The following is a 72,089-nucleotide window of genomic DNA, read 5'->3' as shown; positions in this document are numbered from 1 at the left end:
GTGCGGAAGGACCCTAAGAATATATGGTACAAGCTGCCATACTTGGTCTCAGAGACAGATGTGCAGGAGATCGTGGGAAGTTGGCCAACGTAGTGGCGCGAACCCATATACCTTGGTGAAGGTACCAGTAAGGGTGCCGAGAGCTCTCCTGCGCAGACATTAGTTGCGTAGAAGCATAAAGAAGTAGCGCAAAACGCAGCGTGAGCATTAGCTGAACAGAAAGTGAAAGATGTTGCTGCTAAGGTAGTTGTAGAGAAAGAGCGTGCTGAGAAAGAGTGCGCTGTGAAATAGCATGCTGAGGCATAACGCACTGGAACAGAGGAAGTTAAAAAATAGGCTTCCCATCATACAGATGAGCAGGAACACCCAGAGAAGGAAGGAAGTGGTGGAGAGGAGTAGAACACTCCCTTCATAGTGAAGAAGCACGGAAAGGAGACCACTGCTGGGCCAAGAAAGAAGCATAAATCAGACAAGCAGATGCGCATCGATCCGATGGTCGTCATAGAAGGGGATCTCGATGAGATCAGTGACAAGGTCAGAGACACCACAACGGAGTTATGGAAGTAGTTTCAACAACAATATATGCATATGCTGGGTAGCATCCAGAAGGATCTGCATGAGCTGCAGATCAGGACTGGCAGGATTCAAGTGAGTGGGGTGCAAGCGAGCCTGGCGCAAGGGAGCAGGACAGTAGCAGAGCTGGAATAGACTCTGGGCCTCAGAGTCATACCTTTACTAGAAGGGTTTGTTCGCGCAGAATCAACAGAAGACCACGCTGTATTAAGCATTGTTGTTTGGTCAATTTAGTGTCCTAAATTGCTCTACATAGATTATCAATCTGGGTATCATATACTGATGAAGTGTAGTGCACTGTTTGTGCTAGATAACCCTTCTTACTTCGTTGTTTTTGTGTTTTATGTTGTTTTGGGGGGTTTTTGGTCTTTTAATACCTAATTATTTACAATGTAATTATCCAAAGACTTAAATCTAACTTTTGTAAGGGCTACTCAAAATCTAAAAAATGAAAATAGAGCTTTTAAGAAAGAAATGGAAACAGGGCTGAGAAATACTTGGAAGCAAAGCTTAAGCAAGAAATGAAAACAGAGTTTCTATTCCTGTTTTACCATTATTTCCAAATCATGAATTAAGAATTGAAAGAGAAATTTGCAACTGATGCCTGACTAATTACAGAAATAAAACTAAATGAAATACTTAGTTACTTTGCCTCCCAACTTTGGGAGAAAGTCTCCTTGGGATGACATTTGAGGAATTTTGTAATTCATTAATCTAAAAGAAAGCAAATGCAGATATGCAGCAAAGACTCATTGCATAAATGAAATGCTCAACCACTTAGTTTAGGATGAATTATCAACTTGAAGGGTTTTTCAGAAACATTCATTAACACCATGAGTTAGCAAATTTAAAAATGGAAAAGACAGTAAATGGCATTGATCAGTCTAATTGAGAATTTAAACTAGCAAAAAAGTGAATGAAGTAAACTAAATTATATTACTGAATTTCATCTTCTAATTACTGATAAAAACTAGAAAGAGATCAAGCAAATGGAAGCTATTCTAAATTATGAACACTGTTAATAAGAGAATGATAGAAATGGCATTATACACATTGTCAGTAAGAAAATGACTATAAACACTGTGAATGAAAATGATAAATTTATAATTAACAGGAAGAAGAAAATAAAATGAAATGAAACCTTCTTTAGTGTAGGGGCCCTCTGCAACTGATCAAGCTATGCTTGCTCAATCAACTCCAAGAAAAATCCTTCAGATTCTCATAAAACATGCGGTCTTCATATTAAAAACAGGGACACAAAATGCCCAGAAATTACAAAGTTCAGAACTTGATTTCACAAAAAACTATCACTATCACTACTAACTTCTACGGTCCTTTACATAGGTATTTATAAGAAAAACCATGTAACTGTTTGTGGAGAAAAACATGCTACAGTCAAACATGTAGAAGACAGGTATTAGGATTTTCTTCCTCGGCTACTGGAGACATAAATCTAAGACATGGTGGTTGTTCGATTCGGTTGTACAGGTGGTTGTTGGAGTCTGTAGGTACAGGTAGTTGTTTTGGATAACGCTTCCCATCACTGTGAAACATGTTAATTACCACGAAACAAAGTCATGTTACCTTCGGTCTCTGCGTTTGACTTATTCATTGACCGTAGTCTTATGCCATCTTCTTTGTCGACCTGGGCTAAGTGAATAGGATAGGGTCCATGTCACTATGATTTCCAAGCTGCCCATGTAGTTAGTTTCTCCTTCTAACACCTGGAACCTGTTAAAGCATGAAGGTAGCTACAGAATAGCCGATTAGCTGCAAAATAGGCTGCGTTCCGTAGCTAATATACAAAAACTTATTCAAACAGCAAAACATAAAAGCATAATATGTAAATCACTAAATGTCCTCCTTAAGATAGTATATACTGGTCATTGGTGATGAGAATGCATCTTTCTCATGGAAAAACAAGGAAAAAGAATGAAAAGGGTTGCTATGGAAAGAGTAATTTTGAGGCTCAACAACTGTTAAAGATATGGGGGTGAACTTGGCTGCGCTGCCACTTAAATCCCTCCATGCGCTGCATCAAGGCGTTTCAGATGATATGAGGATCACAAAGCAACACCCTTGAAATGATCAGTGAATATAAGGTAAATAATGAGCAGATGTTTGTGGAGAAAGCTCAGGCACTAAAAGAAAAGGAGGAGATGCAAGCGCGAAGTCAGAGCCTGGAGATAGCAATAAAGCATGCATGCAAGTCAATTCCAGAGTTGAACATCCCAGAGGATGCCATAGCTACAACAAAAATTAGAGAATTGGCTGCTGCATTCCATGTGTCAAAGGATGAGATCGGTAAAGTTACATTCAATTTTCAGATGAAGATCTCAGAGCTGGAGCTGAAGTTGCAACCCACCACTCCGCCAGAGGTCCAGGAGAAACACAGAGCAACGATCATGACAAAACATGGGCACACTGGATACTGCAGTCACAGACTGCGCTATGCTATTTGATCAGGCCATGGAGTTATGGATGAACTTGCAGAAGGACCCAAACTTGCAGAAGCTCAGCATAGACATTTGGGAGACACAATGCAAGTATGATGAAGTAAGAGCGACTGCGTGCAGTTTGGTGCCAGTCCAATGCCTTGTGCGATTGCAGGAAGACAAGTAGTTGCAGTCAAAGATGGAAGAACTACAAAGGAAAGAGGGCCTTCTCAAGGCTAGACTACAACCATGGATAGAGGAATCCTGTCAGCTTACTCTATCACTTCAGGAAAAGTTAAGGGCACTGTAGCAGACACAACAAATTATGCACCTAGAAGTAGAAGGTCCCATGACAGAAAAATTGTTAGAGGAAGTGCAGCAAGACACGGTGCAGATCTCTGTTGATATCACAACATTATAGGTCGAGTTAGGCAGCCTTCGCAGCAACATCGAGGTGCCACCCGAGTGACTCGAGGGTGAGTCACCATGTTTTTTCGAGGGGCCTATTGGGATAGTGTCCCTAGGGTCAGTTTTGGGGTTAGTTTAACCAAATTTTGTAAGAGTTTTGTAAAGGATGTAAAGTCTCCGCGAAATGTGGATGCGGAGCGCGCAGCTAGATAGGAGTCAAAGGGGATTTATCCCCTTGTTTGGGTAAGTGATAGGTCAGTTTTGGAGACTCACGCATGGTCCGCAGACCGTGGTATTGTATTGAAAAAAAATATATATATTTGAGTCATATCGAGTCTAAGAGGTAGTAGAAAAGTAAGTAAGTCAGGATAGAGATTGTTCCGAACAAGTGCTAAGGGAGGAAGGATCTGCTTCTTGTACTTAGGCGAAAGGGGAAGGCTCCTACAGTTGAGTGGATAGGAGGCCTTGGTAAGTCCGCAGCTGAGTGTGCAGGGTAGAAGAAGTCTGTGAACTGAACGTTGAGCTTAATAAAGACTGTTTTTGGGACAATTATCTGGCTTATGAGTATTATTCTTATTTTGGTTCATGTTATGTTCTGTCGCTCAATGATATGTTTTCTGTGGAATAATGTGTAAATGTTGCGCGAACCTATTGAATCTATAATATTTATGCATGAACTAAGTAATTATCTATTTTCGTGAAGATAAGGGTTAATTCTGTTAGGATTTCGGATGAATTGGATAGATCTGTGTGAAGGCATATCTAGGGTTATTATTTAGTGTGCGAAAATGGATAGAAAACCTCTTTAGGGTCTATAAAGTTTGAACGTAGACCTTCGCGAAGGTCTAGAAGCCATTTCCTTAGAGTTGTAGGAGAGGGCCCTAGAAGGATACAGATCTGCGCAAAGGTAGATCTGAGCGACAAAGGCTTAAGATCACTTATCACACGGTCTCTGGATGTAGAAACCTGGTTCTAGCATCTCCCAATACTGCTTCGGGTGAGACTGCAACCTGCGCTATGTAGGTTGTTTCTAAAAGGGCCAGTAGTTAGGGTTTTTTTGGTTGGTGCGAACAACTCTGAACCAGGGTCAGGCCCCCTTAAGCCAACACTAACCCTGGGAGATGAAGCGCCAAAACTGTGGGCCCCGTTTGGGTAAATTGGTACATCAATTTCCTAGGGTCGTAACTTTGGCATACGATCTCTGTTTGGCTATAATAATACCTCTTTAAAATATCTCAAAGAGGAGGCCAAAAACAAACCAAATATCCTGTTTGGGACTTTTTTGGTCTCTTCATTTTTCCCTAAAAATGTTGTTTAGGGCTTCAAAATGGCTATAGAAGTTTAGGACCCGAAAAACTGCCAAAAATAGTAAACTGTGCTACAATTAAGGAAAATGAAAACTGAAAGAGACAGTGTTGGGGGTCCAAGTGGAATAGGAGGGTGGCCACCAATATCCACCTGGATCAATTCATGTCTTATGTTTTAGGATATCACATAAGTTGTTGAATCTACAAGTAAAAATCTACATGGTAACAGAGGTGAACACATTATAGAAGAGGATAATTCAAGTTTGTTGTGCAGGTGAAATTGAATTTGCAGGTTCATACTTCAGAGTCAGCAATATGGAATTCTACCATTTGATACTTGAGTATGCCCTGGAGGGCAGCTTGAATTACATAGATTGGAAGGACATGATGGATGCAGTACCGAAAGACAACAAGCTAAAGGAATTCATACATGATGATATTATGAAACCTCCAACATCTGATGCTAAAGATCTGGTTGAATGGAAAAAGTGTGTGGAAAAAGTGAGAAGGATTATCATAGAAGGAGTTTGAGATGATATTATCTTGAATCTCCATGGTAAGGAAACTCCATTTGCAATGTGGAAGGCATTGACAGACCTATTTCAAAATAGTAGTGACCACAAGAAGCTGACACTGAAGGAAAAACTTAGAAAGATCAAGATGGAGAAGGGCGACTCTATTCCGAAGTACTTTACCAAGTTCACTGAATGTCGATATGAGCTTGGAAGTGTTAGGATTACTATTGCCAAAGACGATCTGGTGAGTCTAGCACTTCTAGGACTTCCCAAGAGTTGGCACAGTTACCAGGACTTAGTTAATGGGAGGGAGAAACTACTAGAGTGGGAACGATTGTGGTCCGACTTGGTACAGGAAGAGATTCGGTGGAACGCCAGAGATGGATCATCATCAAAGCATGATGATGAGGATAATTGTGCCTTAGCAGGTAAGGAAAAGAAAGGGAAGGGGAAGTCATCCCATTCCAAATCAAATTCTTGTCAGGGTGGCCAGAAGAAGGACATGACGAAAATCAAGTGTCTTCACTATCACGAGGTGGGACATTTTGCCACAAAGTGTCTGCATAAGAAGGCCGGTAATAAGACCTCGAGAGGAGCGGTAGGTGAGGCTCTTGCTTTAGAGTTCGAACTAGATTTTACCCTCATTGTTTGTATGGTGTCATCGATGATGGGTATTGTGTGGTACCTGGACAGTGGAGCTTCATTCCACATGACCGGTAACAAATATCTCTTCAGTAACTTGGAGGAGAAGGATCTCCATATGCATATCGAGATGGGTGATGATGGGAGGTATAACACAACTGGCATTGGTACAATTACCTTTTAGAGGGAGTCTGGTTCTCCCCTCACTTTGTGAGATGTTATGTATGTTCCTGGTTTGAAGAAGAACTTGGTTTATGTTGCCATGTTGGAGGATAGAGGCTATGATGTGATATTTAGTAAGGGAAAGGCGTTCCTTTGTCACATAGCCACAGGAAAGTTGAAGAGGATAGGGGTTCAAATGAAGAACCTCTACAAGTTGGAGGTATAAGATTGTGTTACCTTGAGCACTAAAGCAGAGAAGGTGCAAAGCTGAGATATTGGTGAGTTGTGGCACAGGAGGTTGGTTCACTTGCACCATGGCACTTTGAATATCATACAACAAATTTCTACCGGTCTTCCCAAAGCTACACTAGAGAAGGTAGACACATGCAAAGGGTGTACATTCGGGAAGCACACCAAAGATTCCTTTCATGACAAAGACAATCGAGCACAGGTGATCCTCAATCGAGTTCACTCAGATGTGTGTGGACCATTCTCAAAAATTAAGCATCCACGACCAAGAACAAGTATTATGTGATATTTCATGATGATTTTTCTTGTAAGAGTTGGATCTTATTCATGCAGAAGAAAGATCAAACTTTTTCTAAGTTTTGTGAATTTAAAGAACTTGTCGAGAAAGATACTGGCAGGAAAGTTAAAGCTCTCAGGAGTGATAATGATGGAGAGTATGTGTCAAATGAGTTCAAAAACTTATGTGCATCAGCAGGGATTCGATGAGAGTTGATAGCATCTCATAACCCACAACATAATGGGGTGGTTGAAAGGAAGAAAAATATTATTGTGGGAGTGGCATGGGCGATGTTACATGATCAGGGCCTACCATTACACTTATGGGTTGAATCATGCAACACAACTGTTTATTTGCAGAACATAAGCCCTCATCGAATTCTCAGGACTCAGTAAGTTGGAAGAGGATTTTTCAAGGAAGAAACTAGATGTGGCACACTTCAGAATCTTTGGTTCATCAGTTTACTTCCATGTTACAAAAGATGCATGGAAAAAGCTAGAGCCAACAACAGAGTTGGGCATATTTGTGGGGTACACTGATACACCTCACAACTATCAGGTGTACCTTCCAACCAACAGGGTGAGAGTGATTTGCAGAGATGTAAAATTTGATGAAGATAAGGCCACGAGATGTTCCCTTGAGAGGGAGCTTCATCTACATGCGGTTGAGGAGATTTTAGCTCCTAAGGAGGAACCTCAGGATGATGTGGAGCAACCACATGTAGAGGAGCAGGGAGTGGAGACACTCACTCCTGTAGAGTCTTCCATAGATGGGAGAAAGCAAACAAGTGAGGTTGATAGGTTATCGCATGATCTTAGAGAGAATGTGGGAGCACCCACATCACAGCATAGTCAGAAGAGTTCATCGGAGAGGTACACTAGCTACATGGCTCTGATGAGCGGATGTGTAGAGATTGAGCCATCCTCTTTTGATGAAGCAGTGCAACAACCAGTTTGGATTGATGCCATGGTTGAGGAGTATGAATCCATTGTCAGGAACATTGTTTGGGATGTGGTCCCAAGATCGTCAGACAAGTCAGTGGTGAGTTCCAGATGGATTTACAAGGTAAAGCAAGCAGCATATGGTAGTGTGTAGAAACACAAGGCCATGTTTGTGGCTAGAGGGTTTTCTCAGGTGGAGGGGATTGATTACAATGAGACTTTTGCTCATGTTGCAAGGTACTCATAAATTAGGTCCATTCTAGCACTGTCAGCGCAAATGGGATGGAAGATACATCAGATGGATGTAAAGACAAAATTCCTCAATGGCATGATTGAGGAAGAGGTGTATATTGAGCACCCTGAAGGATTTGAGACCTTCAATAGAGAGTCACATGTGTGTCAACTCAAGTGAGCATTGTATGGACTGAAAAAAGCACCTCATGCTTGGTAAACCAAGATCAATAGCTATTTCACCGAGTTGGGCTTCACCAAAAGTGAAGTAGATGCGAACATTTACCATATTGTGGTTGAAGGTAAATTGTTGATTATTTTTTTATATGTCGACGATTTGATTCTGACAGGTGATGACAAGCTGATCAAGTCTTGCAAAGAAGATCTTGCAAGAGAGTTCAAAATGAAGGACTTGGGGCTCATGCACTACTTTTTGGGGATGGAAGTATGGAAACGTGATGAGGAACTATTTGTCTCTTAGGGAAAGTATGACAACACGATACTCAAGAAAGTTCCACATGGAGAGCAGTAAACCCATGGAGACTCCTCTAACTGGTAACTGGAGGAAAGAGGATACTACTTCTGGTGAATTAATAGAGGCTACTATTTACAGGTAGCTTGTGGGTTCACTCATATATTTGGAGAGCACATGACTGGACATGTGTTATGCAGTTAACCAACTTAGTCAAACAATGGTTAAGTCGACCAAGCTGTATTGGAAGGAAACCAAACATGTGTTGAGATACCTCAGAGGCACTACTTAATATGGTCTTTAGTACAAACAGACAAAGGGGGTGAAGCTTCAAGGCTTCACTGATGCAGATTTGATAGGGAGTCTATTTGATAGGAAGAGCACATTAGGTGGGATCTCCAGTATTGGGTCAACAGTTGTTTCTTGGTACAGTAGGAAACAAATATCAGTTGCACTCAGTTCAGCAGAAGCAGAGTACATGGTTATTAGTCAAGTAGCTTGTGAGGCTATCTGAATGAGGAAGATTATAGTTGGTTTGTTTGGTCAGCAGATGGATCCAACAGTGATTTACTGTGACAATCAGAGTTGTATCAAACTCTCTAAGAATCTAGTTTTTCATGATCGGTCCAAGCATATTGATATTCGATATCATCATCTTCGAGATTGTGTGCAAAGGAGAATTATCTTGTTGGGGTACATTCCCACAGAGGAACAAGATGCATATATTTTGACAAAGGCCTTGTCAAGATGAAAATTCAAGTTTCATAGAGGCAACATTGGGGTAGCAGATAATCCCTTTCTTGTTGAGAGGGAGTGTTAAAAATAGCAACAAGAAATCCTAATTTAATTTGTCCTTGAATTAAATTAGGAATTAAATTGTAATTCTATTCTCATAGCAACTTGTAATAGTTAACTATGTTAATTTGACTTAGTTAGCTCAGTAAATTCGAGTTGGAAGTCTATCTAGAGTCATGTAGAGTGATTCCTAAATTTTAGGGGTCCAAATTGAGTTCTTTTGAGTTGTAATTAATTAACTCAGTCTAACCGAGTTGAAGCCAGTTAAACTAGTTCAAACAGTTGGGGGAACTACTAGGAGGTCTAGTAGTGGGGACAAGCACCAGTGCAGCTTCACTGCTCCACCAGTTAACTGAAGATTCACTCATAGATAACTCATGCATGTCAGTTCTTAGGAAGACCTAGTTGAGATTAGAGTTTAGGGACAATGTACTATCAGTTGTATAATTTCTGAGTGGTACATATGGTGCATGCAATTAGTTGAGGTCCTATGGATGGATTGTGCAGTTATGGAGAGAGAATTTCGCAATTAAATATGGGCTAATTCTCTGAGGAATTACGCAAGAAAGTAGGGGCTTGACATGAAACATAATTGGCTAAGTGTTGGCTTGATATGGTTTGTGAAGAAGAGATATAGATTGTACTTTTGCAGAAATTGTTCAGGTTGAAAAAGCATTGTATTTTCTTCTCTGATCTTCTGGATAATGCAATATAGATAGTCTGGGTTTTGAGCAATTGCTTTCCCTAGAAAAATATTGTGTTATGTGCTATTGAAATTCTTCCTTTTCTTCTTAGTGTTTTCATCGTTCAATTTTGTTTCCGTTGATGAGTAGAGTAGATTCATGTCTTATGTTTCAGCATATCACATAAGTTGTTGAATCTACAAGTAAAAATATACAATAATTATTAGCCCAGATATCAAAATTTAGTAAGTAAGCAGTGAATGGAAAGATATTGATGGAAAGAATTTGATGGAAAGCTAGGAATGTGAATATGGGTAGAAACATTGAAGAAAATACTTCCTTAAGGTTACAATATTACCACAAGAATAGGATGAGTTTTGACAAGACCATGATCAGTGAAGCATGGGTTTGAGTTGGGCACAATGGATAGTGTAGATTGGAAACAACTAAAATAAAGTGCCATGATGAAATTTCTTTATTAAGATTGTGATAATAACTAAAAGAGTTATATATGCCTAGGTCACAGTGACAAGAGTTGTATAGTAAAGTTATACATGAATAGGTATCCAAGATACCTTGACAACTAATGCATGCACAACAATGATGAAAATGACAATATAAGATACAAGTGGTTGGTAAAGGAATATTCATCATGAGAAAACTATAGAATGGGACAATGGTTTTGACTGAATTCTGTGACCTACAAGAAAAAGAAGGAAATTTTTTCTAAACCTTCCCTCTCTGATAAACTATAAATTTTTTTATCATATACATGTGTGAAGCATGAATTTCCCTTGGTGATTTCCTGCTACTTGAGAACAATATGTTGTATTATTTACACAATATATGATATGAAGACTAATCCAATAAGTGTTGATTCCTTGTACATATCTTATTCCTATTTTTGTGCTATGATTACATGAGTTAAGAATTGTAACTCTTAGGAATAAAATGTTGTGAGTGGAATATTGGCTTTATTGGCATGCTTGATTTGTAATCAAATATCATAAACGCTGGATTTGATTTGATAACTGTAGCATTGAGGATGTTGTTGGGTGCTCTAAAGTGAAAGATAAGGATAAAGTAAATAAATAAAGTGGTGCACTGACATAGGTTACATGATGAAAAAAATAACATGTTGGTTGCTAAATTGGTACATGATTAGGATACTAAATAATAATACTATGCAAGGTTAGCAAATACTGAGGGTACAAGGGGTTGAATACCAGAACTTTATGCAAGATTATATACACGTTTGATTGCAAAAATATCGATGGTACAACTAGTAATAAATGATAAGATGTTAATCAATTAACAACTATGAAAAGGATAGACATATAACATATTATAACTGGATGTGATCGCAGATACCATATGGATGTCATAGGTACCATAAGATGTCATAGAATCTCATAGAATTGATAGGTTTATAATCACAAGATTACAAAATATTCATAATAGCTATATGGAAGGTTACCATAGTTGGGTTTGTCATCTGTGGGTGACCAGGTTGGAATGGGTTGTGATAGGTTATATCGAGTATATTACATTTTTAATAACAGGTTGTCACAGGTAGTCGATGGGTATATTACAAATTGTAACAAATTGTTACAAGTGGATTGGGTGGTTGTAAGATTTCTTATAGGTTTACGACAAGATTGTCATAGGTAGATAACAAGTATATTTACAAGTTGTGACAGAGAATTATAGGTAGGATGATCATAGGTTGATATCAGAATTCCCTACATATTAAGTATAGGTAATCACATATTTTGTCACTAGTAGTCGACACAATCATTACAGGTTACAACAGAGGAATTGGTCAGAGGGAGTAAAATGGTATATAGAAGGTTCTATGACATGTTTATGATTTTTTTATCACAGATGATTACATACCGATTACCACAAGTGTGTCATAGGTTGATGACATGTTAATGTTAGGTTTTCACAAATTTTGTGCGGGTGGATGACAATGACATAACAGGTTATAATATGTTAACAAGTCATTTGACAAGATTGTATACATGTTGTAGCATATCTACAATAGATCTTCTAATTGGCTTTGTATGTAGGATATGATAAATCATTATAGGTGTGATGACAAGAGAAACAAGCTACTCTTTATGAAAAAATATGTATGGAAATGATCAAACTAGCAGGTATGTGACAAGTTAACGACTGATGACATATTTGGTACAACTTTGTCAATAGAATTAAATAAAGTTCAACCAAAAGTTTGATCTTTGGTTAATCACCACACTGAAGAAAATAGGCAATTTAGTAGGGATTTGGAGAGACAAATTCTGGAACATGAGCATAAACACTAAGAAGTAGAGCAAAGAGAAGCTCAAAATAATTTTGAAAATATAGAAGATGAACAGATGAAGGTTTATAGAAAGGAAGAGGGATTTCTAGGAGCTAATGGAATACAAAAGCATAATGACTAGAAAAAGTTCAAACTTACTAAATTGCACGAGGAAGAAAACATGGATTTGTCCATTCAAGTGCACCAACAAAAAGAAAATACTGGAAGATACATAGAGAAAGGAAAATTGGATATATAATGTTTTAAAACATATATTGAGACACTAAGAGAAGTGAGAGATGAAAATAGTCTAGAAAACAGGATAGAAGTTTTAAAGAGTGAGCTACAAGATAAGAATGGTGAAATGGAAATCCTATAGGACATGAACCAACAAGAGTGAGGGAATTTGGAAATGAAACAACTAGCATCAAAGAATAGATAGTTGTTTTCATAAAGTTATCTGTAGGACCCATGCTTGTGATTAGGGAATCTGAAAGATATCTTTGACTTTGGCTTTTCACGTTATATGAAATTTCATTCTTCATAATTCATATTTAGTTATGATTGTATATATTTGATTGCTGCTACCCTGGATGAAAAGAGAAAAATATTTCCATATATATGTTTGTATATGTGTTTATATATGTGAGAACTGACTGCAGATGTCATTATTGTTATGGGTTTGATGTCTTATATGTGTAACGAGGTTGAGAATGTGGAGATGGTATGCTCATCAACATGGGGCAAGGATCTTCAGATCCTGCCAATGTGAAAATGGAACTAGGAAGTAGAAGATGCTCTAGGATGAAGAAATACATGAAGACATAGAATTTCCATAATAGATCCATCTTGTGGGAATAAGAGGTATTGAGGACATTGCATAAAATAAGGGAGGAGGAATGTAATACCCCCACCCATTTATAATGTAGATATATGTACTTGTTATCAGGATGGTGATTTGGATGTATATTGTGTGCCTATATGTTTATAATATGTGGCCTGAATACCCATATATATATGTTATATATTATGGGGCCAACATGACCGAGCATATGTGTGAGTGTTGGTTAAGTGGCCAGAGGTCCCAAATTGTAAATATGATATAATTTGTAAATATTTTAATAATAATAAAAATACTAGCTATGAAGCCACTCCATGGTAAGAGTATGAGGGGTGGTGCAACTCCATGGTGATGGGAAACAAAGTGTTGATGACAGATTCCATTAACAAAGGCACCTGGGGCCCATGTGGCTTCAAGATCACCACATGGAAAAAAGAGCCATTCATTGAGAATATATATATATATATATATATATATATATTTGTGTGTGTGTGTGTGTGTACTTGCCATGAACATTATTATTCAATATCATTTTGATAATGATCATCACTCTAAGGAGGATCATGGTTTTGGACTTTAGTCCAAAGAAACTAGTTGGTAAGCCTTGAGGTTGGGTTCTGGACCAGCTGAAAGTTCTACCGGTTTGATGGCCTGGAGGGTGCCTGGAGCCCTAGAGTGGCATGGTTGTGGATTGGCACCTTAGTAGTTAGCCTAGAGGGTGTCCGGATCCATGGAAAAGATGGTTGTTGGGTTGGCACGTTGGTCATGGATATATGGTTATTTTTTATTATTCTTGTGTGTGGAGTTGCATCCTTGGCTCAGGGGTGACCCGTGGTTAAAATTGATGGACCATGCAGTCTATGGGAGGGTGGAATGTGGAGATCCTATATCCAATCAGTAATTTATGCATAAAAGTATCCATGTGCTTTACTTTTCTAAATTATGAATGTTATGAAGAAACCCTAATTTTGGGGGTTCTGTGTTTAAAATTTTGTAATTAATTGGTAATTTGTTTACATGCCAAGTTTGATATTTACGTGTAGTTTCATTGTACACCCTAGTTTGGGATTTTGAGCACTTGTGTGCATATATTGGTTTTCATATGTATTTATATATGCTTATGTGCTTCTGTTGATAAAATTATAAGTTTAGTTAATGCCATAGGTTTATTAATACTTTCATAGGTGTGCATAATTACCATGCACAAGATTGTGTGGGAATTATTTTGTTATGCATAATTTTATTATAATGAATTTAAACCCTAAGTTTGTGTAATAAGAGTGGGTGCAATGGTGTGTGAATTGTTTACTAATTATGCATTCTTCTAATAAATACAAATTTTGGGTTTCAAGTTGAAAAACTAGGTGATAATTATAGTGGGAATTAACTGAATTACTAGTGGAGTCTAGTATTAAGCTGGGGTTTAATATATAATAATTATGTATTACGGTTTCTAACTTAGGGTGAGATTCATACAAAATTTCTAGTGGATAACTGTGGTGATCCAAGGTTCAATTATAGAAAATTATAAATCATAAACTACAAGATTCTACAAAAATGTTGGTGAATTGATGAAATTTGTATTATGGATTGTGTAATATCATCTAGCTAGAGGCCAAGGACATTACAAAAATATAGTAGCTAAGTAATTTTTTTGGTTGTGTTGGTTTCTTAGCAAGTCAACGATGAAGGTTAGTGATATTCATCTCATGTTCCTAGTTTTGGATGTGAATTGGGTCTAGCTTACATCAATGTGAATTGGGTATTGGTTAATTAATTATTAAACCATATGAAACAAAGTTTTGGATTCCATCCTTATCTACAATATATATATATATATATATATAATCACATTTGTGGCAACAAAATCTAAGCAGGAAAATTCTCTTGCCAATGTGGATCCTTTAGTCGCTAGTAAGGATTCCTTCTCTTGTATAGGAAGGAGGTACATAGGTGCAGGGATGGGTTTATTGTTAGTAGCTCCAGAGGTCATAATTACAGGGAGATCATGGGGATCTCTTAGGAGGTTCAGAGTGTTCCTAAGATATTGTATTAGGTCCTAGAAATAAGTCTCCACTTGGGAGATGAGTTGGTCTCATGTCAAACATTGTAGGTCATGTCACATGAACACTTGGAAAGACTAGTAGTAATGTACACGCCCACTTGGATAAAGGGAAGGAAAAAAATTTCAAGATAATGTTGGGTCATACCATATGTTTGTGTCAAGTTAGAGATAGAAACTAAAAATACTCCTAGATACATTTGGCTCATAGAGAAAGAATTAACTCCTATGTTTACTAATATATGATGCGCTATTGAAGGAAATCTTGGGCAGAATGTGCAACTCCATTCCCTAAACAATCTCCTATTTTTTGTTTTAAAAATATAAGTCTCCAACACAATGAAATATATATACAATAACACACTAAACCTACCGATAATAACATCAATTGGAAGATAAACTTAGCCCTTGGTTGGGAGGCGCTCTCCCTAAAATATGGCATTAATAATCCGTCATGAAAGTGGGGTTGAGAGGATCTAGTAAAAATGCACTGTAGGTTTTAACCCCGTACAATAATTACTTGCATACGAATTCTAAAAATAGAAAATAAACAATGGCGAGAGCATAACACATGAAACAAATACAGACAAAGATTTTCCCCTAGATCCCAAAACCAGGACTACCAGATTGATTTTTCATTATGTTCCTTTCAATGTTACAATACATATATATACATGCCGAAGCATCCATAAACCCCAATCCATTAACCCTGGATTATAACATAATCGTAGTTCCCTTGACCGGATCTACAAAATACCATGGACCGAAAACCATCGCGCCCAAAACCATGTGTGAAATCCATGCACAAAACCATAAGTAGGTTCGCCCACATATATATAACACAACCCAACATGCACAAGGGAAAAGAAGAAGATCCAAACTCAGCTAGGATGAAGAATGAGAAGAATTTTACTAAAGAATGGGAGGAATTCAACCAACAAGAAGGGGACAATTATGAGGGTAATTAATCACTATGAGGTTGAGGTTGATAATGAAGACTATAAATGTAGGTGGTTTAGTTGCTTAATTATTGAAGTTGAGATCCAATCTTTGCACAAATATGATAAAGTTTTGGGAAGATTTGAGACACTGAAATAATTGTTTTTGAACCTAAAAAAAATTTAAAAGAGGTTGATTATAAGAAAAATAAAGTACAAGGTGTAAAAGGCATGACAAATATTCCTTTAGAAAATGTTGGAGTTACCAACTCCTTATTTATGGATCAAAGTTAGGAATTCATTATCCTTAGTAGATTCAGGAGTTTCCCATTTGAAAATGGCCCTTTGACCCACCTAGCCATAAGATATCGGAATTTATCTACTTATATGACCTACATATCATGTCTTAGAGAGAAACATGGAGAGGATAAGATAAATTTTAATATTGTCAACATTCATATGTACCAAGAATCTCAAGAAGTCATCTCTAACTAACATAAGTAGAATAAATAAAGAACAAACACAGGGGTTGATCTATGGGAAGGAGAGAATTCCTATACAATAAATCTACCATGGAGTAAACAAGACCAAAGAATGACCTAAGTAGGTAACAAAGGAAACCTTGTTCAAGTACTAGACATCAATTGAGGTAAACACATTCATATGTCTAGAACTAGCATTTGCACCTGATGTTGCAAAGGAAACACTGTAAGGCATAGAGTGTGGAAGAATAGGGACATGTGAATGGCCATTGTTGAAAGTAAGGGTGGATGATAAAGAGTTGCAATTGAAATTGTTAGTTATGTGTATGTTGAATATAGATATTTTATAAATAATAGTGTGTAGAAGAATAGTGATATGTGAATGGACATTGTTGAACGCAAGGGTGGATGATATTGAGTTACACTTGAAACTATTAGTGATGTTTTGTTTTTCCATATGTTACATATTTAAGAATGAATTGTCACTTTTAAAGAGGGCACACAAGGTCGCTAGCTGTCACAAACCATCGTGAGAGTAAAAATTAAATGTCCTTTTCCTACTACATGGTTCTGTCAACTAGGTGTTTCGAAAAATACAAGTGAAAGCCATCAAACTCCTTGCTGAAATCAAACTCTCTGGTGAAATTTTCGTAAATATAGGGATGCACAAATTCCTTAACTTGCCAGAACTCTATTAAAATGACATTTTTCACTACTAACTTCATATGAGATGTCATGAACTTTCTTTTGGATAAAACCTCGAATGTGTTTTTAATATCCCAATTCAACTCTCGTGAAATTTTCGTAAATATAGGGATGCGCAAATTCCTTAACTTGCCAGAACTCTATTAAAATGACATTTTTCACTACTAACTTCATATGAGATGTCAATTAAACTGTTTTATTATTATTATTTTAATTTAATGTTTCATTATGCATACTAAATCTTTTTTTCATATAAAACTAAATTTAAATGTTTACTCATTTACAAATACTACAACACATACCCCTTTTTCGGATTGATGTTTATGAGTAGTAGGCCAAAACTTGCCAAATGCTTCAATTTCTTTTCCAAAATTTTAGAGATGCCCAATTGAAAACCCTGAATATATTAGTGTCTAATACGAACAAGTTTCGAACACACTGGTTGTTGGGATACAGGGTTTTCTGTAAATTGCTACCAAGCAAGGAAGAAGTCAAAAGTGGATTGGTATTGAAACCATGGCTGCAACTGAAGGCCCTATGTTCTTGTCCCCAAATAAGACACTGCAACTGACATATGAGGGTGAGTTTTATGAGGTACTCATAGCAAGAGCCTAGCTCTCCGCCATAGTAGACAAAGGGGGCATACCCTCATCTACAGATACTATAAAGCAACTGTAGCCACATTTTGAATATTGCTACAGGGGCTTAGAGCATACTATATTGCAAGCTGTAAAGACTCCACATTCAAAACAAAATGGAAAGATAAGATGAGAAACATATTGGATCATAAAGCAATAGAGAGTATAGTGGAAGCATGGGATCCTTATAATTATCGTTGGTCCTCCTTAAGCCTTGCTAGGATTGGTGGCTTAGGCAAGAAGAGTGATTTTCTAGGTATCATTTTCATTTTGTTGCTCCTATGGGGCTTCTTAGATTCAGAATTTGAAGGGACCCAACATGGGAAAAGTGTTGTTTGGTGGCTTGGGCCTGTAACACATAGACTGTACTCATATTGGGCTATGCATTTATATACACCCTTTGGCTCTAGTTTTCCAACCATAAATCTCTCTGACAAAAGCATTGTCTTGACTGGAACCCTTCTTATGGTGACAATGACAAGAACTTCATGCAGAGACCCCACATTCTTTACATAATTCTCAATAATCAGTGGTAAGCCGGAAATAAGGTCACTGCAGAAGAAACAAATTCCTGGTACACGTGAATTCACCTTGGCAAGCAATCCATTCAAACCTTCTATGCTGAGTTTTTTCCGTGCTAAATATTTATACTTTTCTGCCTTCCATAGTTCCAAGATAACATTATGGTCAGAAAAATTGTTGCAATTAGGAAGGGACACCAACCTCCTTGTGGTACCTTATTCAATACAGATGATAGATAAACGCCTTCAGAGATAGAAAAAAACAGAGTGAAGGGTAGTATAAGCAAAATATTTTGTGTAAACGATGTCCTGTGCACTATTTGTCATAGATTATCCTTCTAATATTCTCACCAGTGAAGGAAACAAGTTTTTCCAAGCCCTAAAAGTCAATAAAAACAACATATTATCAATACAACAATGCAAAGGTTTCTATCTTCCTATATTTTACATCACAACTGAGCATCAAGGGCTGGCACTTCCAAAGGAGCGTGATCAATTCTGCTTAAAATTCACCGCAACGAAAACAACACCATCAAGACCAGTAACAATATAAGTAAGAAAAATAAAATATCTAACCATATATATGCTATTATTCTCCGCTGGTAATCCATAAGTGGTGATGTTTCAAGAGCTGATGCGGATTCAAGCAGCAAGCTAGCCAATGTTGTCAATTTGCTGTAAAACATTTGGTAGACAAACTTTGAATCTCAAATTCACGAAACAATGAGTAGGATTAAATAGCTCTAATTATCTCCATATAGCCCAACTCACATATCCACTATCAAAACTGAAGTAAATTGAAAACGCTATCAAAACTTTTATCTCTTCCAAAACATAATTTAAAAACACATTGTGACATCTTGTCCATCTTTTACCTATCTAATGATAACCTAAAAATCACAAAACTTTGGTATTCTTCTTCTACAATGCCAAGATTTCAAAATATGATTCATACGTAGATAATCTACCATAAATTTAAAAATGAATGCATATTTCAAACATGGTAAATGCTTAGAATTTTCATTATATACTGAATATCAGTACATTATGATATGAAATAAGGCAACAGTTTTCATCCCTGTGGTGGAAAATAAGATCGAGGGAAGCAGCTAAGAGCCATGCATTGTTTTATGATTGAGAATGTTGTTGTAATCAATGCTTCACTGGCTACAATGGTTGCTAAAGTGGCAACAATGAACATTGACCAATACACAGGCTGTAGTATTGCTTTGTAAAATGTAGAGCCTATGTCCCCTGGGTTTTTTTATCAAATAAGTCACTTGTCTCGTATATGTGATAAGCAGAGATGGGTAAACCAACACACAGAAAGCAAGCTGCAACGAAAAACCCAAATTTCTCATTATGGTACTAAAACTCGAGGATGAAGCACGTAGGTATGATGAAATACTAATAATTTTGTCCTTGACATATAGCTTGGACCTAGATTGATTTCCTGTTGAAATGGCCCAAGTCTACAAACATGGCCTCGGCACCTGGATCCAGTCAGAACAAAACACTGATGTTGGTGTTTCTATTTGTATAGCTTTAACATAAATAATTGGGATGAAGTTATGAATTTTGTTTGAGAAAATCATTGGTATGGATTTATCAATTGAGTTAGAAAACAGTTCCAAGTATACTATATGATAAAATAAGACACATATCATCATGCGAATAATCAATACCTGTTATACATAAGACTACACCTCCAAGCATCACCCATCCTTATTAGTGATATTCATGAAAGTAATAGTATATTAAATATGGGTTGAATGCCTTGAATGCTCCAGGATAATATTTCACAATATTATACTGTCCTATCATGATGTTGGTCACGAACCAGGCAATCATTATGGGTGAGAACATGAAACTAACTTTACTTGTATCGAGTACTTACACTCTAGATGAAACACCAATATATTCAAAATGCTTCTCTGAGTACTCTAGGTGAAATTCATAGCACTCAATGCCATTCATTTTGATACAAAGACAAAACATGATTTCCAACTATGAATATTTGAATAATGAGGAACTGGTTATCAGAAATTATGTAGCTTGCCTAACATCCCATGGCATAAATATCCAACTGTGGATCCTCTTTCCAACAACTTAATTAGTCTTCTCACTTTTGGATTTGGGTTCAGCCTTGTATGATATCTTGATTGCAGATTCCCCGAATATTTAGGGGAGCAATTAAATATTTGACAGTATTTTTTATTTCGATTGCAGATTCCCCGAATATTTGGAGGCGCAGTTAAATTTTTAACTAAATGTTTTATCTGGATTGCAGATTCCCCAAATATTTAATAATCTGGCGGACATAAAAACCGTGAAATTTTTAACTGCGCCCATATCCTTGTCCATCCAATTGCCAAATATTTAGAAAATCGGCAATCAGATAAGCTCCAGGATATGGTCGTGGATGCTATTTTCCAGGCATTACATGGATACAACAAGAAGTCTTTACACCGGCTGGCGAGCTGAAATGAATGGCAGATAGAGAAGATAACATTTGATCATCTTGAAGGGGCAATGCAGAAAATATTCTGTTGACTTAGCCTGAGCATATTCACACTGATAGAGATACGTACGATTTGACATAATCTTTAAATGTTCAAATGAGTCATGAAAATAACTGAATCATTTTAAATAAGAATTATCGCTGTCTTTAATGAACTGTCCATATATATCAAAGCATTTCAAGGCCTATTAGAAGTGCACTCGAGAAATATATATGTATAGACACACTGTTTTCTTTTTAATTGAAGCGAGGTTGGGTGTATTTCCATAACAATGTCTTCCCTGACGAAGTCCATGCAATTTCTGGTTAATTTATTCAGTACCCATGTAATTATATCTCTGATTATCACCTCACTTCAGCTGAATTGCAAGGCAGTGCCTGCAAATGCCAGAGTGGAGTCCTTTCCAGGATATCATGGCAATGTTAGTTATGAGATATATGCTGGGTAAGTGCCATATCTATCCAAGGTAAAGTATATTTATTCATGAATAAAGTCCATGTTCAAATGTAACAATAATTGAAAGTAACAAATTCAAAGTGCCAGATTTTTCACTGGAAAGAATATTTATTCATTAACACAGTCATGTTCAAAAATAGCATGCATGAATTTGCTCCTGTTTGTAAATAAACAATTAGCTGTGTATTTATGCAAAGATTAAGAACATAACCAAAGAGTTCATAGCTTGTAGAATGTTCATAGCTTGTAGAATGCATGCTTATATGACAAAGAAAGACAGAAAAACATAAAAGATATACAAATCTCTAATTGTTATGCACAGACTGTGAATATGTTTGAACAGAGTTTAATTTCTATGGATACTTAATAAATTTGGTGACAATTGAAGCTAAAAAATATTAAAGTCAAAATTGTTGCATGGAGAGTTCAAAATATGTAAAAGAGTAGGAGCGAAAATTGTTATATGGAGTGCTTAAAGATGTGATTCTACCACTCTTATATTCTATTGGATGACCAATTAACTGAATGAAAGTCTTTGTGTTTTCTTCATATTCATGCAGGTATGTGACAGTTAGTGAGGCCAATGGAAGAGAACTTTTCTACTATTTTGTGAAGTCAGAAAGTAATCCAGCAAATGATCCACTTCTTTGGCTTGAGGGAGGCCCTGGTTGCACCGGTTTCACTGGATTTGTCTATGAGATTGGTCAGCTATGGGAATTCTTGCTTTTATTGTCTGTTTCAATGCTCAAAGTTGCTATTTACTGAATGAATTTCGATCTTGTAAATATTAAGTTTTCAAATTGTGTAATCTGGCCATGGGAACGACTTGTTCAAATGGCTAACTGTAAGCTCACTTTTACCCATGTTGTTGGAATTGGCACCCAAAACTGAGTCAACTGTTGTTATAATTAGGCTTATGCAATACTAAGATATCATTGTAAACCAAAGAATAACAGAAATCGATAAATTATGGATTTCATACTCTTGAAACATTACCTATTCAATGTTCAGCATTGATCGTGAAAAGATAATGCACTTGCCAGACTTGCAAGGCTAGGCAGGGTGGGAGGCTATTTTGATGGAATCCTTGTGTAGAGAAAAACAGAACATAATAGTGATTTTTAGGAATTTGTAAAATAAAATGATAGAGATATTCTAATATTTATCCCAAAGTTTTTCTCCTATTGCAGGTCCAATGAGTTTTGATCTCAGTAACAATTCTGGGAGTTTGCCCATGCTCATCCCCAATCCACACTCTTGGACTAAGGTTGGCGTTCAAGGCTCCTGCCTCTGCCACTATGGTTATAATGAAATGTTTTCAATTAGGGCACCAAATTTTTTTCCCTCTTTCAAACATTCGTCAAGTGAGCATACTAGATTATGTCACTGATAAAGCATCTCTGTTATCAACTTTTATGTTCTGTTGCTTTCATCACTTTGGAATTTTCCATTATTAAATTGTTTCTCATCCAACTTGGACTTAACTTGGATGCCACTGAATGTATAAATTTTTGTTGTAATGGATTAACCTTGAATGGTTTTGCACATATAGGTCTCCAACATTCTTTTTTTTTATTCTCCAGTTGGGACTGCTTTTTCTTACTCCAATACAGCTACAGATTACAAGACTGGAGATTTTAAGGCTGCTTCAGATATACATACTTTCCTCATAAAGGTTTTCAGTTCTATCACGCTACAAAAAAATATTTTACAAGTGTATAGATTTTTGTGAATCTCAGTACAGTTTATAATCTTGGATGCAGTGGTTTGAAGCATTCCCTGAGTTTCTATCTAATCCATTTTATGTCAGAGGGGAATCTTATTGTGGTATTAATATTCCAATGGTCGTACAAGAAATAGTAAATGGTAAAGCACACATGACCCATGTTTTGTTATTCAGTTGACTTCTTGGATTCACTGTTTTTGGAATACGCTGGAATTTCTTTGTGGCAGCAGGAGTCCTATAAGTTGATTTGAGGTTGCATTTCAGGAAAACATATGTTCTAGACATTGTATTTTTCTTAATACAATTTGTTTTATGATTGATACTTTGATGCTTGACCGTTGCAACCTCTCTTTCTTGGCTATGACAGGAAATGAAGCAGGTATTAAACCAACCTTGAACATTAAGGTCAAAACTCTATGCTAATAATTGAAATTCATAGCTTTCTTCATTCAGGCCTCTCCAAAATATGTTGGTGACTATGAACAGCATTATGTTCCTTAGGAATTTTACTAGATGGTCTCATGGTCTGACTTCTTGCATGGCTAGTTTTTCAGGGTTATCTGGTTGGAAATGGGATGGCAGATGAAGTATTTGACAACTCAGAGGTGCCTTTTGCACATGGAAAGGGACTTATTTCTGACGAATTATACCAAATGTGTACCCTGCAATGTTAAAATAAGAGACCATGAAATCATAGGCACAATTTATATATTCTCCATAGACAGATGGTAGTTCCAGGGATGCCATTCAAATCCTAGTCTAACATGATATTATTTTATGAGTTGTTTACTCTAATGTTTAGAGAATGTAAATCAGTTGGCGTTTCAGCAGCTGTTTGATATAGAACTTCTACATACTTATGTTTGTGCAGGCAGTAAAGGAGGCTTGCAATAGTAGCTATTTGTATTCCACCAATGCTTCTTGTGAATCAAACCTATTAGAAGTGTCAAAGGTAATCCTTGTAGTCCTTTTCCTAACTTCTATCACAACAGTTGATTTTGCTAAATTCAGGACTTAACATTATTCCTTGCAAATTAGTCCTGATTTGGTCTTTTGAAAAACAGGTTTTGATGGGAATCAACCATGCCAATATTCTTGAACCCGTTTGTTACCCCCTTTCTGAGAAGCCGGAAAGCATAGGTAGTCAAAAACTCCTAACCAAGAGGGACGAAAAATTAGAAATAATTGATCAGGTTGTTGGATCAACGAGCAGAATCTCTAGTCTGGCAGTTCGTCTACAACATGCTTACCAGGATAGGCAATGCCCTGCTGTGGTAAAGTGCAATAGGTCCCCTGCTCCTCACGCGATGCAATCGATCTTTCTTGATCAGGAAACCAACTTGAACTTTTGAATGGAAGGGAACAAATGGCATGTTGATTAATGTCAAACATTGAGGAATCCCAACTTTGGAACAGCACGACATTGTTTATGTAAGCCCCCATCACTGTAAGTCAGGTTTATACTAATTTTATATTATTTCAGAATAAAGTTTTGATTTAATTTAATTATAATTTTAAGCTAGTACAACATCAAGTACCCTAGAATGTTTCCCACTGCTAGACGTTTTTTCTTGAAATTGCTTTACACACCCCAGAAATGCTTTGCAGCTAGGCCTTCAAATTGATATGATTTTTCTGCAATTCCAGATGTCAAGTTTCTATTCTAGAGTGATGGAGATGCAGCATTGCGTGTTGGTGGGAATATCATCAAGTTTCTATTCTAGAGTGATGGAGATACAACATTGCGTGTTGGTGGGAACATAGACTGGTACTCATATTGGGCTATGCATTTATATACACCCTTCGGCTCTGATTACCACCTCACTTCAGCTGAATTGCAAGGTAGCACCTGCAAATGCCAGAGTGGAGTCCTTTCCAGGATATCATGGCAATATTAGTTATGAGATATATGCTGGGTAAGTGCCATATCTATCCAAGGTAAAGTATATTTATTCATGAATAAAGTCCATGTTCAAATGTAACAATAATTGAAAGTAACAAATTCAAAGTGCCAGATTTTTCACTGGAAAGAATATTTATTCATTAACACAGTCATGTTCAAAAATAGCATGCATGAATTTGCTCCTGTTTGTAAATAAACAATTAGCTGTGTATTTATGCAAAGATTAAGAACATAACCAAAGAGTTCATAGCTTGTAGAATGCATGCTTATATGACAAAGAAAGACGGAAAAACGTAAAAGATATACAGATCTCTAATTGTTATGCACAGACCGTGAATATGTTTGAACAGAGTTTAATTTCTATGGATACTTAATAAATTTGGTGACAATTGAAGCTAAAAAATATTAAAGTCAAAATTGTTGCATGGAGAGTTCAAAATATGTAAAAGAGTAGGAGCGAAAATTGTTATATGGAGTGCTTAAAGATGTGATTCTACCACTCTTATATTCTATTGGATGACCAATTAACTGAATGAAAGTCTTTGTGTTTTCTTCATATTCATGCAGGTATGTGACAGTTAGTGAGGCCAATGGAAGAGAACTTTTCTACTATTTTATGAAGTCAGAAAGTAATCCAGCAAATGTTCCACTTCTTCTTTCGCTTGAGGGAGGTCCTGGTTGCACCGGTTTCACTGGATTTGTCTATGAGATTGGTCAGCTATGGGAATTCTTGCTCTTATTGTCTGTTTCAATGCTCAAAGTTGCTATTTACTGAATGAATTTTGATCTTGTACATATTAAGTTTTCAAATTGTGTAATCTGGCCATGGGAACGGCTTGTTCAAATGGCTAACTGTAAGCTCACTTTTACCCATGTTGTTGGAATTGGCACCCAAAACCGAGTCAACTGATGTTATAATTAGGCTTATGCAATACTAAGATATTATTGTAAACCAAAGAATAACGGAAATCGATAAATTATGGATTTCATACTCTTGAAACATTACCTATTCAATGTTCAGCATTGATCGTGAAAAGATAATGCACTTGCCAGACTTGCAAAGCTAGGCAGGGTGGGAGGCTATTTTGATGGAGCCCTTGTGTAGAGAAAAACAGAACATAATAGTGATTTTTAGAAATTTGTAAAATAAAATGATAGAGATCTTCTAATATTTAGCCCAAAGTTTTTCTCATATTGCAGGTCCAATGAGTTTTGATCTCAGTAACAATTCTGGGAGTTTGCCCACGCTCATCCCCAATCCACACTCTTGGACTAAGGTTGGCGTTCAAGGCTCCTGCCTCTGCCACTATGGTTATAATGAAATGTTTTCAATTAGGGCACCAAATTTTTTCCCTCTTTCAAACATTCGTCAAGTGAGCATGCTAGATTATGTCACTGATAAAGCATCTCTGTTATCAACTTTTATGTTCTGTTGCTTTCATCACTTTGGAATTTTCCAGTATTAAATTGTTTCTCATCCAACTTGAACTTAACTTGGATGCCACTGAATGTATAAATTTTTGTTGTAATGGATTAACCTTGAATGGTTTTGCACATGTAGGTCTCCAACATTCTTTTTGTTGATTCTCCAGTTGGGACTGGTTTTTCTTACTCCAATACAGCTACAGATTACAAGACTGGAGATTTTAAGGCTGCTTCAGATATACATACTTTCCTCATAAAGGTTTTCAGTTCTATCACGCTACAAAAAAATATTTTACAAGTGTATAGATTTTTGTGAATCTCAGTACAGTTTATAATCTTGGATGCAGTGGTTTGAAGCATTCCCTGAGTTTCTATCTAATCCATTTTATGTCAGAGGGGAATCTTATTGTGGTATTAATATTCCAATGGTGGTACAGGAAATAGTAAATGGTAAAGCACACACGACCCATGTTTTGTTATTCAATTGACTTCTTGGATTCTCTGTTTTTGGAATAGGCTGGAATTTCTATGTGGCAGCAGGAGTCCTATAAGTTGATTTGAGGTTGCATTTCAGGAAAACATATGTTCTAGACATTGTATTTTTCTTAATACAATTTGTTTTATGATTGATACTTTGATGCTTGACCGTTGCAACCTCTCTTTCTTGGCTATGACAGGAAATGAGGCAGGTATTAAACCAACCTTGAACATTAAGGTCAAAACTCTTTGCTAATAATTGAAATTCATAGCTTTCTTCATTCAGGCCTCTCCAAAATATGTTGGTGACTATGAACAGCGTTATGTTCCTTAGGAATTTTACTAGATGGTCTCATGGTCTGACTTCTTGCATGGCTAGTTTTTCAGGGTTATCTGGTTGGAAATGGGATGGCAGATGAAGTATTTGACAACTCAGAGGTGCCTTTTGCACATGGAAAGGGACTTATTTCTGACGAATTATACCAGGTGTGTACCCTGCAACGTTAAAATAAGAGACCATGAAATCATAGGCACAATTTATATATTCTCCATAGACAGATGGTAGTTCCAGGGATGCCATTCAAATCCTAGTCTAACATGATATTATTTTACGAGTTGTTTACTCTAATGTTTAGAGAATGTAAATCAGTTGGCGTTTCAGCAGCTGTTTGATATAGAACTTCTACATACTTATGTTTGTGCAGGCAGTAAAGGAGGCTTGCAATAGTAGCTATTTGTATTCCACCAATGCTTCTTGTGAATCAAACCTATTAGAAGTGTCGAAGGTAATCCTTGTAGTCCTTTTCCTAACTTCTATCACAACAGTTGATTTTGCTAAATTCAGGACTTAACATTATTCCTTGCAAATTAGTCCTGATTTGGTCTTTTGAAAAACAGGTTTTGATGGGAATCAACCATGCCAATATTCTTGAACCCGTTTGTTACCCCCTTTCTGAGAAGCCAGAAAGCATAGGTAGTCAAAAACTCCTAACCAAGAGGGACGAAAAATTAGAAATAATTGATTAGGTTGTTGGATCAACGAGCAGAATCTCTAGTATGGCGGTTCGTCTACAACATGCTTACCAGGATAGGCAATGCCCTGTTGTGGTAAAGTGCAATAGGTCCCCTGCTCCTCACGCGATGCAATCAATCTTTCTTGATCAGGAACCAACTTGAAATTTTGAATGGAAGGGAACAAATGGCATGTTGATTAATGTCAAACATTGAGGAATCCCAACTTTGGAACAACACTACATTGTTTATGTAAGCACCCATCACTGTAAGTCAGGTTTATACTAATTTTATATTATTTCAGAATAAAGTTTTGACTTAATTTAATTATAATTTTAAGCTAGTACAACATCAAGTACCCTAGAATGTTTCCCACTGCTAGACGTTTTTTGTTGAAATTGCTTTACACACCCCAGAAATGCTTTGCAGCTAGGCCTTCCAATTGATATGATTTTTCTGCAATTCCAGATGTCAAGTTTCTATTCTAGAGTGATGGAGATGCAGCATTGCGTGTTGGTGGGAATATCGTCAAGTTTCTATTCTAGAGTTATGGAGATGCAGCATTGCGTGTTGGTGGGAACATAGACTGGTACTCATATTGGGCTATGCATTTATATACACCCTTCGGCTCTAGTTTTCCAACCATAAATCTCTCTGACAAAAGCACTGTCTTGACCAGAACCCTTCTTATGGTGACAATGACAAGAACTTCATGCAGAGACCCCACATTCTTTACATAATTCTCAATAATCGGTGGTAAGCCGGAAATAAGGCCACTGCAGAAGAAACAAATTCCCGGTACACGTGAATTCACCTGGAAAGCAATCCATTCAAACCTTCTATGCTGAGTTTTCTCCGTGCTAAATATTTATACTTTTCTGCCTCTCATAGTTCCAAGAGAACATTATGGTCAGAAAAATTGCTGCAATTAGGAAGGGACACCAACCTCCCTGTGGTACCTTATTCAATACAGATGATAGATAAACGCCTTCAGAGATAGCAAAAAACAGAGTTAAGGGTAGTATAAGCAAAATATTTTGTGTAAACGATGTCCCGTGCACTATTTGTCATAGATTATCCTTCTAATATTCTCACCAGTGAAGGAAACAAGTTTTCCCAAGTCCCAAAAGTCAATAAAAACAACATATTATCAATACAACAATGCAAAGGTTTCTATCTTCCTATATTTTACATCACAATTGAGCATCAAAGGCTGGCACTTCCAAAGGAGCGTGATCAATTCTTCTTAAAATTCGCCACAACCAAAACAACACCATCAAGACCAGTAACAATATAAGTAAGAAAAATAAAATATCTAACCATATATATGCTATTATTCTCCGCTGGTAATCCATAAGTGGTGACGTTTCAAGAGCTGATGCAGATTCAAGCAGCAAGCTAGCCAATGTTGTCAATTTGCTGTAAAACATTTGGTAGACAAACTTTGAATCTCAAATTCACCAAACAATGAGCACGATTAAATAGCTCTAATTAACTCCATATAGCCCAGCTCACATATCCACTATCAAAACTGAAGTAAATTAAAAATGCTCTCAAAACTTTTACCTCTTCCAAAACGTAATTTAAAAACACATTGTGACATCTTGTCCATCTTTTACCTATCTAATGATAACCTAAAAATCACAGAACTTTGGTATTCTTCTTCTACAATGCCAAGATTTCAAATCATGATTCATACGTATGGTCTATATAGACTCAAAGGTCATACATGCTCATTAGTCTCCACCCTAGATTGATGAGCAACATGTCTGCTAAATAAAAACATAGATAATCTACCATAAATTTAAAAATGAATGCATATTTAAAACATGGTAAATGCTTAGAATTTTCATTATATACTGAATATCAGTACATTATGATATGAAATAAGGCAACATTTTTCATCCCTATGGTGGAAAATAAGCTCGAGGGAAGCAGCTAAGAGCCATGGACTGTTTTATGATTGAGAATGTTGTTGTAATCAATGCTTGACTGGCTACAATGGCTGCTAAAGTGGCAACAATGAACATTGACCAACACATAGGCTGTGGTATTTTAGTTCTTTCTCTGTAGGCCAACTGCCAGTCAATTTACAAATGAAAGCAAGGCTTTCATTCGTCTACGATGATCCTCCAGACATTTGGGTGGAAGTATAAAAGTAGGGTTTTGAGGAGCTTTAGGAATCCTAAAGCAAACTGGTTTGCCATTGCACCCCAAAAACAGGGGATGAAACTCTTGGTTTATCATATCTGATTGAACTTGAAAGGGAACTTGCAACAATGTTTTTGGAGGAGGAGATGTTGGTCCCCTCTTTCAACGCACTCATGTTTACGCCCAACAAAACAAAACTATAATCCAGAAAAGAAGGCCAATATGTACAAGAAACCTTAACTATGAAACCTCTATCAAACTCAGACCAGGAATCGAAACCAGGGAGCAAAATTTTACTGAAACCACTCGAAACCTATCCAATTCTCCAATCTCTACCGTGAGCTGTTCATGGACAAATCTTTAGTTATTAAACACTAAACAATTATGTTTAAACCTACAATTTTTTAAACATAATCCCTGCATATTGAATTTATATTTTTCTTAAATGCTCAAGGCAAGAAAGGTCTAAGCAGAAGGTTAGAAAAAATTTAAAAAAAAAATTCAAAAACCACTTTAGCCTTGAGTGATTTAAAAAGTTTTGGAAGGAAAAAATTGAAAAAATAAAAAACTTCTTTAAACAAGATCAAAATAATCTAGTTTCTCTGCAAAATCCTTTCAGAATTCGAGTCTGGAATTTAATTATACATAAACTATGACCAATACAAACACAATTTTCTGCAATTCCTTGAAGCAAGTTCTGAAGCAGTTGCATTATAGTCTAAATGTATAAAATATTGACTTGTTTTGTAAATTTTAGAGCAGCGAGAAAACACACAAAATAAAACCCTAACCTTACTCGGTCTGTCTCTGATCACTTCAGAAAATAGCTCAAATTGGAAGGCTGAAACAACAAACAGGCTGTCAAAACAACCATGTCATACCCTGCCATGGCCTAGACACCTCCTGGACTCTGTTTCCATAATCAGTGCGACGGACCGCTTCTTTGTTCAATTCTTCTCAATGAGCTTTCAGGAATCAAGGGGCCGACCTGACAGAACAAACCCTTGTCCCTAAAAATTTTACATATGAAAGAAATGCTCACTGTGGAGAGCTAATGATCCTCTGTTCCATTAGTGTTGTTTTCGCTTGTGAAAGCTTCTTGGATCTTGTGATCGTTGTCCCAGAAAGGAGGGAATACAAGCATGGAAGGGCAATTGCTGTGCGAGTAAAAGGGGCATTCAATAACAGTGAAAGCGTCCCATTTATCAACACATACATACACCTGATATAGTTGATGTTCTCCCTCCTCGCTTCTGTTGCATTTGATTCTTGGCAGTTGTCCAGTGCTTTCTACCATAAATTTAAAAATGAATGCATATTTAAAACATGGTAAATGCTTAGAATTTTCATTATATAATGAATATCAGTACATTATGATATGAAATAAGGCAACATTTTTCATCCTTGTGGTGGAAAATAAGCTCGAGGGAAGCAGCTAAGAGCCATGGACTGTTTTATGATTGAGAATGTTGGTGTAATCAATGCTTCACTGGCTACAATGGCTGCTAAAGTGGGAACAATGAACATTGACCAATACACAGGCTGTGGTATTTTAGTTCTTTCTCTGTAGGCCAACTGCCAATCAATTTACAGATGAAAGCAAGGTCAATGAAAGCAAGGCTTTCATTCATCTACGATGATCCTCTAGACATTTGGGTGGAAGTATAAAAGTAGGGTTTTGAGGAGCCTTAGGAATCCTAAAGCAAACTGGTTTGCCATTGCACCCCAAAAACAGGAGATGAAACTCTTGGTTTATCATATCTGATTGAACTTGAAAGGGAGCTTGCAACAATGTTTTTGAAGGAGGAGATGTTTGTCCCCTCTTTCAACGCACTCATGTTTACGCCCAACAAAACAAAACTATAATCCAGAAAAGAAGGCCAATATGTACAAGAAACCTTAACTATGAAACCTCTATCAAACTCAGACCAGGAATCGAAACCGGGGAGCAGAATTTTACTGAAACCACTCGAAACCTACCCAATTTTCCAATCTCTACCGTGAGCTGTTCGTGGACAAATCTTTAGTTATTGAACACTAAACAATTACATTTAAACCTACAATTTTTTAAACATAATCCCTGCATATTGAATTTATATTTTTCTTAAATGCTCAAGACAAGAAAGGTCTGAGCAGAAGGTTGGAAAAGAAAAAAATCAAAAACCACTTTAGCTCAAAAAAATTGACAGATGAAAGAAATGCTCACTGTGGAGAGCTAATGATCCTCTGTTCCATTAGTATTGTTTTCGCTTGTGAAAGCTTCTTGGATCTTGTGATCGTTGTCCCATAAAGGAGGAAATACAAGCATGGAAGGGCAATTGTTGTGCGGGTAAAAGGGGCATTCGATAACAGTGAAAGCATCCCATTTATCAACACATACATACAACTGATATAGTTGATGCTCTCCCTCCTCGCTTCTGTTGCATTCGATTCTTGGCAGTTGTCCAGTGCTTTCTCTAATGGCTTCTTTGATATTCCTCAAACTGTATTCTCTTCCGTCAGGTTTAATACCTGCAAACAAACTACCAATTACTATTACAAATCTAAATACTGATTTTGTATGAAAGAATTAATTTGGCAGCGGTCTCCTAGTATCTGATCACCTGCTTCTTTAAGCGCCCCGAGAATGTCCATATTTTCTCTCAAGGAAAGAGCCGACTCAAAGTATGAATGCTCATCAAGATTGAGAGAGCAAGTGTCGTGCTTCTCCCATTCGTGCCCCCAGAATTTGTGTCCATCACTGCTAGGACAGCTTAAAGAATCCCAATATTTGTTCAGCTCTTCCTTCAGATCTGAAATCTGCAAATTCTCTCACAATACATAAAATCCGGCCATGATCATATAAGTCAAAAGTATAGAGTGAGCAGCACCTTTGAATAATCGAATTCTCTGGAAGAATCACAGAACTGTGGCCATTTCCCGTCGCTGTAATTGGGCCAGAGACCATGAATGGAAAAGTCGGAAGCAGGCTTTCCTGTGCGAGGGTAACAACATCCTCTACGAGTATCACAGTATGAACCAGGCCACTGCATTTACAAGCAATTGATTTCCATTAACATACACTACGAGAAAGAATACTGAAGCAGAACCCTGTGACATGAACCCTGGGTATGACAGAAATCGACCGCGCTAATCAACCGCTGAAAATAGTTTTTGCTTCCTCTTCCTTTTGTGATCGAACGGTTCAAATTTTCTCAATCGTCTAACATATAATTTAATAGTATTTAAGAGTGACAGATAGACAATAAAGGGAGTTCATTTCAGAGGGAACGCCTTACGGCGTAATTAGGAAGGGGATAAACAATAAGAAAATACCAATTCTAATAATCGTCCTTGAGATGCTGGGAGGCCTCATGATCATATTCACAATTTGTTTTCGATGTTGTGAAATCCATGAAATACATAAGGAAAATTTTAAGGATGGAAAATTATCTTGAAGTTTAAAAGCAATGGCGAATCTCACTAGTCCATAATATGCAAACTATAAAAAAATTATTGATATATTTGTAAAATTCTTAAAATTTATAATGATTTTATATATAGTCTCTATATAATGTTGTCAATTTTTAAGGTAAAATAATTTTATATTGTAAATTTTGGGCAAACCATTTTTATAAAAAATGGAAATTGGTGAATATTTTTTGTGGAAAAATCATGGGAAATTAGCCCACTTGCGAATATTAGCCCCTAAAATTTTCTATGGAAATACATAATTAGATGAATGGGATTTGAGTCTCTACATATTGGTTTCACATATACATGTTAGTTATTTGATTCATGCTATATATATATATATATATAAAGTAATAACTATGGAAATGACATATGTTATAAGCATCAATTATTAACATTCATTATGAACACATTCCTTTTCCGAAGGAACCTATGAAAAAAAAAATTGCATATTTTTCTATGTTCCATATGTGCTTTAGTGCATTACATGTTATTTCTATAGGCATTTAATATTATTTATTGAATATTTTCAAATAATATAGTGTGCATCAAGAGTTTGTATTTCTATACACAACCTTAAATTTTAAAGGACATTGCATATAGAAATCACCGTTATTATTTTATAGCCACATCTTATGAATGGAAATTGAGTAAAATCATCATGCATAGGTAGTGAGTGCTTTATTGACAACCATATTCCATAGTCTCTTTAACCTAAGATGTGTGTTTTTAATGTAATGAATTATAATATTATGTTTGTGGTTTGAAAGTTATGACATGGTAGCTATTATTTGTTTATAGTTTTTATTTATTTGGTCCAATCTAAAATTCGACTAAAGGATATAGTCTTTCATGAAATCTGCATTGTCTAGGTATCTAGTTAATTGAATATTGAATAACAATAAATTGAATAAGTTTTTTAATAATCCACAAAGAAATATTTAAATATGAAGAATGGTAAATATTGCACTTATATTGTGTTCTAAATGAGCGAAGAAATACTGGAAGTTATTCCCCATTCATAAATGTGACATATGTGCACATCACATATTATGAGTGCCTGGATTTTAGCCCTTTTTCTACAAGGTGTCACCATGTTTGTTAATACAAAAATATCCCTTTCCATTGTCAAATTTGAAGAGATTGGGTTATAATGGTTCATAAGACGCTAAAGGTGGCTACATTACCCAATCCATTATGTTATCACAACACATTCCCTTGGCTATCTTTTAATAAGAGGACATCCACTCGTAATCTAAGAATATACTCAACAAATTAATAATTACATTTTACAAACATTTTATTTCTCACCATAAAATAATACCATAAGCCTTATAAGAATACACTAGAGTTCTTGGACACATTTCAGAAGGCATCATTCTCCAGCATACAACAAGCTAAATGATATTATCAAGAGTACCTTTATTTAGTACAAGAGCGCTTGGAAACTATGAGATTGATTTAGATATGATTGGGGCAATTTTTAAATTTTTTGAAAGCCTCTACTTAAGATCTTTAGAAACTAACAAATTATTAACAAATTTATATTGAAATTCTTGTAGCTACCAACATACACAATTCTCATGTTAAGCACAACCAAGATGTTCTTAAAATACAATAGAGAAAATTTTGTGCTCCTATGGGCTAATTTCATTTAGAAGAATGTATTCTATTAAATATAATAGAGCCTCTATTACATTCCAAGATTTGGAGGTCCTAGGAAAAGAAACATTTGTAATCAAAGTTTAGTCCTTTAAGTGGAGTGAGCCATAAAATTCTTTGATTCAAAAATTTTAAATGAGCAAGAGATTTCCATCTAGATAGTCAAGTCCATGTTTCACATATATATTTTTGTATTAATAACTAATAGAAATTCAAATAGAATTTTTGAATTATATTTTACATTTCTTTGACGAGTTTTTTACCTACACTGAAACACTATATCACTATATTGAATAAAACAATGATATATGCGAGCAAGTGACATTCAAATATTATACCAAGAAACAATATTACATACACTAAGACATTAATGTATATAGAGAAGTGTTACTGATCTATGTAGGGAATCGATACAATCCATAAACTTGTCTTTGTGTGTTGTTGGGAGACAACCCCATTACCCAACACCTTGCTTTGTCCCAAACAATGAACATAACAACAACTCCCACAAATCCAATCCCTACTCCAATCCCTAATGCTAACAAAGATATTTTTTCATTTACATAGCTCAACCATCTTGCTTTAACATTATTTCCACTACCATTGTCTCTCGCCATTGTTGTATTTGACTTCACATTTTGCTTGCACGGTGGTAGAGCAAGCCCACATAAGCACTTATTATTCTGAAATGAAGTCACAGTAAAAGTGTAGAATTGTGTCCCTCTTGGGATTTCCCCACATAGGTTATTATATGAAAGATTAAGTGAAGCCAACATTGATAATTTGCAGAGTTCTTGAGGAATTTCTCCATGCAATTTATTTTTGGCCAGGTTTAACTCCTCTAGAGTAGATATGTCACCAAGGCCTGCAGGTATTTTCCCTTCCAATTGGTTCCAAGATAAATTCAACAATCGCAAGCTATTCATACTTGCTATGCTTACAGGGATTTTTCCAGTAATATTATTCATAGACAAATCAAATATCCTGTCAGTTTGCCACACATATGGCATAATATATTCAATCCCTTTTATGTCTGCTGCCATTTCATATCCATACTTGATCCCTTGTGAAGATTTGTTTATTGCAAATCCTTGGAGTGTATCAAGATCAGATGGTATTTCTCCACTAAATTTATTGTTGGATAAATCCAACACAAACAACTTGTTGAGACTTGTAATCCAGTGAGGAATACTACCGTGAAGGTTATTATAACCAACATTTAAAACTTGCAAGTCACCAAAATTTGCAAGGTATGGAGGAAGCTCACCTGTAAACCCATTGTGTCTTAAATTTAGCACCAACAGTTTGGTGCAATTGGCCAATGATGAGGGCAAAGTCCCAGTGAAGTTGTTGGAATAAGCAGAGAAAATAGTTAAATAAGTCCAATTATAGATGCCTTCAATAGGAATGGATCCCTCTAATTTGTTTTGTGATAGATCTAATTCTTGAAGTGAAACTAAACCATTGATATTGTTAGGAATACTCCCGAAAAAACTATTATTATAGATGTAAAGTATACGAAGGGCTTTTAATTGGCCTAAGCTATATGGAATTTGACCAGTTAATTTGTTTGAATACAAAATTAAATATTCTAATGATTGAATTTTTCCTATTGTACTTGGAATTATGCCCGTCAAACTATTGTTTGAGAGTACAAGGTATTTAAGATTTCTTAAATTTCCTATTGTACTTGGAATTACCCCGGTCAAACAATTGTCTGAGAGAAAAAGCATTTCAAGTTTTCTTAAATTGGTAATGGCTTCAGGAATTTGACCAGTCAACTTATTATCAACGAGATATAAAAAAGTCAATTGATTCAAATTTTGGAGGGTTAGAGGAATATTACCGCTTAGCATGTTATAAGACAGATCTAAATATGTTAATTTAGTCAAATTGGCAATGCCTTGAGGTATATTAGTGATTCCGATGCCAGAAAGACTTAATTCGGTCAACATGGTCAAATTGGCAATGGCTGTAGGTATACTCCCTGTGAGGTTAAAACTAAGATATAAAGAAGAGAGGGGTAGACGGAATATTTCCAAAGGAATAGAACCGGAAATATTAAAGCTATGAATGGATAGATATGTAAGGTGTGTCAAATTACCCAACGAACTTGGTATTTTGCCTGAGAAGTCGTTGCCGTCTAGAATCAAGTACTCCAGTTGCTGCAGCGAGCCCAACTCCACTGGAATAGAACCGCCGAGCGCATTGAAGCTGAGGTCCAATTCTCTTAGTGCTTTAAGTTGGCCCAACTCACGTGGAATTCTTCCTGTCAACTGAAGGTCAGAAAGATCCAAGGAACGCACTTTCTGCAGTCGGCCCAATTCGGCTGGAATAGAACCGTTCAGAGCATTGAAGCTGAGGTCAAGTGCTCGCAGGGATTTCAGGTGGCCAAACTCAGCTGGAATTCTTCCTGTCAAAGAGTTACCAGAAAGATTGAGGCTATGCAGTAATGAGAGGCTGCTGAGAGATGATGAGAGACTACCTTCCAATTGTCCTTCGAATAATCCATCTTCATTGAGATGGGCATGAAGGTCAATTGCGACGACTCTGTTTGTGTGTGGCCTGCAGCGAATGCCATACCATGAGGAGCAGATATTGTGGGAGTTGTGGGCCGTCCAGTTGGAGAGCTTTCCGAAGGGATCAGATGTGATGCAGCTTTTGAATGACAAGAGAGCAGCAACGTCCCTTTGCTCGTGGGCATCCATTGATTCACTTTCCTCCACCATGGAATGCGGATTCCTCATAGACGGCGCTGCAGGCAGAGAGGCAGCGACGCAGAGAAGCATTAAGAGAAGAGCCATTTCTTGGTCTCTGAAATCCCAAATGCCGTGTTGTCTGAAATCTACATATTTATTTTTATTTATAGCTCTAACGCGGCTTCTCATAGGGGGTCCACCGTAGAATTGACTCGGTGGAGGCACACCAAGAATTTTCATTTCAGTTCAGCGCGGAATTCGGCGGGGGCACAGAGATAAAGAAAAGTGTGGTAAATTGAACGAATTTAGCGGTGAGGTATTAAATATTTATATAATAAAACAGCTAAAAATAATATGTTTTTTTATTTAATTTTAATGGTAAATTGCGAACGAATTTAGCGGTGAGGTATTAAATATTTATATAATAAAATACCTAAAAATAATATGTGTTTTTATTTAATTTTAATTGATAACTTTTACCATTTAATTAAAATATTTAAAATAATATTTATATAATACGTTAATATTGATATTAATATATTTACATGTAGGAGATTATTAATATTTAATGATATATAAAACTAATTTTTTTTACAATATTTTATATTTTAAATTTTAATTTTTTTATTAATTTTAATTAAAATTTAATAGAGATTTTTTAAAACTTGAAATTAAGTTATTTAATCAAAAATCATATTCTTATTTGAAATTTTATCATTAAATTTAAGTGAAAAAAAAAACTATTTTACCTATAAATTAAACTATAGCTAATATATATTAATATAATTAGTTAATTAATTAATTTATATTTTTAATTTAAAAATATAATTTTTTTCCAAAAAAATAAAATAATTATATTTATATTTATTTTAATATAACTTATATTTTAAATGGTTATTAAAATAAAAAATAATAATTAAAATTTAAAATTAATTTAATTATTTATAAAATAGATCATTTCAATTCTTGAAATTTATATTCATTTATTCAATAAAAAATGAAATGTTAACCAAACACATTCTTTAACATTAATTTATTAATAAAAATAAAATCTTCTAAATTATTTTATTAATAAAAATAAAATCTTATATAAATTTTAAGCAAAAGTATTGTAAATTTAAAATATTTCCTAATAAAAACCCTCTTAGAAATAAGGTTATTGAAGTGTATTAATTAATATAACTAAATTTCCAACAAATTATCCAAAAATTTCTCAATCTATATTTTTAATTCTCTTATTTTTGTAAGAGGAATAAAAAAATAGTATTGTTCTAATAAATTTGCCGAGCAATTTGGTATTCATTATTATGTTTTTTAAAGTATTAGTGATGACCAACCACATATATGAGACATGGGTGTTATGGTTGGAGTCTTAAAAACAACTAACATGGGATATCGTCCACATCGGCTCACATATGAATATTAATGGTCATTCAATTAAACAACTAACATGGGATATTTTTCATATTGGCTCACATATGAATATTAATGGTCATTCAATTAATTTAAATCAACGAAATTTATGTATATGTAGATATAAAAATTTAAAATATAAACGTATTCATATAATAATGATAACATTAGTTTTGATATTTAATATTATTATGTTTTCAATTTTGTTTGTGGTTTGTTTATTTATTTTTTTGTATTTTTTGTTTTTATTGCTTTTGATGTTTACCTGAGGCTTGAAGAAAATTTTATTTTTGGCTTTTTTTCTCTAATTACTTATGTCTTGATTTTTGCCTATTGTGATAAGATTGAAGGAGTAGGATTTTCCACTTTCATGAAGTCTTGACTCTTGTTAAGTTATAAATTCCTAGTATATCTAGCTTACTCGATGTTGGATATGTTCTTGATGTTATAATGGTAGCAATTAGGTTTGATTTTCCAAATTACTCCAATGACTTACAAATTCACTATGGTAAAAATAGTTAGTTAAAAAAAAAAGAAGGAAGATAATGTCACTCTTAATAACCCTAAACATAGAATATTAAATATGGACACTATGGATCATAATTTGGCTTTACATTCTTCACTTTCTAATTACAAGAATTTACAAATAAGAAATATTTAATCTTTAAATATTTTTTTATATTTTTGAGTATTTAATAAATTACAATGTTATGCATAAAAAAAAATTAAACATTCAACATATTTTTAATTTATTTATCTTTATTTATTATTAATTTATTAAGTTGATATCAACCAATGAAATCAAATGGTTGAAAATTTATTTTTAAATTTTTCATCTATTTTTTTAGTCAAATTTAATAAAAAAAAAATCCTTATTTTTGGCATTTCTAATTTTTTTTTTTTTTTTTTTCAATTCTATATTTTTTCCCCATTATCTCACTTCACTTATAAAATTTTCCTTTTTAAAGTCAAGTCAATACCAATTCTATAAGTATCTTTCTTTTTCTCCCACTTTCTCATTACTCTCACAAAATTTCTAACCCACTAAAATCAAATCAACATAAAAATAACTTCAAGTCAATACAAATTCTATAATTATCTTTCTATTTCTCCTACTTTTTCATTCCACTCACAAAATTCCTAAATTCCTATCCCACTAAAATCAACTCAACATTTAAAAAATAATTTCAAAATTCTATAATTATCTTTGTTTTTCTCCCACTTTCTCATTACTCTCACAAAATTCTTAACCCACTAAAATCAAGTCAACATAAAAATAACTTCAAGTCAATACAAATCATATAATTATCTTTCTATTTTTCCCACTTTCTCATTCCACTCACAAAATTCCTAAATTCCTATCCCACTAAAATCAACTCAACATTTAAAAACTAATTTCAAAATGCATTATAATTTATTTTATGAACATTTTTATTTTCTCTGATCTCTCTTTTTTATTAAATTTTATTCCTAAATTCCTATCCCACTAAAATCAACTCAACACTTAAAAAATAATTTCAAAATGCATTACAATTTATTTATGAATATTTTTATTTTCTATGATCTTTCCTCTTTATTAAATCTTATTCCTAAATTTCAATCCCATTGAAATCAACTCAACATTTAAAAAATAATTTCAAAATGCATTATAATTTATTTTATGAATATTTTTGTTTTCTCTCATCTCTCTTCCTCTTCTTTATTAAATTTCAACTCTCTAGCTCCATAACCATCTTTCATTTTGCAAAAAATACTTTCTAGCTTGAACTCATAGTGTTTGAAGGAGGATACTCCATTATTTATGGTGTAAAATCAAATTCATTGCATTAAGTATTGTATCATAAAAGGAAAGTGGTATGATTAAATGAGTGGAAGATTAATCGAGAGTCTTTGTGATGTGTCAAATGTCTTTGAATAAAAGTAAATATTGTAATTTAAAGTGGTTAGGATGTGGGTTGTAATGATAAAAGTAAATATTGTAATTCAAAGTGGTTAGGATGTGGGTTGTAATGATTTCCCATATGAGGAATGATAATAGGCTCTTTATTTCGCAATGGAAAGAAAGAAAAACTACTTCGCAATGGAAAGAAAGAAAAACGATTTGTTAATTTTTTTTATATTTTTTTAAATATAGGTTAAATAGTGAAATTAATAATAAATTAATTATCATTTATTAAAAATAAATCATATAAATTTTAAAATGTTTATTGTAGCATGTTAAGTACATATTCATTATAAAAAAAAAAGAGCTTACCACTTATATTTTACAAAATGATATATATATTCGATTAGTCATGTATTAACTATGGAATATTTTAAGTTTTAATAGCAAGATTAGTATTTTTTTGTAACATGTTAAGCATACATTTATTATACATAAAAAAAATATATTACCACTTATACTTTACAAATGATATATATATTTGACTAGTTATGTATTAGCTATGGAAATTTTTAAGTTTTAATAGCAAGATTAGTATATAAAAATGTTTTTAACTTGGGCTATAATCAACTTTATCGACACCTTAACTAAGTATGCCATAAGAGGCCATTGGAATCTTCTCGAAGAAGTTTCAACTGCTAGTTGTTGGTCAAGGTAACGAGCAACTGGAGCGATCTCCACTATAGCTCATCAGATCTCTCATCCGACGGTCCTCAATTCACAGTGAGTAGTTAGGGTAACCAACCCTCACTCTCTCCATTGCTCAGTCCGCTCATTTGCTTGGCACATTCACCTAGCCAAGCTCTGCAATTTCGCACTAAAATGACTCCATTCAATCATTCTGGTAATATCCATGTTATACACGTGAGCTGCGATGTTGGGGTTTATTATTTTACATAGCTTGCAGAGTCGGCTAGGGTTTTATCAACACTCTTGCTAACGCTCCTAGCCATTGGTTCTTGCAGGAGCTCGTTTTGTTTGAATTTACCTTCTGATTATTACTAGTTTGATGACGACGGTAATAGTTTGGACATGTGTTCCCCTTCCATCACGAATGGAGCTTCAGGTAACCCTGTTTGCACTAGAATTAACCTTTCCAGGGAATGTCGTTGTGCTTCACTGTAATACTTGCGTTATTAAGTCTCGGTTACTTTCAATTTTTCAGAGTTTGGTGTTAAGGTTATGGGGAAAGATTTTTCCTAAGCTACATGCCAGAGTTGTTGGGATTCATTCTTTTGCACACACGGTGAGCCACCATATGTACAATCATTTCCACCCCTTCATTTACTAATTTTTCCATAGATTATAACAGTAATCATTTGGTGGTTTTTTGCAGGTATTCTCCAGTGACGCTTTGAGGGCAACGACTCAGTGGCTAAAACCATATCCTCTTGGTTTATTTGGGTGCTAGAACTGTTATTTCATGAGGTCTCTATTTAATTGTTGAAATATCATCTATAATAATTGGAAGGGTTCCATTGATCCCCTGCTCGGAGGAAACAATGACCAATCGGTTATAAGTTTTCCTATTAGTTATTTAAACTTGGCCTGAAGCACTACTTGGGTTCTTATCAATTACGTGGATGATGTTTTAATTTTGTTCTTATTTGGTTTATATTGCAAAAGAGGCATGAGGGGGACCAGACCTGGCAACTAGTTTATTTGGAAGCTTAGGTCTCAACCCCCTCGGCGGCATATTTCCACCTAGTGAGGGTTTGCACTATAAAATTTGTGGTTTACAGCAAGTTTGTTATAGTTTTAGTTGAATTTAACAGTGAATGTCGTATTTGTGGAGGTTACCTTGATTGTCAGTTATTCTCATTTTCTAGAATCTTGTAGTAAAATTAATTTATTATTGAGTAATTTCTTCAACAACTAAATTAATTTCATTACCTAATGATGTTTTTACTCCCTCTCGGCCCTCAAAGGGTAAACTTTATAACCCACAGTTTTCACAATGGTATTCCATTTCCTAACTTCCTATTGACTTAACATTTACAATTGTCGAGGGTGTTCAGTAACACATTTATCAGGTTTTGGTTTTATTCCTCCCGCCATAATATTCCTAGGTATTGTTATATCTAGTGACTTTTTTTGAGGGCTTCGTGAAGAACATTTACAGGCTATTGGCTAATCTAGATTGGCCTGAAACTAAACCAGTCCTACCCCTATCATCCTCTAAGAAAAATTTAGATTTTACTCTTGTGTATATGTTGGCATTTACTTGGATGAGATCCTCTTTTCCTTACATTTAATTCTTTCACTACCCTATGTTACAGTGAGGAACAAACATTTTCTCAGGTACAATTTTTCTAGTTCACATCAACTTAACTGTACTAACCATGCAACTTGCAGAAGCCTTATGTCACTTCATTCAAAATAGGGTTACAGTTTGTTCCTAACACATTCTACCCTCATATAGCACTATTAACTTGTACCCATGACCCATTTGAATGCACAAGAACATAAAGTGTTCTTTAATAGATGAGCACAAAGTCTAGTTACAACAAGGAAATAATCCACAACCAGTATTTAACTCAACCATTTAATTTCAACAGACAAACCTAAAGATACTTCTGCAAAATTTATTACAGTACAGTCAAAGCAACCAAAACTTTTCTTTCCAACAGAAAATTAATCCAAAGCATATAAATATATATGTTCATGCATAGATACTTATCTGTTTAATGACTATCTCATAAATTCAAGAGGGCTGAGACCATTCCACCCAACCTTGAGAAGGGAAATTACATCCACTTCTCCCTGTGAGCTTCCACTCTAGAAAAATAGAAAACAATATTCTTCCTTAGAGTTAGGTAATAGACATGAATACTATATTCCAGTCTAATACTTATTGATCTCTCTCTGTAACATAGTTATCCACTGGCCCTAGTCCAACTAGGACATCTCCCTCTGTAACATAGCTATCCACTGGCTCTAGTCCAACTAGGACATCTCTCCTTGATAGGACATCTCTCTCTGTAATAGAGTTATCCACTGGCTCTAGTCCAACTAGGACATCTCTCCTTGATAGCACCCTATCAGTTGTACAGACTTTTCTTTCCTTCCATTCAGAACAACAAAAGAAGAACCCTCTTCTTTCCAATGAGATCATCCTTTCTCTCCAGGAAAGAGGGGTGTAACTATTTCTAAATACCTGGAGGTTGGAATTCATTTACTAGTCTACCATCTTGAAATATGAGATTTCATAATAATAAAATAACATTGCTATGTATTAAATGTTAACAAAAGTTTCACTAGGCTTCCACAAGCCTTATTTACGATAGTCTCAAATAATGCAAGTAATGTAAATGTCAGTAACTCAAATATCAGCCTGGGGTGTTACATCTTCCCCCCATTTGGCGAAACACCATCCTCAGTGTTTATTATAGCCCATGGAACAAGTCAGGATAAGCCTGTCGCATTAGACTTTCATCTTCTCAGGTGGCTTCCTTTGGGATAAAGTGCCTCCATTGCACTTTAACCAAGATGATAGCTCGCCTCCTCAAGATTTTTTCTCTACGGTCGAGAATATATAGAGGTTATACCAGAAACTCCCCATCCGGTTCGACCTGCCAGAGCATTATTATCATCAATAGTTAATCTATTCCTTAATTGATTATACACATTTTAGAATCTAGCTTATACTTGTACACCCTGTCAGCTAATAATGTGTATGGAGTCATATACATACTTCTTTAACAGTGAAACATGAAATACATTATGAACCTTTATGTGGCTTGGAAGGGCAAGCTGATAAGCTACTGGCCCTATTATTTCCAAGACTTGGAAAGGTCCACAATAACGAGGTGCCAACTTAGCACAACTACCCCACTACAAGGTGGTCTTTCTTGGTTTTATCTAAACATAAACATGATCCCCTATCCAGAATTATATATAAGTTCTCTTTTTATCTACATATGCCTTTTGTCTATCCTGGGTCACCTTTAAGTTTCGTTGAACTTTCCTCATCTCTTGCTCCATTTCTACCAACATGTCAGGTCCTAAAATCATCTTTCTTCCTGGCTACACTAGTTAGAGGGGGTTCTACACTTTCTTCCATACAACATCTCATATGGAATCATTTTTAATGATTCATGGTAGTTTTTGTTATAAGAAAACTCAACCAAATGAAGATATTCTTCTCATTTGGTTGGCTACTACATCACATACATTTGTAACATATATTCTAATACCTATTTTACCTGTCCAATTTTCCTATCCGTTTGTGGGTGATAAGCGGTGCTAAAGTGAATCTCGGTACCCAGCCTTGTAAAAAGATATTTTCAAAATGCATATGTGCATTTTACATCTTTATCTGAAATTACTACCTTTTGCATGTCATGCAACTGAAATATTTCCTTCATAAAGATATTTGCGATTTCCCCCATTTTATAGGTGGATGTAACAAGGGTAAAATGAGCAGCGTTACTTAAATTATCCACCAAAACCATGATGGAATCATGTTCTTCTCATTGTTTGGGTAGTAAAATTATAAAATCCAATGTAATTACTTCCCATTTCCATTCAGGAATAGGAAGCAGTTGGAGTAAACCAGTGGGGCGCTGATGTTCAACCTTAACCTGCTGACACTCCAAACACTTGTCTAAATACACAATGATATATTTCCTCATACCAGGTAAAAAATACTCTCTCTTAATCGCAAATAATAATGTTTTATACCCAGGGTGGGCAACATAAGGACTACGGTGAAATTCATCCAACAACATCTGTTTAATAACCACTTGATTAGGAACATAAACCCTTCCTTTGAAAGTTAACAAATTTCTATCATTTATACCATACTCGGATGGTTTTCTAGAAGCTTGTATCTGTTTAGTTTGTTGTCATAAGAATTCATATTTGGGATCCTTAGGAGAAGCTTCTTTATGATGTTTTTTCACATCAAATTCAATGCGATGGTACCAAATTTCATAAACACATTGCACTTTTCTACTTAAGGCATCAGCTACACGGTTTTTCTTCCCTTTAAGGTGTCTTATATCAAAGTAAAACTCACTTAGGAATGCAGTCCACCCTGTTTGTCATGTATTTAAATTAGGTTGTTTGAAGAACATGGTTAAGCTACTATGGTCTATCATTAGCATGAATTTCTTCCCTAGTAAGTAATGGTGCCATACTTTTAATGAATGCACCAATGTAGTAAGTTCTAAATCATATGATGAATACACATTCTCTTGCTCCTTTATCTTCCTTGATTCATAGGCTACTACTTTACCATCCTGCATCAAGACACCTCCCACCCTTTCTTGGCAGGTGCTCGTACATACAATAAACTCCTTTTCTAGATTAACAACTTTTAACACTAGGGTTGATGCTAATAAAAATTTCAATTGCTCAAAGCTGTGTTGACATTCAGTTTTCCACTTAAAAATTCTCCCTTTCTTTTGTAGAGATGTTATGGGGTAGGAAATTCTAGAAAATCCCTCAATAAAACGACAATAATAACCAGCTAATCCCATAAAAAATGGAATATCTACAACATTTTTAGGAACAAACCAGTTCAGGATAGTCCTGATATTTTCTCGGTCAATAACAATACCTTTAGAGGATATTACATGCCCCAAATATTGAATATGTTCCTTAAAAAATTCACATTTACTGAATTTGGCATAGAGTTAATTTTCTCTTAAGGTTTGAAGAACTATCCTCAAATGCTCCTTATGCTCCTTTGCATTTTTCAAATAAATCAGAATATCATCAATGAAAATTAGAACAAACTTGTCTAAATAGGGGTTGAAAATCCTATTCATTAAACTCATGAAGGTTGCACAAGCATTTGTAAGACGGAAATGCAACACAATAAATTCATAATGCCCATAGTGTGTTCTAAATGTGGTTTTACAAGCATCTTCATCCTTAATTGTAATTTGGTGATACCCCGATCACAGATCGATCTTAGAGAATACCATGGAACCTTTAACTTGGTCAAACAAGTCATCGATCCTTGGCAAAGGGTACTTATTTTTTTTGGTTAGCTTGTTTAACTGCCTATAATCAATACATAATATCAGTGTTCCATATTCTTTATGAAAAACATCGACGCCCCCAAAGGTGACACACCTCATCATATGTACCCTTTGTCAAGTAGTCCCTACAGCTATATCTTGAGTTCAATTAACTCAAGAATATTCATACAATATGGTTCTTTTGACACCGGGGCAACTCTAGGAATAAGTTCTATGGTAAAGCCAATGCTTCTTTTCAGGGGAAATCCTGATATCTCTTCAAAAAACACATCTACAAACTCTTGAACGACGGGTATATTTTCTAACGTTGTTAATTTATCTTTAGAGTTAGCATAACCCACTTGCACTACATAAACTTGGAAACCTTTTCTGGGACTTTTTTAAAACTAATTAGTAGTGACGGATCGTAGCTTAACACTTCTTTTAATGCCCTAAATTTCTTGTATGTTTCCTTCATCTGTGAGGAAACTGATGATTTTGTCTTTACAATTTACTAGGGACCAATGTCCCTCCAACCAGTCCATCCCAATGAACACATCATATGACCCTAGAGGTAATATATTTAAATTTACTTTAGTCTCTTGGCCTCCAATATCCATAGAACAACCTTCCACTTTGGCTATCACCTTACATTTTTCTCATGTGGCTAGTTGCACTAGCCATGAATTTTTAAATTTAATACTTGACAGGTGACACAATTCAATTGTTTTTGAACTAACATAACTAAGAATTTCTCATGGGTCAATTAAATAGACATAGACTGGTTAGTTATCTTACCTTCAAACTCCACCATGGCATGTTGATACTCTACTTGGTGATCCTCCAAGGAAATAGTGATCTTCGGTATGTTTCTAGCCACATCTCTAACCATAGAGGCTTATTGAACACCTGTTGTGAGCCCGATTCTAGTGCAGAGAGGACATTCTTGTAATAGCGGGGTTCCCCAACAACCCTAATATTGTAGGGGAGGTTTCTGCGATTGCCCATGTTCTATTTTATTTGATGCCTCAACTGGTTTGGATTTACTTGAAATTCTGTTTCATAGCTAACTCTTTCCCAGGGTTCCTCCCGTAGGTTTCTTGGGTACAGATTTTGCCCCACCTAATATGGTATTCTTATTATTACTCAGATAACTCCTCTGCCCCTTTTTACCCAACTAGCCTTTACTATTGTCTCCTTTTCTCCACATCTACTGATAGAAAATAGAATCCTTCCTTATGGTCTCATCCATTGTCTTAGGATTATCAAATTCTAGTTGTTCCTTCATGAAAGTTGACAAACTACTTACAAAGCACTGCACTTTTGCTTTTTCCTCTCATATGTAAGGAACATAACACAATAAAGAGGTAAACTTGGTTATAAATTCATCCATGGACTATTGTCCCAACTTCAGATCATGAAATTCCTTTGCCTTTTCATCATAAAATCTCTCACTTAGGTATTTGTCCTTAAATATTTTTTTAAGGTATCCCAAGTCACATCTTGTTCATCAATGCTGCGAACTGTTTTAATTTATTCCCACCATAATGTGGCTTTACCCTGCAATTGATAGACTGATAGTCAGGCTTTTAAATTATTGTCATCTTCATAAATCTAGAAGTACTTATTCATATTAATCAACCAGGCTTCTATAGCCTCTTCCACTTCTCCATCGAACAAAGGGGGATTTATTTTCTTGAATTCCCCTTGTAACGCAATCTTTGACCACTTGGGTCCCCTGCCACCAGAAGTATTTACCAACTCTTCCTCATTATCCATTCGAGCTCCCCCACCTTTTGGATGATCTCCTTGTTATTGCCTTGTCTCTTCCCTATTCCCATTATCTAGACTAGGATCTAGATTCCTCGGGTTTTGTCTAACCAAGAGACTTTTCATGTTTCTCTCCTGCTCAAACCTCAGTATCTCATTATCGTCTCTTAGATTCATCATTTCCACTCGTAATTGTTGAACAGTTTCCACTGCAATATTCGGGTTATTAAGTATCAATTACTTTCAATTTTTCACGGTTCGGTGCTAGGGTTATGGGGAAATATTTTTCCTAAGCTACATGTGAGAGTTGTTGGGCTTCATTCTTCTGTGTTGAAAAGTGTAACTAGGTTCAGTCTTCATAATGACATTGATCTAGGTGGATGTGGGTGGCCACCTGTCTATTCCACTTGGAGCCCCTGAACTTCCGGAGCCATTTTGAGGCCCTAAACGACGTTTTTTTGGGAAAGTCAGGACCATTATGGGTTGTAATATAATGTTGGCCACTCGAAAGTTGTATTCCTCAGATAGACCTTTCTAATGAGGTATTGTGCTCGTCAAACGGAGATCATACACCAAAGTTACAACCCGGGGAATTTGATGTACCAATTTACCCAAAGAGGGCCCATAGTTTTGGTGCTTCATCTCCTAGGGTTAGGGTTTTGGATGTTTAGGGTTTTCCCTTGTTCCTCAATAATAAATAGGCCTTCGAGCCTCATTGTAACATAGTTCAGAGGCATGTAGTTGTCTCATCTCTTCTCAGAGATAAGCTAGTCTTATTTCCATTCTGTTTGTAAGCATATTTCAGTATTTGATATTAATGAAATGAAGTGTTATTTCTACTGCATCTCTATATTTATGGTTATATTTGTAATTTGTTTCATTCCTGTTTAAATTCAGATCAATGGTATCAGTGGGGTTTTCTCTCTCTTTGTTTCTTTGTGTGTCCCCAAGGAGGTTGGGATATAAGGAGTTAGGGCTTGAACTGGTTGAACCTTTGCAAGACCAGCCTCGCAAATCCTGATGGCCTCCCATGGCAAAAGAAAAGAAAGACAAGGGGGAATGAGATCCTTTCAAAATATTTCTTGAAGAAGCCCTCGAGTGACAGAGGAACGTGATGATGGACAACTTCTCCCAGATCCTTCAATGGTTTCCCTTCGGTGGCGCATCCACATTTAATAGCCACTCTGGATACACCACTCCTTTTAAGGTACAAGTAAACTTTGAAATTCCCATATTTGAGGGCCAAATAGATGCAGATGTCATAGATAAATGGTTAAATCTGTTAGAAGGATATTTTTTTGTTCATGATTTTTCAAGCCGGGAAAAGATCACTTTTCTCTTCTCAAAGCTACCCCCCACATCAAGGACTGGTGGGAAACCTACTGTGAGAAAAAGGATGAAAGTATGCCCTCACTTTTTTTAGTTGCACCCACTTGGAATTCATTCCGAGATGCCATCAAGGAGCAGTATTACCCCATCGGGAGCTATGAGGATAAATACATAAAGTGGACCATGCTGCGGCAGGGAAGGGACCAAGATGTTTTGGAGTTTACCAATGTTTTTCATACCCTTCGCACGAAGTTGGGTATCAAGGATTCTGAGAAACACTTGGTACTCAAGTACCGCGACTACCTGCACAGGTACATCCAGGATGAGATGGAGTTCCTGGACATCTCCCTGCTTGGCACAATGTATCGATATGCTGTCAAGATCGAGCAAAAGCTTAACCATAAAAAGCAAGACTTTGGATCTATGAATCTAAAGCAAGGGAAAGGTGCCCCCAAACCACAGAACAAAGGACAAAGTCAAGGCGAGGTGGCCCAGGAAAACCCATCGAAACCCCAAGGAAAGTACAACACCATGAAGTCAAATAAGGACACAGGAAAGTGGTGTGAGTTCCATAAGAGCCCCACTCATAACACAAGTGAGTGTCGGGGCAAGTAGTCACTGGTGGCCAAGTTGAAGGCTTCAGAATCAGATGCATGTTCTGACTTTGAGTCGGAATCCAACAAGAGGAATGACAAAGGCAAGTAAATTATTAATGCGGATCCCAGCGCCACTATTGTCACCACCAAGATCTAGAAAAGTGAGCCCGACCATCTAGAGGAGGGGGAGCGTCTCTTCCACTCATACATGTGGGTGAAGGGTTCACCGTTGCAATTCATTGTCGACAATGGGAGCCAAAAGAACCTCTTTTCAGTAGAGGTTGTGAAGTGGTTGTTTATACCAACTACTCTAGACCCACAGTCGTACAATATCGGGTCGCTTCACCAAGGATGTGATCTTCGAGTTAGCCAACAGTGACGCCTTTCCTACAACATCAAGCCCTTCAGAGATGAGGTATTGTGTAATGTTGCTCCTCTTGACGTTTGTGATGTATTATTAGGACAACCATACTTGTGGAAGCGACATGTTTTATGAGTTTAGACCTCGTTCTGTTATTATTTCTTTGGGTAATACGTTATACAAGATATTAGAGGTAGCCCCACCTACCACCAACTCTTTGATCTCTACAAAGCAGTGTAGTAAGACCATCTCCCAAACTAGGAAAATTATTTTCTTTCAGGTTCTCTCTCAATGTAGGGGGGAGGTTGTAGCCACATCCATGGCCCCCAGGAAGGGTTACTCCATGAAATAAAAGTAGGTGGATACGGTCATGAAAGAATACAAGGACCTCTTCTCCTCACCCACAGGGGTATCATTGCACTGCTAGGTCAAGCATTCGTTCGATATGACTCTCGGAGCACCTCTACCCAATGGGCTGATATATCACCACTCCATTGTGGAAAATGCCAAGTACAAGCAATGACATGATCAACATCGGGTGCCACACAAGTTTCAAGTGGGCAATAAAGTTTGGTTGCATTTGCAGAAAGAACGCCTTACCAAAGCCCATAGGAAGCTCAGACCACTCTGATATGGTCGTTACACCATTACCAAGACTATGGGAGACAATTATTTGGAGCGCAACATTCCCCAATTCATTGGCTTGCACCCAGTGTTCAATGTGGACTGCCTTCGACCATACTTCCCACCATTACTAGACACATCAGACATTGCAGAACAACTCACATCAGTAGAAGTTTCCCCATCTCATGGAGGCACTCAACGCAATGGGGACCATTTCTTCCTAAGGGGCAAAGATTGATCCAGGTGGATGTGGGTGGCCACATATCTATTCCACTTGGACCCCCACCACTGTCTCTTTCAGTTTTTTAGTTTCCTTAATTATAGCACAATTTACTATTTTTGGCATTTTTTGGGGTCTTGAACTTCCAGAGCCATTTTAAGGCCCTAAATGACGTTTTTGGGAAAACCAGGGCCAACATATGTGATAGACCATATTGGCTACTCGAAATTTGTAGTCCTCGAATATATATTTCTAACGAGGTATTGTGCGCGTCAAACGGTGATCGTATGCTAAAGTTATGACCCCGAGAAGTTGATGTACCAATTTACCCAAATGGGGCCCATAGTTTTGGCGCTTCATCTCCTAGGGTTAGGGTTTTCGATGTTTAGGGTTTTCCCTTGTTCCTCAATAATAAATTGGCCTTCAAGCCTCATGGTAACACAATTCAAAGGCATGCAGCCGCCACATCTCTTCTCAGAGATAAGCTACCATCGTCCGAGCTAGTCTTATTTCCATTCTGTTTGTAAGCATATTTCAATATTTGATATTAATGAAATGAAGTGTTATTTCTACTGCATCTCTGTATTTATGGTTATATTTGTAATTTGTTGCATTCCGGTTTAAATTCAGATAAGAGAGGGTGGAGTGAAGAAATAAGTCTAGTTTTTTTAAATAGACATAAATATATTTGAACGTGCCTTCTAATACACTTTGAATTTGAAATTTTTTCTATGTACACATGACGTTTTTGTTTCGATTTGTAAAATTAAGTCTCTTACGCAAAAATCAAGCCAAAATGAATGTTAAACAGGTCTAATATAAATAAATGATGGAATTAGGTGATGTATGTGTGCGATTTGAATATAAATGTTTTATAATTCATTTCTTTATCTTAATAAGTTGGAAATGTAAAACAATTCAATTGACATTGTAAAAGATTTTTTTTTAACTTATCCTGTATAACAACAAATTATATTCCAACAAATATCACACACAGAAAATAAAGCTAAGCTTATTGAGGAAAGAAATATTGACAAAATTCATTTTTTCAAAATTTTAATAACTTTTCTTTCTATTTCCTAAAATTAGATGATGGGGTCACCATATACAATCTAAAATGCACAAGTTTGTTTAAAGTTACTATTTGATGTGGGATAATGATGTTGCATTGAGATGTAAGAAATATATACACATGTTTGGTGTGTTAGTGTCAGTCTTTCCAGCCTTCCTCCAGTGATCAAACTTGCTCTTACAAAGTGATTTTAAGGTTTCAAGGTCAAATTTTATCATTTCAGTGGGTCTTCAAGTAAAATTTGGTCACTAGGCATTAGGTCTAGGATTTGCTTTCACTCCTTTCAAAGTTGTCCAAATGTCGGTCTATGTCACTATTCAGCTGAGTCTACCATCATTTAGAGGGTTGTCATCATCATGTCAGGTTCCAATGGGTCATTTTACACCTTGTTCATGCTTCAGTTGCGCCTAGGCAAGGTTCATTTCCCTCTCCTAGGGTTTTGAAGGCAATTTCTCTTGGATGGTCAAATCATTAGCAAAAATTGTATCCGGATGTTCATACACCTTCCCCTATCCTTAATGTACCTTATTAAACACTTCCCATCATTGAGATCCCCCAAATTCCTCATTTTCTCACAAACCCTAGTTTCTTGCTACAGCATGATAATTTTCAAGGCTAGGCCTGTGTTTTGCCATTTTGCACCCCTTCCCCTCACTCAATTTTTGAGATTAAGCTTTCCCCTACTTCCTAACATCCCTCCCTACTTCCCAAAATTTCCTCAAGAATTTAGAAGCTCCCTATCCCCTTCATTTCGCTTCATTTCGACAAATCTCTTGTTCCACACATTGGGGTAGGTTTCACTCAAATGATGTTTCTGAGCAAGAAAGAAGAATTTTGGAAAAATGAGAGTGGTTTTGTCCACAACATGCCAAGGAAGAAAAAACTCCTTCGCTTTTTACACAGGTGTCATGGTTTTAGAGAAATGTCAAAAATACAATTGCCTCGGGAGAATTGATGCACCTCTGAAGTGACCTTGGGAAAATCAAGTTTTCTCCTAGCTTGGTTGACCAAATGACTTTATTGATGAGTCAAATGATAACTAGACACAAAGAGATTTCCAATGAACTATCATGAACTCAATTTGGAGTTGAGTAAGGCATTCAAAAGTTGACTGTAACAGCACTTTGCCTTTAGGCAGCCTCATTTGGCACATTTTGACCAGTCTTGGGAGATTTGATTTTTGACAGGGAAAATGAACTCCAAATTGAAAAATTTTAGTTGGGTTGGAAAGTAGACTTAAATACCTTTCCAACGAGCTATCCTGTGTCCAATTTTGACACCAGGAAGGCCTCCAAAAGGCTCTTGCAAAAAGGCACGGCGCACTGGGGAGGCGCGGCGCACTGGGAGAAATTTTCCAGTGTAAATTTACACTGACGCGACGCACTGGGAAGGCGCGGCACATTGGGATAAAAGGCCTGAAATTCATTGAAATATTCCTCCAAATTGCAAATTCTTCATTCCACAAGTAGGTAGAGCCTCCATTTTTGTGTTTCATCCAAGTTTGTGCTAGGGTATGGTGGTTGATGGATGGTAATGGTTCAAACAAAAACTCAAACCATACCATGTCAAAATCTTCACATGAAAGTTGTTGTTTAGGGTTTTCACCAAATTCATTCCCTCATCCCATTTCTTCCTTATTTCCATCATTCCTAAGTTTCCCTACTCCCTAAAAACATCAAACCCCTATCCCAAATTCTCTGTCCCAAAATTCTCAAATTCCAAAACCCAAACCCTAACCCTACCAAAACTCTCCTAACCCTATACATAAAACCCCTCAAACACTCCTACATTTCCCTAATAAAATTTGTCCCAATAGTCCCTAATCCCTCACTATTTTTCCCTCCCCTTACTGTCCCTCATGTCATTGTTTTCTCTTGGTGACAAAGGTCAAGCACATCATCAAAGGCATTACAAGACAGTGTGACATATCAACACCTATTTGTCCAAGACAGTTTGTCCACCAGCAGACATGACATCTGATCCGTCATATGATCATGAAGAAGAGACACACAGTGATTCACCAACAGAGGTACATGCACCCAGGAGGCCTCATAGAGGTGGCAAAACATCCGTGAAGACCAGCAGGCTGCCCAACGAAGCCTAAATGAGAGGACACCCATTCAGCAGGAGATAGAGGCTGATCGAGAGATTTGGCTCGAGAGGATCAACATCCACTTAGAGAAGCTGTTGGCGAAAGCAAACAAGGACAAGTACATGCTCAGGCACATGAAAAACCATTATTGGGCACGAAATCATGTTTGCAAGGCACGAATAAGGAATTTAAAGGCAAACCTAAGGAAGGCATCAAAAAGGCAAAAGAGGCAAAAAGAGCATGATCGACTCTGATATTGGCCGAGGCAATCCTTAGCCCACCATAGCTCTTGATGAAGAAGCTCCAGCCCAAATTTCAAGAAATTTGGAGCAATTTTTGACATTTTGAAATTTTTTGCACTAAAAAATAGGGTTTTTCTCCCTGTGCGCCATGCTAGGAAGCTCCAAACTGAAAAAAGTTTATATCTTTGGATTTTTCATGAAAAATCATGACTGTTGGTGCATGGCTAAGAAGTTTGGGCAAGTTTTGAGTCCTCAGGAGGTCAAAAACACTCAAAACATGACCTCTCTGCCCCTATTTTGACACACAAGAAGCAGTCTTGGGAGATTGAAGTTTTGGAGGGGCAAATGGGCGCCAAATTCAGAAATTCCACTTGGGTTGGAAAGTAGACAGACAGGGATTTCCAACAAGCACACTTGGGCTTAATTTGGACTTCAGAAAGTGCCTCAAAATCAGTCCCAAAGTGGCATGACGCATACAGATTTTGGCGCGACGCATAGAGAATTTTGGCTTGTTTTTCACTGTTCAACTCAGCAATTCGCCCAGTTTTGACCAGTTTTGCTTCTTGAAGTTATTCTTGACCTTTCATGATATAATTTGAAAACCATGATGTAATATTGGCACATTTTTACTTGTTCTAGAAGATTCATTCACCAAAAGGTGAAATGTGAGTGAATGAATCAGTTTCCTAGCATATAGGGGTAAGTTGTTTGACTACCTAGTTTTTAGTTCCTTGTTTAGAATTGGTTCAAACAACTCCTAGAATGATGAGCTCGACCCCTAGAGGCAAGGAAATGGGTTGGGCTAGTATATATCATGTAATTCCTAAGTCATTTTCAGGGTTAGACACTTGGGATTGCTTTGGCATATCATTGTACATTCTATCTCTGCATTTTTGGCTAAGGAAAGACCAGGGTTTTGCAGCACTGTTTGGGATCCATGTGGCTTTATGTTTTGATGGTGTGCTTCTCTAAGTAATTGCAAGTTCATTAGTGTTATGTGTATCATTTTCCTATCTCTTCTTCTAAATTTGAACAAATGAGTGATTAAGGTGGAATTCATTAACTGTTATGCTCTGCCTTTGAATTTGTTTAAATTTACATGTTTTCATCTGTTTAAGGAGAATTCTTGATACTCTCTTGCTCTCCTTAGCTCCTCACCAGTCTGATCTATTCATTCACTCAATTTAAAGCATCAAAACGATTTCCTTCCTTGCCCCAATCAGAACTCTACAGAAACTGTGCCTCATCCTCGAGCCCAATTTGCCTTTCCCTGTTTCCAACACAAAACCCCCAAAAAACTCAAAAAAAACCCTTGTACTACATACCTAGCCTAAAATTAGCTTTTATTTCAGTCATCTTGAACCTCATCGCTTGTCTTTTGCTGAGATCTACCCGGAGAGAGCCCTCTCCTGTCCTCGTAGGGCTAGCTACGAGGCTGAGTGTGGTTTGATGTGGACCTAGAACCTTGTCTTTTTAGCCTGAGGCAAATCTAGGCTCTAACATAGTGGCGACCATACTGGGGAAGAAAATGGTTTGCTTGTTGATGTCATTTGTTTTATAAGTTACAGACGGAGCCTGAAGTTATGCCAGGTAGCCTTTGAAACGCTTTTGCTTTGCATTAGCGGAAGTAGATAAACGCTGCTTCAGTCAATCTCCGGTCTAGCTTGTAAACGTGACATCTAACTTGTTAATTGCCCCAGTACATGTATCAAGTTCAAATCTGATGGTTGATGGTGAACAACGATCAGACATCAGAAGGCTGAAATCATTCACCTGGCGACTTCATTCACTGAAAAATCCAGAGATCAATGCTTCATGGTGTGTCCACTACAGGAAGATTAGAAGCTTTAAGGTTTTCAAGATGGATCAGGTTGCAAGAAGATACGCTCCCATGAGCTGAGATCACATCCCAGGTTTTCCAAATAAAATGCCCAAGGTAGATTGGTCAAAGAATTTGCCTATGTTCAGAAATGTGGAAGGTAATGATGCTACTCTTCATCTGGTGAAATTTCATATTCATGTGCATAAATTAAAGATCACTTTTCCTGAAGATTGTTTGATGAAACTGTTTATGGCTACTCTGGAAGACGAAGCCCGATCTTGGTATGAAAGTTTTCCACCTACGTCTATTTATTATTTAAAAGATTTTCATGCAATATTCTTTGAAAGGTATAAAGAATCATATCCATCCTTGGCTTTAGTTCAGGACTGTTGTATCCATGTTCATAGTTTTATTGGAGATCTTGAGAATTTTTATGGACATGATGACTTGATGGACGGAGAAATCATGGAAGCCTTGTACGAAAATCCATTTCCGCAGCATAAAGACGATCATGAAAATTTGTAGCAGGATCAAGACTTAGTACGGTGGAAGATGAAGGAATTTTGCATCTTGACAGCCAACAGTAATTACATGAAACGGATCAGCAGTATGAGGAAAATTTGTACACTCCTTCACTTGAAATTAATGAAGACAATCACTGTTTGAGCAGAAGAAAAAAAAAGTATTATCTCCTTTGTCTGAAGACGAGATAGATCAACTCTTGAATGGTCATGTTACAGCTCCAGTTAACGCAGATCTGCAGTGTGCACATGGTCAAGAAAGTGATGGTGGAACTTCTTCCTCTTCTGTAAAGGATGACAGTCTTGTAAGTAGCTTTATATATCAGCAGGTTGAAGATTTCCATATGGCTGAAAGTGATGAAAGAGAAAGTGTCGTTTCAGATCTGTCCATAAAAGAAGACAGCATGCAAGGAAGTCCAGTTCTAATTTCAGAATGTGATAATGTCAAGACAGCTAATTCAGATCCAGATTCAGATTGTGATGACCAAGACTACCTTGTACTGAATCCCATGAAGGAGAACCCTGCTGCTGAAAACATCTGGAATAAAGAAGACAGAGTTATGGATCCAAATGTTCTCATGTCATCAGCACAAAGCCTTCATAAAGAGGTAATCCAGTCAGGTCAAGTAAGTGAACAACAAGATGAGATCTTTGTTCAAGTAAGTGAAAAAGTTTCTCTAGATGAATTTATGGTAGATGATATAAATGATAGTGTTGGGTTTCAAGAATCATCTGAAGTTTCTTTTCTCATGATTGATGAATGTAATGAGAATCTGGTTGTCATATCATATGAAGATGACCTACCATATATTCAGACTTCAGAAGATCAGACCATTCAGGATTCCCTTTCAGATTCTTCTTCATATGTCTCATGTTTTGAAGTGTTCTTTGAAGAGGAAATCTACTCATCTACTTGTTCAGAATTTTTTGAGGACCAGGACCATACTTTTTCTGAAGTACATTATGAAGGAAGATCAGAATCAAAAGAAAAAGACATCTTGTTTTCTCAGCAGGAGGTGGCAATGGCAAATCTTCATGTTTTTCATGATCCAATGGCAAATCTATTGCAGTCAGCAGTGAAGGTGATTATTGCAGTATTCAGTGATGAAGGAGATCATGGTCAACTGTGTTTTTGGATGCCCAGTTACCAGTATCAATTGTTGACCAGAAGATCTGATCGAAAGAATCAGTCAAGAAGCCATCTTCTTGATTGGTTACATTGGCATTTTGATATAGTTTTATGGTATATTGTCTTGTAAGAAACACAGGTGGTCATGTACTACCACCAAGTTTTAAGTTTTAAGTTCTGGTCTTAGTATTTTGAGTTAGTTTGTTAGAGTCAAGTTTTTTTAGTCATTTTAGTATTGCATCGAGTTAGTTTGAGTCAGGTTTCAATCAATAAATGAGTCAAAGTCTTGTGTTGTTTGTCGAGATAATGACTCCATAGCCCAATGGACGAAGGCATTGGTCTGCTCTCCCAAAGATCTGCCGTTCTTGGCACCTCCAAGGAGCTACCATCCCCATTGGAGCCAATGTTAGTGTCAGTCTTTCTAGCCTTCCTCCAGTGATCAAACATGCTCTTACAAAGTGATTTTAAGGTGTCAAGGTCAAATTTTATCATTTCAGTGAGTCTTCAAGTAAAATTTGGTCACTAGGCATTAGGTCTAGGGTTTGCTTTCATTCCTTTCAAAGTTGTCCAAATGTTGGTCTACATCACTATTCATCGGAGTCTACCATCATTCAGAGGGTTGTGATAATCATTTCAGATTCCAATGGGTCATTTTACACCTTGTTCATGCTTCAGTTGCGCCTAGGCAAGGTTCATTTCCCTCTCCTAGGGTTTTGAAGGCAATTTCTCTTGGATGGTCAAATCATTAGCAAAAATTGTATCCGGATGTTCATACACCTTCCCCTATCCTTAATGTACCTTATTAAACACTTCCCATCACTGAGATCCCCCAAATTCCTCATTTTCGCACAAACCCTAGTTTCTTGCTACAACTTGACAATTTTCAAGGCTAGGCCTGTGTTTTGCCTTTTTGCACCCCTTCCCCTCACTCAATTTCTGAGATTACACTTTCCCCTACTTTCTAACATCCCTCCCTACTTCCCAAAATTTCCTCAAGAATTTAGAAGCTTCCTATCCCCTTCATTTCGCTTCATTTCGACAAATCTCTTGTTCCACACATTGGGGTAGGTTTCACTCAAATGATGTTTCTGAGAAAGAAAAGATGAATTTAGTAAAACTGAGAGAGGGTTTTGTCCAAAACATGACAAGGAAGAAAAACCTCCTTCACTTTTTACACAGGTGTCATGGTTTTAGAGAAATGTCAAAAATACAATTGCCTCGGGAGAATTGATACACCTCTGAAGTGACCTTGGGAAAATCAAGTTTTCTCCTCACTTGGTTGGCAAAATGACTTTATTGATGAGTCAAATGATAACTAGACACAAATAGATTTCCAATGAGCTATCTTGAGCTCAATTTGGAGTTGAGGAAGGCATTCAAAAGTTGACTGTAACAACACTCTCCCTTTAGGCAGCCTCATTTGGCACATTTTGACCAGTCTTGGGAGATTTGATTTTTGACAGGGAAAATGAACTCCAAATTTAAAAATTCTGGTTTTGTTGGAAAGTAGACTCAAATATCTTTCCAATGAGCTATCCTGTGCCCAATTTGGACACCGGGAAGGCCTCCAAAAGGCTCCTGCATATAGGCACGGCGTACTGGGGAGGCGCGGCGCACTGGGATAAATTTTCTAGTGTAAATTTACACTGGCACGACGCATTGGGGAGGCGCGGCGCATTGGGCTAAAAGGCCTGACATTCATTGAAATATTCCTCCAAATTTCAAATTCTTCATTCCATAAGTAGGTAGAGCCTCCATTTTTGTGTTCCATCCAAGTTTGTGCTAGGGTATGGTGGTTGATGGATGGTAATGGTTCAAACAAAAACTCAAACCATACCATGTCAAAATCTTCACATGAAAGTTGTTGTTTAGGGTTTTCACCAAATTCATTCCCTCATCCCATTTCTTCCTTATTTCCATCATTCCTAAGTTTCCCTACTCCTTAAAAACATCAAACCCCTGTCCCAAATTCTCTGTCCCAAAATTCTCAAATTCCAAAATCCGAACCCTAACCCTACCAAAACTCTCCTAACCCTATACATAAAACCCCTCAAACACTCCTACATTTCCCTAATAAAATTTGTCCCAATAGTCCCTAATCCATCACTATTTTTCCCTCCCCTTTCTGTCCCTCATGTCATTGTTTTCTCTTGGTGACAAAGGTCAAGCACATCATCAAAGGCATTACAAGACAGTGTGACATATCAACACCTATTTGTCCAAGACAGTTTTTCCACCAGCAAACATGACATCTGATCCGTCATATGATCATCAAGAAGAGACACACAGTGATTTGCCAACAGAGGTACATGCACCGAGGAGGCCTCATAGAGGTGGCAAAACATTCGTGAAGACCAGCAGGTTGCCCAATGAAGCCTAAATAAGAGGACACCCATTCAGCAAGAGATAGAGGTTGATTGAGAGATTTGGCTCGAGAGGATCAATATCCACTTAGAGAAGCTATTGGTGAAAGCAAACAAGGACAAGTACATGCTCAGGCACATGAAAAACCATTATTGGGCACGAAATCATGTTTGCAAGGCACGAATAAGGAATTTAAAGGCAAACCTAAGGAAGGCATCAAAAAGGCAAAAGAGGCAAAAAGAGCATGATCGACTCTGGATATTGGCCGAGGCAATCCCTATCCCACCATATCTCTTGATGAAGAAGCTCCAGCCCAAATTTCAAGAAATTTGGAGCAATTTTTGACATTTTGAAATTTTTTGCACTAAAAAACAAGGTTTTTCTTCCAGCGCGCGCTTTTTCTAGGAAGCTCCAAATTGCAAAAAGTTTATATTTTTGGATTTTTCATGAAAAATCATAACTTCTGGTGCATGGCCAAGAAGTTTGGGCAAGTTTTGAGTCCTTAGGAGGTCAAAAACACTCAAAAAATGACCTCTCTGCCCCTATTTTGACAAACAGGAAGTAGTCTTGGGAGATTGAAGTTTTGGAGGGGAAAATGGGCACCAAATTCAAAAATTCCACTTGGGTTGGAAATTAGACAGGCAGGGCTTTCCAAAAAGCACACTTGGGCTCAATTTTGACTTCAAGAAGTGCCTCAAAATCAGCCCCAAAGTGGCGCGATGCATACAGATTTTGGCGCGGCGCATAGAGAATTTTGGCTTGTTTTTCACTGTTCAGCTCAGCAATTCGCCTAGTTTTGACCAGTTTTGCTTCTTGAAGTTATTCTTGACTTTTCATGATGTAATTTGACAACCATGATGTAATATTGGCACATTTTTACTTGTTCTAGAAGATTCATTCACCAAAAGGTGAAATGTGAGTGAATGAATCAGTTTCCTAGCATATAGGGGTAAGTTGTTTGACTACCTAGTTTTTAGTTCCTTGTTTAGAATTGGTTCAAACAACTCCTAGAATGATGAGCTCGACCCCTAGAGGCAAGGGAATGGGTTGGGCTATTCTATATCATGTAATTCCTAAGTCATTTTCAGGGTTGGACACTTGGGATTGCTTTGGCATATCATTGTACATTCTATCTCTGCATTTTTGGCTAAGGAAAGACCAGGGTTTTGCAGCACTGTTTGGGATCCATGTGGCTTTATGTTTTGATGGTGTGCTTCTCTAAGTAATTGTAAGTTCATTAGTGTTATGTGTATCATTTTCCTATCTCTTCTTCTGAATTTGAACAAATGAGTGATTAAGGTGGAATTCATTAACTGTTATGATCTGTCTTTGAATTTGTTTAAATTTCCATGTTTTCATATGTTTAAGGAGAATTGTTGAGACTCCCTTGCTCTCCTTAGCTCCTCACCAGTCCGGTCTATTCATTCACTCAATTTAAAGCATCAAAACGATTGCCTTCCTTGCCCCAATCAGAACTCTGCAGAAACTGTGCCTCATCCCCGAGCCCAATTTGCCTTTCCCTGTTTCCAACACAAAACCCCCAAAAAACTCAAAACAAACCCTTTTACTTAATACCTAGCCTAAAATTAGCTTTTATTTCAGTCATCTCGAGCCCCATCGCTTGTCCTTTGCTGAGATCGACCCAGAGAGAGCCCTCTCCTGTCCTCACAAGGCTAGCTACGAGGCTGAGCGTGGTTTGATATGGACCTAGAACCTTGTCTTTTCAACCTGAGGCAAATCTAGGCTCTAACATGGTGCATGGGAGAATGTGGAAAAATAAAAGAAAAATTATAAAACTAACAAGAATAGCATACCATGGGAAAATGAAAATGCAATTTGATAGGTTACAAGATAGTTCTCGAAAGGAAGGGTTAAAAGAGATCTCTATAACTACATGGATTAAGAATTTCAATTATCATACCACTAAGAACTACATGTAGGGTAGTGTTGGATGAACATGCGTAGTTGGAGGGGCTAGAGCTATTAAGTATATGAGCTTTTAGAATTTCTTGTTTCAAATTTTGTTGACCTATTGGTGAGGTCTTGTTCTGTGCATCCTTATTTTGTTTAGTAAGGAAATAGTTACCATCATGGATTATAACTTGGTGTTATTTATAAGCTCATAGGGGGTAGCTCAATTGGTGGTTGTTGTGTTATGAAGTATTATGTAAACCATGAGATTCAAGGTTCAAATCCCCACGGGTCAAGCTAACAATTTTTTTTTGTGTAAATTATAATATTTCTCAATTGTTTGTTAGGTAAGGGAATCATCATAATCATGGCCTACAACTTCATGCATGTTACTATATTTTTTAGGTGTAGGTTACAATATTTTTTGGGATCAAAAGGAGGACGTTTCTCTTGTGAGTTTTGTTCAATTTCTTTGTATTTCGACCCTCTTATTTTCCTTGGTTAATTTTTTTTCCTTTTTGGTTTTGTGATATTTTCTTATTTTGTTCTCTACAATTCCACATTTGATCATTTTATTATTTCAATTTACTTAAGAGGTAGGGTTTTTGTTATATTCTACACCTATTTCAACCTTGAGTTTCCATGCTTCCCTAGTAAGGATTTTTTTTTTACAACCTTGTGTTATTTGATAAGTTTAGTGTCTATGTCAAAAGAACTTGGGGTCTTAAAGAGTATGTATGCAATTTGAGGCACTAATAATAATTAAGTAATAATCCTAAATGAATGAAATTTTTTAGCACCACCTATATGAAATCCAATAAAATTTCATCCTTTCCTACTTCAATGGTAATCTAGTAAAATTATTGTACTTTATTGCCAATGTCACAAGGATTCATGATGTAAAAGTGTTAGACAGAGACATCAATAACTTCCTCGAACTAGGTGATGTGACATTCTACTAAATGGTAGAACCATCTAAGGGGTTTAGTCTACCTTGATTGCCAACTGCATGGGGTAATTAAGTCTTTTCTACAAGATTTGTAAAATTTAGAGATGAAGATAGGAAAGGAAGACTTAATGGCAAAGGATTCCTAAGGATATAGGAGACTAGTAGACTTATATGGTATTAAGATTCACAATTAAATGGAAAAGGTTGTAACACCTAGTCCATAAAGAAGGAAATAAGATCCAGTGTTGGACTTTGGTTGAGAACATGTTTTCCATTAATAGGGGTTGGATTTAAATAGTTAACATGCATTAGTCCATTAATGTTAGGTTGAGAAGATGTATTCCATGTATAAGGGTTGGATTAGGATATTTAATGTGCATGTGAGCTATATAGTATTGATAAGGGTGACTGAACAGAGGCTAAAGATCACAATTGATATTTTGAAACCTATCAATTTAATCTTAAATTATTCTAGGACCATATTGAAATTACATCCCTAAAAAAGGAACAAATGAATGGGAAGTCCTTTTACATATATAAAAAAAATGTGGTGATTGATTTTGATAATATACCCCATGGAATGACATGAAGGCTTGAAAAACCACTCCATGTGTAGACATCACGTACAAACATAATTACATTGAGACTTGGTTTCTACAACATAAGTGCATGTTTCATGTTTGTAATTCTTATTTTGTACTTGTTGACTGATTTTTATTTTTTTGGTAATCTTAGCAGTACCGTTCATTCATATATCTATAAACAATCAGGTTACAAATATATAAGTCATTCGGTGGCCTCAACTCCCCTAGTGGGAAACCAGGTCTGTTGGCCACCGAATGGCATTATAAGCCATCCAAAACATAAATAGTTTGAGTCTATTTAACCAAGCCAAACCAATTAGTAAGCATAACACTGAAAAGTTCAATGTTACCCGACATAGACAACCAACATTAAGACAAAATTAATAGGCATAACTTTGACCAACTAATAATCTAACGATTCCACTGGAGTAGGATCTTTAGCACTTGATCCTGGCAATTCAGATTGTGACAGACATGGGATATGATGCTCAATGCGGCCTAGGCGAGCTTTCTGATTCTGCAACTGAAGTTGAATAATCTGGAGCTCTTTTTGAATATCTCAAAGGCAAGTCTCCGACTCACTTTGCATTGCTGTGTTGGTGGTCGCAACCATTTCTTTGGCCACTATGCATTTCATTAACCAGTAGAGATGGACAGACTGTCTAAATAGGATTAGACGACAAGAAGTGTACCCAGGGGCCGTGATTAGCTCCCCCCAATATTTGGCTAGCAGTTCAATCTTGGCTTTCAAATTCAACTCTGCCTCCCAGGTCATAATCAATTGTTTCACCTGCACTGGGGTCCCTTCGTAGTATGCCTGAACCATGGCCTAAATAATATCGGAGTTCATTTTCTGACCCTTGTGTCGTGCAATCCTCTGCTGCATAGTCCTCTGTCGTGTAGTCCTCTACCACGTAGTTCGACCAAAAGATGAACCAACTTCTTTACCTTTTCTTTCTTGGTGTTTGTGGCCTCTTTTTCCTCGACCCGAGGTTCCACTGCGAGGCTGAGACTTCACCATATCTACCAAGGTCAGGCCCCCTTTCTTCACCCTTCCCCCACCTTCCCGCACTCGTAAACTAGCCCACCGTATAGAGGCCAGAAGTGGATACAGTGTAGGTGGACTTGGAATATGATTTATAGAAAGAAGACAAGTGCTAACTTAATGTATGACCATGTTGTAGTGGCTACAACCACCCTCCAAAATTTTTCCTTAGGCTCGTTTTGGAGCGTCCCTTCCAACCTTCACAACAAATTGCCTTGCTTCGTCAAGTTCACAAGCTTCCATGTCTTTCTTGCATAAAGGCAGCCTGCCGGTCACAGCTTGATCCATTCCCCTCACAGGTTGTTCACCCGAACTTGGTCTAGCTACAGGTTGAGAAACGTCCCCTTGAAAATTGTGCATTTCTAGAGGTTAACCAACCTTCCCTCCAGAAATTGCGCAATCCTCTCTGGCAGCCTGCTGGGCTCCAGGATTGCGCAATCTTGCCTACCAACACTCCCAACAGGATTTGCACAAATTTCCCCAGCAAGGTTGCTCGGTCCAGAATTTTTTCAAATCTGGGCAGCGATCAACTGCTCTGCCTAGAAATTGCACAAATCTCCTAGGTATCCAGCCCAGCTCCCAACCAGAAATGCACATTTTTCTCCAACAGTCGAGCAGTCTCTTGCATGTGCAGTTGAGTTGATCGGTTCCCTCTGAGACTGAGAAAAATAGACTTGCATGCATGGGTTGCTTCTCCCAATGCATCATGCAAAGGCATCCCTTGTTTTAAGGATCTATGTTTAGCAATGGGAGGTTACATGCAAGGAGAAATTCCGAAACCTCCCACCAAGTGTCTGTTATGAAACCAACTCACAAAAAGATAGAAAATATAGATCAACACCTTAGAATTCAGCCTCTTCGAGGGGGCAACCTCCTTTACATTACACAAATGAACAATCCTTGGATGATACAAATGACTAAACCTCCCTTCTATATATAGGAGTCTAAGGGGTCACAATATCATCAAGCCGACATAACAGTAATAACATAAGGGCACAACAATAATAATAGCGGGTTTCTATGGGGCACACTAATAACAATATGGGGACAATAGGGGCACAATAATAACAATAAGGGCTACAATGACAATAATAATGGGGGAATCACTAGTATTATAGGGACCTAACATGACCCTCTCCTTCTGAAAACCATTGTCCTCAATGCTTGAGTCGTTCTGGATGCTTCTGTATAAAATTCTCATCCTCCCATGTGGAATCTTCAGCGGATAAGTTCTTCCACTTGATGAGATCCTCCGAAATTGATTGATTTCGTAGCTGTCAAGTTCTTATATCTATGACTGCTTCCAGTTCCAATACGATTTTTCCTTTCTCTTCACGTTCTCGCAATATTGTTTGAAGTGGGAGCTTGTCATTGATAACCTTCTTTAAACATGAAACATGGAAAACTAGGTGCACTCGGGAAGCTGAAAGAAGCTCCAATTTGTATGCCATAGTACCAATCTTTTGCAACACCTTGTATGGACCATAATACTTTGGTGATAATTTATTATCCATCTTAGCCTACTTGTGGGACATTTGTTTATATGGTTGTAGCTGTAGGAATACCTAGTCACCTACATCAAAACGTCTTTCGTTGCGATGTTGATTTGCCTATTGTTTCATTCTATTCGACACCAACGTGAGTTTATCCTTTAAGAGTTGTAGAAGTTGTTGTTGATGCTCGATGTGATGTTCCACTGATTGAACCTTAGAATTTTCTCTTAAATATGATGTGATGGATGGTGGAAGATATCCATAAAGTGCCATAAATGGGGTCATTTTTGCTGCAGTATGCAAGAAATTCTTATACCACCATTTAGCCAGAGGCAACCATTTGACTCATTGTGTCTGTTTATCAGATACAAAGCAACGAAGATATCCTTCCAAACATTTGTTTACTATCTCATTTTTCCCATCAGATTGAGGATGATAAGATGAGCTATGAGCTAACTGGGTACTGAGACAAGAAAATAATTCTTTCCAAAAAATTCCAGTGAAAATGGGATCTCTATTGCTTACAATAATATTTGGGTTTCCATGTAGCTTTTGAATTGTTTCCATAAATGTAGTAGAAACTGTACCGGCTTTAAATGGATGTGATAATGTAGAAAAGTGTGCATACTTGGTAAGTTTGCCAACTACCACCATGATGTCACTCTTTCCTTCGGACTTGGGTAAACCTGTGATAAAATCCATTGAAACCTCCTCCAATTGTTGGCTTGGAATGGATAAATGTTGTAATATACATGGGGTATTAATTGTTTCAACTTTATTTTTTTGGCAAACCAAACATTCCGCCACAAACTTTTGAATCTGATTTAAGGCCATCCCAAAAAAATTCCTTCTTAACCCTATGGTAAGTTTTTAAAAATCCTGAGTGCCCTCCTAAGGGAGAAGTGTGCAATTCCATAAGAATCTTTTGTCTGAGTTGAGAATTCTTACATAGGTATAAGCGATATTTGTACCATAACAAATCATTTTTCTAGCTAATGTATTAGATGTACTGGGATCTTGTTGTAGCTTTCGAATGAGTGCCCACACTTCTTCCACATCCTCATCCTTTCTTGAGAGTGCATCTACCACAACATTTTGCTTCCCTTTTTGTAGATGATTTCAAAGTCATAACCCAACATCTTTGTGACCCATTTTTTTTCTCTTCATAGGATAATATTTTTTCTAAAAAGTATTTAAGACTATCATGATCCGTTTTTACCTTGAAGTGACTTCCCATTAGGTAGGGTCGTCATTCCTTAAGTGCATGTAGTATTGCCAACATTTCCTTCTCATAAATAGCTTTGTGTAAATACTTTCCTTTGATTGGACGACTTTCGAAAGCAATGGGTCTTTCATCTTGCATTAAAACATCATCAATTCCATTTCCTAAAACATCACATTCCACAATAAAGGTTTTTGTGAAGTCCGACATAGATAAGACCAGTTTTTGGCACATTGCCTCTTTAAGATGTTCGAAGGCCTTTGTTGCTTCTGGAGTCCATGAAAATGCATCTTTCTTCAATAATGTTGTTAGAGGTGCTGCTATTCTCCCATAATTCTTAACAAACTTGTGATAATACCCTGTCAACCCAAGAAATCCTCGCATATGCTTTATGGATGTGGGGATTTTCCATTCCTTAATGGCTTTAATTTTGCAAGGGTCTACCTTAACATCTTCATGAGATACAATATAACCCATATATTCCACCTCTTGTACTCCAAAGAAACATTTGGAGCATTTTGCATATAATTGTTTCTCCTCCAATAGTTTGAGCACCCTGTCAACATGTTGAACATGATCCTTCCAAGACTTGTTGTAGATTAGTATGTCATCAAAAATAACTAACACAAATTTTCTAAGGAAGGGTTTGAAAATGGAATTCATCAAAACTTGAAATGTAGAAGGTGCATTGGTAAGGCCAAAAGACATGACCAAAAATTCTAATGACCTTCATGAGTTCTAGATGATTTTTTCATAATGTTTTCAGTCTTCATTCTGATTTGATGATATCCTGAACGAAGATCCAACTTGGTGAAGTAAATTGATCCATGCAATTCATCCAATAATTCATCAATGAAAGGAATGGGAAATTTATCTTTAATAGTGAGCTTGTTGAGCTCCCTATAATTCGGACACATGCACCATGGTCCATCCTTCTTGTGCACCAATACTACTGGAGTAGATAAAGAACTTTGACTAGCTTGAATTATACTAGCCTCTAGCATTTCTGAAACCATACGTTCAATTTCACTCTTTTGGGCATAGGGATATCTGTACGCCCTGATGTTTGGAGGAACACTTCCTAGAATCAAATTAATAGCATGATCATGATCACAAATAGGTGGGAGGCCTTTGGGAGTCTTAAATACCTTGGAATTATTGTCCAAGACGTTTGGGAGATCTAGAGAAATAGATGATTTCGATGTGGGAACCTCTAGCAAACATAATTTTGCAATTACACCTCGTTGTTCCTTCTTTAGAAGCTTTGTCATACAATTAGAGTTGATTATGTTTCCGAGTTTCCCTTCAATACCCCTTAATTCAACTTCTTTTCCTTCCACACAAAATTTCATGAAAGTTTCTTGAAAATTAAAAGTTATTGTACCCAAGGATTGTAGCCATTGGATTGCTAGTGCAACATGAGCACCACCCATTGGAATGGAAAGCATTGGGTTGTTCAATACATATTCTCCCATGGATAGCTTGATATTATGGCACTTTCTAGAGCAATTTATGGTTCCTCCACTTGCAACCATCACTTGACACTCTGGTGCTGGATATAGGAAGAAATTAAATTCCTTGGCTATCTTACAATGAATAAAATTATGGGTACTTCCTTAATCAATCAACATTGTTACCTTTTTCTTCTTGATATGTCCTTCTATCTTGATAGTTTGAGGAGTGGTAATTCCAGCCAATGCATTACAAGATATGGTTGGATTCATTTCTTCTTTATCTAGGGTTTGTTCCTAGAGTATATCCTCTTCTTTTGACATTTATTGTTCCTTTTCTTCCTCCTCTTCACAATCTATGTAGAATAATTTCGTCTGAGCACACTTATGACCTTTAGTGTATTTGCTATCACAACTGTAACAAAGCACTTTTACTCTTTTTTCTTCCAGTTTTTGTGGTGTCAACCTTGTAGGTTGTGGAAGGCTAGGGGAAAAAACAATTCCATATTTATAGTTGTGAGTGGTAGGCTTCCTGATTGCCATAATTTTGCATTCCATTTTTCTTGCTAACCTGAATGCCTTCTCCAATAAATCAGGTTCCCAAAGGCGAACCTCATGTTGGATATTATCCTTTAAATTCCCTATGAACACATCAATCCTATGCTCCTCTGGAATATCTTTTACCCTTATGTTCAATTTTTGGAAGTCTTGAATGTGCTCCATCATTGAACCCTTTTGTTTGAGATTAATCAATTGGCTAAAAAAGGTGTTTCTTTTTGTATCCTCATAATGTGCTATCATTTTTTCTATAAAATTTGCCCAAGTGAAAAAATGTTTATGAAAGCAAAGCCGTTGATACCATACAAACTGATTTGGTTCCAAATATAAAGTTGCAATACATACCTTTTGTGTGTTTTGCACATTATGGAGATCGAAAAATTGCTCCATCTGTAGTATCCATGTTCTAGGATCCTTGCCATCAAACTTTCTCATATCTATTTTTGGAACATGGTGGGTCTTCAATCCAACATTAGAGTCTATGAAATCATGATTAACATTTCTTTTGTTCACATCATGAATTTCCTTTAGTACCCTTTCACCATTAGTAAACATTTCTTGTAGCAACTTATTCAAATTTATCTTTAATTCTTTCATCTTAGAGTCCATGCCATTCATCTTAGCATCTATGCCATCCATCTTAGCTTCCACGCCATCCATCTTAACTTCCATGCCATTTGTATTAGCTTCCACACCATTCATCTTGGCTTTTTTTACCTTTCGTGAGAGTGAAATTTGTTGTACTTGGTCTTGTAATTTTGATATGTCATGTTGCATTTCTTCTTCTTCTTCACAAGTCATGCTAGAGCTTTTAGGGTGCTTACTAGGTGTTTCCATTTTCTTTCTTCGGGGCATCAATTAATGCTAATAATTCTTCACTATTCCCTTTGAATTCCTTCAATCTAATTTTTCAAACCAATCTTATGAAAAATTTAAAAAAACTACACACCATCTTTTCACTTTGTAAGAGCTCGATATGAAATCTGTTGTATCTCTGTAACTGTGGATATCGAATATTTGAAATCACATCCTGCAGTATCCATTTGAGTCCTCTTTCTAACCCCGCAAGTCTAATCAAGATTGGATTCTCCAAGGAAGAGTTATGTTAAATCTCCCATGGTGCCCTGATTATAGACTAGTTCAGTAGAGGGAACTTGTACGAAGTGCCACGTGTCACTGTTTTGACCTTAGTACCTGAAACTGATATACAGAAAACTATAGACTATCCTCTTTTTGAAACTTCTTACACAATTTCAATATGATTCTCAGAACAAAAGTTATGACGATTTTCCCCACATCACCTGTTTGGAATGTAATTCAGGAGTCTGCAAAAACCCTAACTTCCTCACATCATATCTCCTAAAATATAGCGAGAAAAGCTCTGAAATTCAGACTCGAAGTTCAGAACAAATTCGGCTCAATTGTTTTTTTTTTAGCTTTTGAAAAGTTGCAGAAAAAACATTATAGCGAAAATTCCACGATGACCTATTTGGAGTAGCGAAATGCTAGAATCCAAAGCTCGAATACCAAATGTTATGAAACCATCTCACAAAAAGATAGAAAAGATAGATCAATGTCTTTGAATTCAACCTCTTCGAGGGGGAAACCTCCTTTACATTACACAAATGAACAATTCTTGGATGATACAAATGACTAAACCACCCTTCTATATATAAGAGTCTAAGGGGTCACAATATAATCAAGCCGACATAATAGTAATAACATAAGGGCACAACAATAACA

At 36.5% G+C, this 72,089-nt stretch overlaps 2 protein-coding genes and 1 pseudogene across 4 annotated transcripts; 2 read left to right on the top strand and 1 right to left on the bottom strand.

Moving 5' to 3' along the window:
* Window positions 1–20,975: 20,975 nt before the first annotated feature.
* Window positions 20,976–24,322, top strand: LOC149176899 (serine carboxypeptidase 1-like). Its single transcript, XM_089423233.1, has 9 exons — window positions 20,976–21,148; window positions 21,721–21,863; window positions 22,351–22,427; window positions 22,713–22,835; window positions 22,924–23,026; window positions 23,254–23,291; window positions 23,441–23,543; window positions 23,762–23,838; window positions 23,951–24,322. Exons 1-9 carry the CDS (start codon window positions 20,976–20,978, stop codon window positions 24,236–24,238), a joined length of 1,125 nt encoding a protein of 374 aa, XP_089279359.1. The 3' UTR covers window positions 24,239–24,322.
* Window positions 24,323–24,557: 235 nt separating this feature from the next.
* LOC149176898 (serine carboxypeptidase 1-like) lies at window positions 24,558–27,867 on the top strand (annotated as a pseudogene).
* Window positions 27,868–28,028: 161 nt separating this feature from the next.
* Window positions 28,029–32,704, bottom strand: LOC149176897 (ribonuclease 1-like). Of its 3 annotated transcripts, XM_089420002.1 has the most exons (4): window positions 32,457–32,704; window positions 32,238–32,364; window positions 29,023–29,121; window positions 28,033–28,661 (listed from the first exon to the last, which is right to left on the bottom strand). In XM_089420002.1, the coding sequence occupies exons 1-4, from the start codon at window positions 32,485–32,487 to the stop codon at window positions 28,631–28,633; spliced, it is 288 nt and encodes a 95-aa protein (XP_089276128.1). In that variant the 5' UTR covers window positions 32,488–32,704; the 3' UTR covers window positions 28,033–28,630. The 3 variants fall into 3 exon arrangements, with proteins under 3 accessions (XP_089276126.1, XP_089276128.1, XP_089276127.1); XM_089420000.1 differs by having other exon boundaries at window positions 28,029–29,121; XM_089420001.1 differs by lacking the exons at window positions 28,033–28,661; window positions 29,023–29,121 and adding an exon at window positions 30,474–31,143 and having other exon boundaries at window positions 32,060–32,364.
* Window positions 32,705–72,089: the final 39,385 nt, after the last annotated feature.

The sequence above is a fragment of the Pinus tabuliformis genome, chromosome 4_1 (genome assembly GCF_031772625.1).
Source record: "Pinus tabuliformis cultivar Carrire ecotype Pingquan chromosome 4_1, CPIR1, whole genome shotgun sequence".
In the NCBI taxonomy this organism is placed as follows: Eukaryota; Viridiplantae; Streptophyta; class Pinopsida; order Pinales; family Pinaceae; genus Pinus; species Pinus tabuliformis.
Note: the sequence above shows the minus strand (reverse complement) of the source record. Positions and strands in the feature narration are given on the sequence as shown.

Excerpts from the sequence above, each read along its gene's own strand:
- LOC149176899 (XM_089423233.1), top strand. The coding sequence starts at position 20,976 with ATGTCTTCCCTGACGAAGTCCATGCAATTTCTGGTTAATTTATTCAGT. Across the intron at positions 21,149-21,720 it reads AGTTATGAGATATATGCTGG|GTATGTGACAGTTAGTGAGG; the intron begins GTAAGTGCCATA and ends ATATTCATGCAG. Across the intron at positions 21,864-22,350 it reads TGGATTTGTCTATGAGATTG|GTCCAATGAGTTTTGATCTC; the intron begins GTCAGCTATGGG and ends CTCCTATTGCAG.
- LOC149176897 (XM_089420000.1), bottom strand. The coding sequence starts at position 32,487 with ATGGACATTCTCGGGGCGCTTAAAGAAGCAG. Across the intron at positions 32,365-32,456 it reads CGGGGCGCTTAAAGAAGCAG|GTATTAAACCTGACGGAAGA; the intron begins GTGATCAGATAC and ends GTTTGTTTGCAG. Across the intron at positions 29,122-32,237 it reads GAGCATCAACTATATCAGTT|CAAATTGACAACATTGGCTA; the intron begins GTATGTATGTGT and ends AATGTTTTACAG.